At 36.6% G+C, this 67764-nt stretch overlaps 4 protein-coding genes across 4 annotated transcripts; 2 read left to right on the forward strand and 2 right to left on the reverse strand.

Annotated features, from left to right (window-relative positions):
* Nucleotides 1–18956: 18956 nt before the first annotated feature.
* LOC115965259 lies at nucleotides 18957–21410 on the reverse strand. Its single transcript, XM_031084430.1, has one exon. It carries the CDS (start codon nucleotides 21408–21410, stop codon nucleotides 18957–18959), a length of 2454 nt encoding a protein of 817 aa, XP_030940290.1.
* Nucleotides 21411–33224: 11814 nt separating this feature from the next.
* Nucleotides 33225–34469, forward strand: LOC115965260. Its single transcript, XM_031084431.1, has one exon. It carries the CDS (start codon nucleotides 33225–33227, stop codon nucleotides 34467–34469), a length of 1245 nt encoding a protein of 414 aa, XP_030940291.1.
* A 9878-nt stretch (nucleotides 34470–44347) lies between these two features.
* On the reverse strand, nucleotides 44348–49398 carry LOC115963100 (probable uridine nucleosidase 2). The gene is made up of 9 exons (XM_031081992.1): nucleotides 49289–49398; nucleotides 47909–48024; nucleotides 47660–47719; nucleotides 46666–46851; nucleotides 46479–46583; nucleotides 45893–45989; nucleotides 45464–45571; nucleotides 45240–45375; nucleotides 44348–44903 (listed from the first exon to the last, which is right to left on the reverse strand). The coding sequence occupies exons 1-9, from the start codon at nucleotides 49335–49337 to the stop codon at nucleotides 44795–44797; spliced, it is 966 nt and encodes a 321-aa protein (XP_030937852.1). The 5' UTR covers nucleotides 49338–49398; the 3' UTR covers nucleotides 44348–44794.
* Nucleotides 49399–64557: 15159 nt separating this feature from the next.
* LOC115965261 lies at nucleotides 64558–66888 on the forward strand. The gene has a single exon (XM_031084432.1). The coding sequence runs from the start codon at nucleotides 64558–64560 to the stop codon at nucleotides 66640–66642; it is 2085 nt and encodes a 694-aa protein (XP_030940292.1). The 3' UTR covers nucleotides 66643–66888.
* The last annotated feature ends 876 nt before the right edge of the window (nucleotides 66889–67764 follow it).

Genomic DNA, 67764 nt, shown 5'->3' on the forward strand with positions numbered 1-67764 from the left:
TTTTTTTTTTTTTGCCCCGGTTTAAGAAAAAATAAAAACATTAAAGAAATTTCATTTTGTTAATTTTCTTTTTAATTATTCCAAGTTTTTAATTTTTTTTATTGCAAACATAACAAAATTAAGTCCTTGATTTTATTCTTTGTTTTCCAACATGTAATTACTTTTATTTATTTTTGAAATTTTGTTCCTTGTTAACAAATAATTGGATTAAGAAAAACCCCATAATTTATAAATTAATATAATTAAAATATATTTATAAAAGATAAAAATAATTTTATTCTATTTGTTTAAAAATATTTTTAAAAAAAGAAAGAGAGTTCACATCATATTAAATTTAAACCAATTTATCAATATAATATTCACTTAGTGATACGATAACAACTCAGATCTATATCAGCATCAGTTCTCAACCATTGTTTCCTTCCTTCATGTTATAGTCACTATTGAGCTTGTATAACTTTTTGGTTTGAATAAGGTAGGAATCTAGTCATCTCCTCCCTCCCTTATTAGCACAGTGTGTGCTAATTGAGGAGACAGAAGATGGAGGAGGTTCTTCCCTTTAGTTGTGTTAATTTAACTATTTATTCAGCCAAGAAAACAAAGCAAAACGAAACGAAAACGAAAAAAAAAAACAACAATACAGTATGAGAGACATGTTAGAGTGCACTTACTTCAGTATTAGCTTGCAAGCAAAACAGGTAGATTAGATATGCAGTCAATGTACGTCAGAAAGAGCAAGAGATAGAGAGCGAGAGCGAAAAGACTGTGAAGAGAGAGAGAAAGGTAATATAGCCTGTGAAGAATAAAAGAAAGAGAAGAAAAGAGGAGCGGTCTAGCAATTTACATTGCCTTTTTACTCTTATATTTTAATCACTATTTGTTTTAAACGTTCATATTTTCAGAAATCCTTTCTCCATCGGCTATATTTAAAAAAAAAAAAACAAAAAAAAAAATCATCTTTTTCTTCTTTCCGACGGTCAAATCTTCGTGTGAAAAGGAAAGTTTCCAGCGGTCAAGTCTTTTATTTTATTTTATTTTTTTTTTTTTGAAACCACCGCCACTGGCCGAAAGAGGGAAAAGGCACAATTATTAGAAGAAGTAGGACCCACCACTTGCCGAAAGATGGATTGTGGATTCAACGCGTCCGTAAATAGTTGAAGATGGGTCCAGGCTTGCCCAAGCAGGACCAGTAGAATACAGGATTTTTTTTTTTTTTTAGAAAGAACAATTTTTTACATGGCAAAATTTTACTAGTTATAATTAAAGCCCACAACTGATATTATCTGATATCACATTTTTACTAAATAGCTATTTGAGAAGTGCTAAAAAGCTGTATTAGTAGTTTGTAAAATAAAAAAAATCTCAAAAAAAAAAGTAATTTATAAAAATATTGTAAAATAATTTGTATTTGTAGTATTACATTTTTTAGAAATTGTATAAACATGAGAAAACAAAAAGTCCTTAGTTTTGTGCTTCTATTTTTTATTTCTTATTGGGACTCACAATTTAATTTTGTTATCATTTTTAAATATTTAACAGAAAATATTTTACATCAATGCAAATGTTAAACAACATCGCAAATAATTTTTTATTAGACGGTATGTCTAATCATTGGATTGCATGTTCTTTACGCTTTTAATACACGTGTCAATTTTTGTGCTAATCGGATATTATTTACTATATGATTTATAAAACTTATATTTTATGCATAATTTTAAATTATAAAAACTTGCAATTTAAACAATTTATTGATGACATGGCTATTAATCTTTAATTTTCTAGAAATTTTACATGCATAGGGATATAAGAAGAAAAAAGATATTGAGTAAGGTTGTATCCTTAGGCTATAATCAATTTTGTAATTCAATTTTAGCCTTTTTTATTTTGTTCTAGTTTTTTTTTTTTTTTTCCTTCAAGTTGGAGCTCACATGATTTCTTAAATTTAAAAATTTCTACCTTATGGTTTGGATTTGTTCAATATATGATCCTTGAATAAAGTTGTAGAGTTCAACTTCCAGTTTAAATTACTTGAATACAGTAGACTTGATTTTATTTATTTATTATGTTTAATATATGGATTTGAAATAGGGTGGTGCTATACTTTGTTCAGGGGGTTCAAATGAACCCCGACTTCAATTTTTTTTTTAATTTTTATATATAATATATATTTTTAGTTTAATACTTTAATTTATTCTTAAAAATATTACTTTTGCACACCTTGACTTAAATTTTATACACCTTTATTACAAATATTTCTAATTCTAAGAGTAAGAATAAGTGTTTTTTTTTTTTTTTTTTTTATGAACAAGTGTTTGTGGATTATAAATGTCACTCTTTATCATAAATTTATATTAGAATAATACTACAACCACAAACTATTTCATAACATTTTTACAAAATATTGATGTGGCCAATCTCTTATTAGTTGTCATCTAGGCCCACCATTAATATCACTTTTTCATTTACTAATAATCACTCACCACATCAGTAGTTTGTAAAATAGTTTGTATCTTTAGCATTATTCTTTATATTATATGTGTATGAACGTATCTAATATTGATTGTGTGTATTACTTTTTGTTATAAAGTTATTTGTGTAAATAATGTTGTGTGTGGAAGTTTGTGTGTATAATATAAATATAAAGGAAATGTTTTAACATTACTTTCATGAGAAATATAATAATTGGCCTAAAGGTATCCGTTAACATGACCCTAAATATAATATAACTTTATATAATCTAGTAAAATTATTATAATAACTTTTTATGTGACTTTATATAATAACTTTATATAACTTTGTTGCATGTGTGTGTATTGTTATCATATTATAATAACTTTTTATTATAAAGTTAGAAAAATTTAAAAAAAAAAAAATTGTAAAGTTAGTAATTGTTCAAGTATTTGATTGGCTAAGTAGTCACATAGGGTATCATTTATGTATGAATGAGTGTGGTTATGTTCATCAATAATTAATAAAAAACCAATGAGTTGAGTTTATTCATTTTCTTAAAAATATTTTTATAAAAATAAAGACAAATAGATAATAACAATTGCATAAAAATAAAATGACAAAACTTAGGTATAGTACTTTAGGTGCTGTTTCTTAGATTTCCCTCTTAAGATTCAGCCATGTGGTTACTTAATTAAAAAATACATTTCCATCCTATGAGAAAAAATCTATATGGCAAAATCTTAAAATGGGAACCTACGGAACTACACCCAAGTACTGTACCTAAGTCTTGCTCAAAATAAAAATGTTAGACAAACTTAACAAAGTAAAATGTTCATAACTACTCACAATGGCAATAAATACTCATAATGAACTATCATATAACAATTCAAAATTTGAAAACTTGTAGAAGGAAATTGTAAAACTTAAAAAAAAAAAAAAAAAAATTGGTCAACAACTCGATATATTCAAATTCTCTTTTTATTAATTTTTTTTCATTTAAGTTTTTTAATGACCACCCTAAACAAAATTCCTAGAGCTGCCACTGATTTGAAATTATTATAATTAACTAAAATATTTATTCAGTTAAGGAAAAAAAAAAGCGACAGCATAATTTAGATTGAACAAGGTTGATATATTCAAGAATCATGAACAAGTTTAGATTCGAGGTTTTCTAACTTCAATTATAAGAAAAAACATGACTTGGATAAAGCTCTAAAAAGGTCTATATATCACTATATGACTACATGTCATGAAACAAATTGCAAAAGAGATAAGTCTGTTAAGTAAATAAACCAAGTTAACAAAAATAATAATAATAAATAAATCACAAAATTGTTCCATATTTTAAGGGTTTACCACATAGGGGGATATTTGCAATTTACCCAAAAAATAAAGATTTGGATTTTGGAGTTCAAACTTCTTGTATAAATAACTTGAATAAAGTAGACTTGATTTTTTTTTTTCTATTTAATATATGGATTGAAATGATTAATGATTAATTAAACTATTTATTCAGCTAATTAAAAAGGAAAGGGGAAACAGTCTATATCCCAATTAGGACTAGAAACTTTGTAGACTATCTCACCAAAGCATAGCAAGCAATTTGTGAATGACACTTCTTTGAATAATGGATCGGTGGGGGTGGTGGACCACCCTTACTGGGACCAATGGAGCTTCTAAGTTGGAACTATAAAGGGTTTGGGAACTTTTGGACAATTTGTGTCCTTCACAAGATAGTGAGGAAACAAGATCCTACAGTGTGTTTTCTTATGGATACTTGAATGTTGGGAGGATTTTAAAAAGCTTTGTAAGGATACAAATCTACCTCACTGATTCATTGTGAAAAAGCCAGGTTTGGGTGGTGGATTGGCTCTTCTTTGGAAGGAGGGTGTTGATGTTAGGGTCATTAATGGTTTAGATAACTATATTTTGGCAAAGGTTGTTGAAGAGGATGGATCTAAATGGTTCTTAACAAGTTTTTATGGTTGACCTGTGTTAAATTACACACGTGGGAATTTAAATGGGAAGAGTAGAGTGGAGGAGACAATGATCGAACTCAGAATCTCATTATCTAATACCACGTTAAATTACCAATTGTCCCAAAAGTTTAAGCTATTGGGATATGGTAAATTTAATAATTTAACCAATACTTCTAACAACTTGAAGCGTCTCAGAAGCCAAATTCGTAGGCGTTGTTAAACCATATTAAGTCCTTTGTGTATGGTCCTTGGGTTTGTATTAGAAATTTTAATGCTATTCTCAGTTCTATTGAAAACTTGCCTTGATCAACTTTCTCATTTTTCCAGTGTTTGGTAACGACCTTGAAAGTGAGCTTGAGAATGTTTTATGGTGTTTGGTATACAATTTTTTTTAAAATATTTCTTGTATAATTTAAACATGTATATTATGTAAATCAACTAATGTAATCATTATAAGTAAAAAACCAAGAATGAATTTGGTTTTCATACTAACATTTTGACAATAGACACAATCAAAATTAATTAGTTGTCAAATTTTCATGATCTCTACCGCTCATCTTGCTTATATATATGGACAGTAATGTACGTACGTATGTACGTACACACACACACACACACATATATATATCAACCATCTCTCTCTCTCTCTCTCTCTCTCTCTCTCTCTCTCTCTCTCTCTCTCTCTCTCTCTCTCTCTATATATATATATATATATATATGATAGGGGAATACATTTTCAATAAGTGTAAATAACAATAACTTTCAATTGTCTACTCTTTTTGTTGGTATACAAATTGTCTACTATGATCAATCACAAGTCTTCAATATTACTTTAAATTATATATTTACATAATGTACCGCATAATATATCATCACTGCATAGTATCTACCAACAAAAAAAGTATTTGCCAACAAATACAATTCCCCTAAACAATTATTATTCATTATATAACAATATTATTAGCCCAAGGTAAAGATTGTCCTATGTAAAAGCAATTTAGAGCAATATAGGTATTATGTTTAAAATTTTCATCTTTTACTTCATTCTTTCTTTCTTCTTCTTCTTCTTTTATTTTTTTTAAAAATTTTTTTGCACTTTATGTACAAAAAAGAAGTAACTTCTTTCTGGAATCCATCAAACCGAAAATTTCTTAGAGATAAAAGAAAATCAAGCTTGAAATTCAAAGCAAAGAGTTGAGATTTTGGTAGAGAGGAATGAAATAATTACCGCTGCAAATTTGTTCTCCTTTGCAAGTCAGGGCTATTGACCGATTAGTGAAGGAAAAAAAAATCTAATCAGAGAATTGTGTTATAGAAGGGAAGAGAAACATGGAGAAAAGAGAGAAGAGAGATAGTTAGAGAGAGAGAGATCTATGGGAAGAGGAGAGACCAGAGTTAGAGACAGTGAGGGTGTGAGGAGAGAAAAAGTAAAGGGAAGAGAGAAAAAATGAGAAATCTTACAATGAGTGAGAAATCTTACAAAGATAATATTTATAGGAGATGTAACGTGTGAGAGAAAGATTGTTTTCCAAAAAAAAAATTTGGAAAACAACCTATAGAAAATAAGAGGCTATTTGGATTAGCTATTTCCATAACTCAATTCTCAGTTTTCATAACTCATAACTCAAAAATAGTGGGACCCATAGCAAAAAGGTTGTTTGGCAAACGATAACTTTGTTTTCATAATTCTGTTTCCATCACTCAATTCTCTAATTTTTGAGTTATGAGTTATGGAAATTGAAAACACATTTTGGCTGTTTTCAGTTTCCATAACTCATAACTCAATGACATTTTTGTAATTAAACACACATGAGGGACCCACAAACAGTACTCAACCACAACTTTTGACCTTTGACTTTTTTTTTTTTTCCTTTCTTCTCTGGGTTGGCTGTTCAGTTCTTTTTTTTTTTTTTCTTCTTCTTCTTCTTCTTTTCTTTTTTCTCCTAGGTTGGCTATTCGGTCTGGGTTTTTCTTCTTTTTTCTTTTTTTCTTTTTTTTTTCACTGGTTCGTTCTTTTTTTTTTTTTTTCTCTCTAGGTTGGCTGTTCGGTCTGGGTTTCTTTTTTCTTTTTCTTTTTTCACTGGTTCGGTCTATTCTGTTCTATTTTTTTTCCACTAGGTTCGGTGAGTCTGGGTACTAAAGAAAAAAAAAAAAAAAGCTGCACTAGTGACAGGTATGGGACCCACAAATAGTGTGAAGAATATTGAGTGATGGGAAGTGAGTGATGGTGCCAAACAGCCTTAGTATTTAGAGTGATGAGTTATGAGTGATGAGTAATGGAAATTGAGTGACCAAAAAATGATGGCCAAACAGCCTCTAAGCCTTATTTTTATTAGGGTTTTTTGTTGACCAAAAATAGTTTTTCATTTACCATTTTTTATTATTTTTTTGGTGCTACCAAACACTGGAAAATGTGGAAAACTATCTTTATAGAAGGTTTTCTAGCGAAACAAACAAAGCAAAATATCACAATATTTTTCACCATTGCATAGGATAAAAGAAAAAAGTGATTTTATGTGTCAGTAACTCAAGGATCATTTTTGTTGCTTTTTAACTATGTGTCAATTTATTTTTTCTAGTTGGGTAAATTCCACTAACATACCCGAGTTTTGGCTAAGGTCAATTAAGTCTACGATTTTTCAAAACTAGTCAATTTAGTCCCTAAAATAGTTAGTTAGTCCCAAAACAATTAGTTATTTTTTGTTAATTATTTTAGAGCATTAGCATTGAGGTCAATATTGATGTACCGTTTTAGAATTACTCCTATATATATATATATATATATATATACACACATACAAAAATAGTGTTTAAAGCCCATATATATAAATTTTTAGACATTAGACTAATTTGTAATCTTAAACCTATTTAAATTTAAAATACAAGCTTACCTTTCACATGCGAACTAACTGAGGGCTTAGAAAAAAAAAGTAGAATAACTGACATTTAAGAGGACTTTTGACAGCTTTTAGGGGCTAAAAAAAAAAAAAAAAAAAACTGACATATGAAAGTTTCTTTTGACTTTAAACATAACTTTTGCAAGCTGTCAAATTTTTTGGGTGTTTAAAGAAGCTGAAATCCAGCTTAAGTTGTACGCAATGGAGAAAGAGGAAAGAGAGAGAGAGAAATGTTGGTTTTGCATATTGTTCTGTCAAGAAGATTTGGAATTTGAGGGAGGAGAGACCATGCGGTATGAGGCTAAGAAATTGCGAGTGACGCCAATGAGTGGAGAGATCGAGAGACTGAGAACAACTTTTTCTTTTGGTCCGATATGCATTTACTGACTGAAATACGGTATTTTATCCGGTTTGGCCAAAACGATCCGGTATGGGCCGATATTTAAACTAGAACGAAACAACCATGTTTCTGTACCAGCAGAGGTATCGGAATAGTAAATATCGGCTATACTGGCTGGTAAGATACGGAATCAACTCCCTTGGTAGAGAGAAAGATATTAAGGTAAATTAGTGGGGAGATGAAGACGTAAAGAGGAGGGAGAGTTTTGGAAAATTAATAATAAAAATAATGGTTAAAATATATTTTAGTTTTTAAATAATGGACTTTTTAAGTGACCTTAAATGAGAAAATGTTCAAAATAGTATATAGGAAAATTGGAAACAAAAAAGATAATGGTGTGACTATAGATGTGGCTCAACTAGAATATAGCAATAATAAATACTACGCTTTAACTTTTAGATATATATAGATATAGATTAATAATAAAAATAACAGTTAAAAGATATTTTAATTTTTAAATAATTGACTTTTTAAGTGACCTTAAAGGAGAAAATGTTTAAAAAAATATATAGGAAAAATTGGAAAAAAAAAAGAAAAAGATAATGACATAACTGCTGATGTAACTCAACTGGAGCATAGCAATAATAAATGATACGTTTCTATCTATCTATCTATATATACATATATATATATATATATATATATATATATTATAGATTAAATAACGGCGGTAAATTTTACATATATGTATTTGACTTAACCAATGTTTTCCATAGAATTATTCATGTAAAAACAAAAGTTTCCTACAGTCGATCCATGTCTTTTAATTTCCTTTATTTTCTCTTTATAATGGCTAACAAGTGTGAAACTTCATTGAAATTTTCTTCTTTTACATTGTACAATAGTACAGTACAATGTAAATTTATATTGTAGACACACAAAAAGTAGTAAATGTTATACACATTTACAAAAATATGGTAAATATTGTACACTATTTTGCAAATGTACATTTGCTACTTTTTGAGTGTTTACATTGTAAATACAACCTAGACGCCAATTTGGTTGGAAATTTCTAGTATCATTGTTTAAAATAATGTAAAAACTGTTGTATAAAAAGAGTTGTGAAAACACATGTTTACAGTATTCATAAAGCGCAACAAATGTGTTTGGTGTTGTGTTTCAAACTAACATGTTTTAGTGTGTGAAAAAAAAATAATAGTGTATTTGGTATGTGTGCTTTTATTTATTTATTTTAAAGCTGACAAGTGGGCCCCCTGGTTGGAATTAAAGAAGAAAACTTTATATGTTGTATGATCAAGTGGGCCCATGGTTTTCAACATATTTACAAAAGTGCCATTGAGTAATGTTGTTTGAAAACTAGTAAGGAAAGTTTTCTAAATTTAGTGTTTAAACACCCTAAAATGAGCTACGTAACTCAAACACTCCTAAAAATATACCCTTACCAAAAGCATTGTTTTTTTTTAGATACATAGTTTTCAGTGTTTAAACACGGAAAACTGTTGAGGCTAGCATATTACACGCCTATCATTTTTGGATTCTATAGGTTATATTTGTTACTATGTTGAAAATTTTAGAAGAGTTCCAACTATTAGGGCTGTCCAAATCAACCGCCCAACCTACCTGAATCTAACTCGGATCCACCCGATCCAACAGCTCTGGCAGTCGGACTCGGGTCTCTATGTCGAAAACCTGACGCCTGCGGATCGGTCTCGGATTTCTTCGTCTATAACTCGTGAAACTCAACCTGCCCGAAGACCATTAACCCTAGCCATTTTTCCAGATTTCCAGCCACTTTTTCACTTAAATCCATCGATTCTCTAGCACAATAAACACTAGATCTGGCTGAACCAGTGATTTCTCTACATGATTCACCCAAAATCGACAATCACCCACCGGTATTCCGAACTGATGAACCCGTTACTATTACTAGTCAGTTGCGGGTTGGAAAACCACCCTCCCAATGTTATACGAGTCGGTTGCGGGTTGGGCAAAAACCTGACCCACTCAACCTATGGACAGCCCTACTAAATATAATTAATTTGGTAGATATTTGTCTATAATTTGAATTATTAGATTTGATTTCCATATAGTATAATCTATTTACTAGAAATAGATTTAAAATAAACGAAAGAAAAAATAACATCATTTGAAATTGATAATTATTGGGAAAAAAAACAGTAACGATTTTTGTCCCACCCCACCTCTTCTAGAACTTGATTATTGTTGATAAACAAGTAATGAACTTGTGATACTCTCGGAGGAATTCGAATCTTTCAAATAGAAGAATTTTTCCAAACCCACCCATAAATACTTCACTCCAAAATTCAAATCTTTCAAATGGAAGAATTTTTCCAAACCCACCCATAAATACTTCACTCCTCTCTTGACTATCACTACCAATCTAAAAATGGGGTTATGCGACTAAGAAAAGATTCCTTCAAATGAGTGTTCATTTTGTATTGTACTTGTTTTAAAACTTTAAAATTTGTGTTGTTAATTTTACTGTTTAATTTTCTGTTTTGGCTGTGGTTTGAACTTGGAACCTAATAAATGCAATAATATTCCATGCCATCTCCTTTGGTTGTGTTAATAACTATTTTTTCCTTAACCAAAAAAATAAAAAGAAAAGAAGTAAATAGCATAGAGACATGTCAAAGAAGCAAAGGGAACTTACTTAAATAGCTTGCAGGTAGGTAGATGCAGTGAACATTGGGAAGAATAAGAGAAAGAAAAAGAACCAGACCTCAATTGGTAGATGTACGTGCAAGTTAGTTTTGAACTTATATAGAGGAATAAAATAAGTTATCTAACAATACATCTACATGAAAAAAACTTCTAAGTGACAAAGATTCTAGCTTTGACATGACAAACGTTAGAGAAGAAGTAAATGATAGTAAGAATGTAAAAAGAGACACAAGATGTACGTGGAAAATCCTAGAAAAGGGATGAAAAACCACGGCTTGAGCAAGAATGGAATGTTCTTGCTCTACTCAGATTTGTATTATGTGAGGAAAAGAGGTCACTCTCATACAATAAGGGTGTTCTTCCTTAAAGAGATGTCTTGTTTTCTACATTCTTATCTTATCAACTTTCTACTCTTTTCTCCAAATATCTACTTGGGTTCTTATCCTAAAATACAGCTGCATGTTCCTCTTATAATCTGAGGAACATGGCTGAGTACAAGGACAAGTGTCAAGTTATCACTTCCTAATTTTGGACCTTTTCACAGCTGTTTGCTGACTAGAGGATAGAGATTGCGCCAATGTGGCACTGGGGCCTGTGGGTAGGTGACTTTGTCACTGCTTGGGAAACAGCCCTTGGACATTAAGAAGGACATCAAGAGTATTGTGAATGATACACATGTCTTTGAAGTGGTCCAACATGCATTCAACCAATAAAGGGTGTCCTCATAGCTGCTAACCTTAGAAAGTCACTATCTCCCCCTTTTTGTGAGTGCTTGAGTACCATGTCAGGTGCATATCTCACTTCATTCCCAGGGTAGTCATGCCTTTAGTGCAGACCAAGAATAGGATTTTTTAGCCAACGCTTCCTCTTCCTTTGCTCACAACCACTCCACGTGTAGGGTCCAAATTCAATCACATATGCATTCTCCCATGCCTTAGTGGTGTAATGTACAATAGATTACCAGCAATGGATGTGAAAAAGGAAGATCTAAACCCAACAATGAAAAGAGGAACAATATATTCATATCTCAATCATAAATAATAAAATAGGAAGAACAAAGAAGCAACCAGTTATAGGATGTCAATGAAACTCACCGAAAATGAGAATGAAAGGGGCACTTATCTCTCTCTAGAAGACTTTTGTATTTTCAGTTCTGTTGTTCCTGGCAGCACAAAACTCTTTCATGGATCTAAATTCTGAAGTGCATAATTAGTTGTGCTTGTACCCTTTCTTCAGCTACTTTAAATATTGCTTATATTAAATTAATTAGTGGGTGTATTATTAGTTATAAAGTTTATAGATTCCAGTACTAAAGAGTTTATGCATGACACATCACGATGGCATATTGATTTTGAATAGAAAGAAAAAAGAAGTATTATAAATAGAACTTTATAGTTTGTCAAAAAACAACATAAAAAAAATTCCACTAACGTACTTATCCCAAAAAAAAAGTCTCCTCTAAAATAAGTAAATAAGTTCTAAAAAAAAGCTAAATAAAGTGTAAACAAAACTTTATACGAATTTACACTTTCTTCTCTTCTATTTTCATAACGGAGGAGTAAATTACTTATATATAGCACTAATTAAGTTCATCCCATGTGACACGTTAAAGAAGAAAACCAAAAAAAGCAAAGTCAAGAGTAAATGCATTTAGTTGGGGTAGTTTCGAGTGCCGATCCAAGTCTTTTATTTTTTTGAGAAGGTGATCCAAGTCTTTTAAAAGATCAGGGAGTGTTTGGTACATGCACTTAAAAATTGAAAATTGTTATTTGAAAATATGTGTGAAAATACGTGTGGGTGAAAAAGTGTGTGAAAATATGTGTAATGTTGTTTAAAAATTAAAAATTAATGTTTGAAAACATGTACCAAACTCCCTTTTAATATTTAGGCTAAAAAGCTGAGAGCATGTAAATTAATGTGCTACAATTTCAACCCACCATCACTGGCCAAAAGAAAGAAAAGGCACAATTATTAGAAGAAGTAGGACCCATCACTTGCTGAAAGAAGATGGGTTGTGGATTCAACGTGTTCATAACGTGTATTCTGAAAACATGAAAAAACAACAAGTCCTTAGAGCATCTACAGTAGTGGAACTAAAAATTTAACTATTTGGCACTACAAAAACTTATTTTATCTACTTATATGCTGCAGCAGTAAATTTATTTTAACTTTTAACACAATAAAATAATATAAACATCATAATAAAATAATATATCCACTACAATAAACAACAATCACAACCACCTGCAACCGCTACCGCTATCGTCGCCACTATCGCCGCCGCCACCGCCGTTGACTCTTCCATCACCGACTCTTTTGCCTCCTCCGTCACTGCCGCCACATGATAGAATAATATATTCTCTACAATAAACAACAATCACAACTACTGCCACCACCACTGTCACTACCACCACCGCCACTACAACTGCCACCATCAAAAAAATTATTTTTTTCTCACCAATATTAGATAATAATAACCTACCACTTAAAATTTATTACAAAAATATTATAGTAACATTTCTTAATTTTAATTTTTTATTATTTTTTATTTTATTTTTCCCATTATCTTATTTGGTTTCATCCAAATACATGTTTCTTTCTTCTCCTTTATTTTTTTTTTTTTTTTTTTTTGGTTTTTCTCCTCCACACACGTACTCCTCTTATCTCCTCCACCCTTAACCACACCTTATAACTTTCAACCACTTCTTACTTTTTATTGTTTATCTTTTTGTTACTTTTTCTCCTCATCTCCTTCTCCATTTATTCAACTATTCTCTCTTTATTTCTTCCATAAAATGATGATCTGTCCAACCAAGCTTTAGTTCTGCTTAGCCCAACTAAAGTAATGCCACTAGGTCCACCACCACGCCTCTATCAACCTCTGGTTCATGGTTTTTTTTTTTTTTTTTTTTTTTTGGGTTCAAATGAAAAAATTGTAGAAGAAACCATTTCAGACCGAATCACATTTTTCGTTCGGAATGGCCGAAATGGGCGAGATGAAATAGGGGGTTATGGTTCATGGGTTGTGACTCTCTTAGTGTGGATTTTTGCCGTGGGTTTGGCGATGTTTGCTTTTTTTTTTTTCCTGGTAGTGGTGGGTTTGATGAGTGTGGGTGTGGTTGGGTTTGTGACTAATGTGGTGGTGGTGGGGGTTGCCGTGGTGGTGGAGGTGGTGATTGATATTGGTGGTGGTGGGTTTGATGAGTGTGGGTATGGTTGGATTTGTGATTGATGTGGTGGTGGGGGTGGGGGTTGCCGTGGTAGGTGTTGGGTCTGTGGCGGCATGGGTCAGGGGGGCAGCGACATGAGAGGTTTGAAAGTTGAGAGAGAGAGTTAAGAGATTGTGAGAGTTCTGAGAAGAAAAGAAAAAGAAAAAAAAGAAAGGAAAAAATAATTTTTTGAGGAATAAATTTTTTTTTTTAGCTCTTAACTACAATGCACAATTATAGATAGATTTGCACTGTAGCAATGAAGCTAAAAAAAAAAAAAAAAAAAAAAGGTTTAGCTCTACTGCTGTATGCCTATTTTTGGTGTTTTGGTGGAGCTAAAATAGTTATGTAACTATTTAGCTCCACTGCTGCAAGTGCTCTTAGTTTTTTCCATCAAAAAACAAGTCCTTAGTTTTGTGTTTCTATTTTTTATTTCTTATTGACTCACAATTTAAATTTGTTTTCATTTTTGAATATTTAACAGAAAATATTTTACATCAAGGCGTAAATGTTAAACAACATTGCAAATAATTTTTTATTTTGTTCCAGTTTCAAAAAAAAATTTTGGAGTTCAACTGAAATTTAAAAATTTTGGAGTTCAAATGATTTCTTAAATTTAAAATTTTCTACCTTATGATTTGGATTTGTTCAATATATGATCCTTGAATAAAGATTTGGAGTTTCAACTTCCAGTTTAAATTACTTGAATAAAGTAGACTTGAAATTATATGGACTCGAAATTATTAATGATTAATTAAAATATTTATTCAGCCAAGGAAAAAAAGAGCGACAAAATAGTTTAGATTGAACAAGGTTGATATATTCAAGAATCAAGAGCGGGTAATTCTACTGTACCCCTTCTTTTTTGGGAGTACTAGAGCAAGTTTAGAATCAAGCATTTATAAGAAAATACTTGACTTGGATAAAGCTCTAAAAAGGTCTGTATATCACTATATATGACTACATGTCAAGAAACAAGTTGCAAAATAGATAAGTTGGTAAGTAAATAAACCAAGTTAACCAAAACAAAAAAAAAAAACCACAAAATTGTTCCATATTTTTCCAAAAAAAAAAAAAAGTTTCATATTGCAAGGGTGATATTTGCAATTTACCCCAAAAAATAAAGATTTGAATTTTGGAGTTCAAACTTCTTGTTTAAGTAACTTGAATAAAGTAGACTTGATTTTTTTCCTATTTAATATATGGATTGAAATGATTAATGATTAATTAAACTAGGGAAAATTACAGTAAATTGAACGTAAACTGCATGGGATTCAATTTTGGATAATAAAACTAACTCAAAAAATTAAAACAATTTATCAAATAGTATTATATTCACTGGATGATATGATAGTACATAGTTATTATAATTGCCTAGTCTCTGCATCAGTTCTCAAGAAGCTCAACAATTGTTACTATTCTTCATTCCTTCATGTTGTAATGACTAGATTTGAGAATTTATAATAAAATAAAAAATAAAAGGTTGCTCTTTTGGTTGTTTCACAAGCTAGCTAGAGCATTGGATCTAATGGATTAATCCTAGATGATTATGCTTTAAATGTTAAATAATGTATTATAAATCCAGTTTAAAATACTAATATTACTATTTTTGTGTGTATTTTAATAAGTATTATTGTTTACTCACAAAAAAAGTACTAAAAAAAAGCTAAATAAAGTGTAAATAAAACTTTATACTAGTTACCACAAACTTACACTTTCTTCTCTTCTATTTTCATAACGGAGGAGTAAATTACTTGCATATAACACTAATTAAGTTACCATCGCACACTTTTAGTGCTATGGTCACTCCATAAATATAAGTGTTTATAGGGTATGGGAGTAAGGACCGAAATTCAAGTATCCAAAAGGAAGTTTAACGTACATATACACTTAGATTAGGATAAAGTAAAAATTATATCTTATAAAAAACAAAATTAAGTTCATCCCATGGAACACGTTAAAGAAGAATACCAAAAAACAAAGTCAAGAGTAAATGAATTTTTTATTTTTTTTGAGAAAAGAGTAAATGCATTTAGTCGGGGTAGTTTCGACTTTCGAGTGCCCATCCAAGTCTTCTATTTTTTTGAGAAGGTGATCCAAGCCTTTCAAAAGGTCAAAAAGCTGAGAGCATGTAAATTAATGTGCTAAAATTTTAGAGTCTTTTGGGTAAAAATTGCAAAATTTAAAGTTAATTTGCATTATAGCTACTGTTCGAAGTTAATTGGGGAAGTGAGGAGAGAGACTGAATTTCGGCAATGGCGTTGTCGAAATTCAGCCAAAAAAGCAGGAGAGAGAATAATGCTACCGAAATTCAACCAGGAAGCAGGAGAGAGGAGAGAGAATAACAAAAAAGTAGGAGAGAGGAGAGAGAATAACCATTGCCGAAATTGTGGAGGAAAAATTTTTTTTTTTTTTTTTCCCACAATTTCGGTAATGCCATTGCCAAAATTGTTGGGGAAAAATTTTTTTTTTTCCCCACAATTTCGGTAATGCCATTGACGAAAATGTGGGAAAAAAAAAAAAGAAAGAATTGGGGAAAAAAATTTTCCCTATTTGGATTATGGCAATAGCATTACCGAAAATGTGAAAAAAAGAAAAAAAAAGGAGAAAAGGATTACGGCAACGGGATTGCCGAAATAGAAAAAAAAAATTTCCCCTGTTTCCGTAAATGTAAATAAAAAATAAAAAATTAAAAAATTAAAAAAAAAAAAGAAAAAGAGAAAAGGGGATTGCCGTAATAGGAGGAAATATCTATTTCGGCAATAGCGTTGCCGTAAATGTAAATAAATAAATAAATAAATAAAAAGAAATTGGGGAAAAATTTGAAAAAATAATTTCCCCTATTTCGGCAATAGCGTTGCCGTAAATGTAAATAAATAAATAAAAAGATAAAACAGCAATGGGATTGCCGAAATTGAGAAAAAATTAAATAATTTTTTCCTATTTCGGCAATAGCGTTGCCGTAAATGTAAATAAATAAATAAAAAAGAGAAAACAGCAATGGGATTGCCGAAAATGTGGGAAAAAAATTTTTTTTTTCCCCCACAATTTCGGCAATGGCATTGCCGAAATTGTTGGGGAAAAATTTTTTATTTTCCCCCACAATTTCGACAATGCCATTGCCGAAATTGTGGGAAAAAAAAAAAAGAAAGAATTGGGGAAAAAAATTTTCCCTATTTGGATTACGGCAATAGCATTGCCGAAAATGTGAAAAAAAAGGAAAAAAAAGGAGAAAAGGATTACGGCAACGGGATTGCCGAAATAGGAAAAAAAAATTTCCCCTGTTTCCGTAAATGTAAATAAAAAATAAAAAATTAAAAAAAGAAAAAAAAAAAAGAAAAAGAGAAAAGGATTACGGCAATCCCATTGCCGTAATAGGAGGAAATATCTATTTCGGCAATAGCGTTGCCGTAAATGTAAATAAATAAAAAGAAATTGGGGAAAAATTTGAAAAAATAATTTCCCCTATTTCGGCAATAGCGTTGCCGTAAATATAAATAAATAAATAAAAAGAGAAAACAGCAATGGGATTGTCGAAATTGAGAAAAAATTAAATAATTTTCCCCTATTTCGGCAATAGCGTTGCCGTAAATGTAAATAAATAAATAAATAAATAAAAAAGAGAAAACAGCAATGGGATTGCCGAAAATGTGGGAAAAAAAAAAATTTTTTCCCAAACAATTTCGGCAATGCCACAATTTCAGCAATGCAATTGCCGAAATTGTTGGGGAAAATTTTTTTTTTTCCCCCACAATTTCGGTAATCCCAGTGCTATTTTTTTTTTTTTTATTTTATATTTACATTTACGGCAACGCTATTGCCGAAATAGGGGGAAATTATTTAATTTTTCCTCAATTTCGGCAGTGCCATTGTTGAATTGTGGGAAAGAAAGGAAAAAAGGATTACGGCAATAGCGTTGCCGTAAATATGAGAAAAAAAAAAGAAAAAAAAAGTACAAAAGGATTAAAAATAAAAAGGAGAGAAAACGGCAATTGGATTGTCGAAAATGTGGGAAAAAATAATTTCCCAATTTCGGCAGTGCCATTGCTGATATTGTGGGAAAAAAAAAAGAAGAAAAATTGTGGTAATGGTATTGTCGAAATAGGGAGAAAAAATTTGTGACAAATTAATTGTGGCAATGGTATTGTCGAAATAGGAAAAAAAATTTTGTGACAATCTAATTGCCGAAAATGTGAGAAAAAAAGAATTGTGGCAATGGTATTGCCGAAATAGAGGAGAGAGATATAAAAAAAGTACGCATATTATTCTTTCAATATATTTTTGACTGAACCAGTTTGGTTTGTCACGTTCTTTTAGAAATAGATAAGGATAGATTCAAGTACACTTTTTCTAAAGTGCACGCTGTAAACAAAAACAAAAAAAAAAAAGTACATAGATTCTTATAGAACGAAAAAATGACTGATGTGCACGCTGTAAACAAAAAAAACAAAGAAAGTACGGATTCTTACCATAGAAAAGAAAAAATGATTGATGTGCACACTATAAACCAAAAAAAGTAAAGAAAGTACCTAGATTCTTACAATATAGAAGAAAAAAATTATTAATGTGTACACAGTAAACCAAAAAAGCAAAGAAAGTACATATATTCTTACACTACGGAAAAAAAAATGATTGATGTGCACGCTTTAAAAAAAAAAACAAAGAAAGTACATAGATTCTTACAGTGGACTTTCCTTCGTTGTAAACAAAAAAAAGTAAAGAAAGTAAACCAAAAAAGACAAAGATTCAATCAACCAATCACCTCAACTCCTCATCTCATTTGATTTTTATTCTCTGCAGAAAATATATTTTGCCACACGTAAATCTTTAACGTGATTCTTTTTTGTCTACTCCTCATCTCATCTCACCTCATCTCCATTCTTTTTTGTCTGCTCCTCGTCTCATCTGACTTATATTCTCTGCAGAAAATAAATTTTATCACATCTAAATCTTTCTTTTTTGTCTTTTTATTGTTCAATTGGTAATAAAAGAGAAGGGAAGTACATAGATCCGTATAGAAGGAAAAAATGACTGATGTGCACGCTGTAAACAAAAAAAACAAAGAAAGTATACAGATTTTTGATGTGCACAATATATATTGATGTGCACACTATAAGGTGTTATTGAAACCCTAAACTATAATGCACAATATATATATATAGACACACACAGACACAAAATAAATAAACGTACACCCAAATCTAACTTGCAGTGCTAGAAAACATCATAGCATATGGAATTAGTACCATGTTCTTTCAAATAATACAAACTAACAATATGGTCCAACTCCTAAAAACATAATTAAAAAAAAAAAAAAACAACAGTCCAACCAATCCACTGAAGTAGATTGAATACTTATGTTGGGTCATTCAGTTTAGCCACTAGTGGAGCCAGCCACAGTTCGAGTGGGGCATGTTCTTCTATTATGGCCTTCTTGCCTACAAAGACTGCACAATGGCCTTGGTTGATGCTCTGCCCCTTCGTCCATTTCATTTCGAAGCCGAGTTGTTCTTGGTCGACCTTTTTCACGGCGCAGCTTGACATTAGGATACAAGACCGGGAAATTAGGCTCATTCCAATGTACACTGTCCGGAACTATGCGAAATCTAGGTGCATAACAAGCAACTTGTTCTTCCAAATGGTAGCAACGGTCGATATATCGCATTGCAGAGATGCCTTGATATTTACACACAGCAATGACATGTGAGCACGGAATCTTATAAACCTGCCATTTTTGACAACTACAAGTGTTCTGCCTCAAATTTACCTCATGACGATGATTACCCCTATATGCAGAGTTAGGGTTTATTGGTGTTCTGACTTCAAACAGACCATCTTCATGACTGAACACGGTAACTGAATGCTTTGGTACCTTTTTTTCCCATTTATTGAATTTATTCTTTGCATAGGCCGTAATGCGTTCACCGGCAGTAACCTCTGCACATGCCTTAGTATACCGATCGGCAAAGTAGGCAACACAACGATAGTATGTAAGTTCAACTAATGCAGTTATGGGCAGATTTCTAGCACTCTTTAGAATTCCATTGAAGCTTTCAGACAAGTTTGTGGTCATTGCCCCATAACGATGTCCACCATCGTATGCTAACGTCCACTTTTCCACCGGCATTTCCCTTAAATACTTCTCACCATCTGCACTTAATTGAGTAATTCTATCCCTGGTGATTTGATACTTTCGTAACTGATTCTCCATGCCTGCCCACATTACCATAGCCTTCAAGTTTTTATTCCCAATTTGTTGATTGAAATTGCTAGCCACATGGCGAAGGCAAAAACGATGATACCAACGTGTCGATTGACATATAGTCCGTATCGCTGCCATTATACCAGGATGACGATCAGATATGACACATAACCCTTCTCGATTAGTGACATTAATCTGAATACAACGCAAAAACCAATACCAGCTATCATCAGTTTCCTTCTCCACAATGGCAAAGGCAAGTGGAAAAAGTCTGTTGTCACCATCCCAAGTTGATGCAATCAGTAACGTACCTTTATACTTACCATATAGGAAAGTTCCATCTATACTAATCACTGGCCTACAATGTTGAAAACCTTCAATTGATGGACCAAAAGCCCAGAACACTCTCTCGAATATCGCACAGCCTGGCATAGTAGCAGGTATTGTTCTCCAAATAACCCTGCTGTCCGGGTTTGAATCAGTCAAAGCTTTCAACCATTTTGGCAATAATTGGTAAGATTTGTCCCAATCACCAAACGCTCTACCAATTGCTTTCTCTTTTGCCTCCCACACCTTGAAATAAGAAGGCCTGTATTGGTACTTATTGTAAAGAGTCTGTTGAAGTGAAGCAATCTTTATGGTTGGATCATTTTTGACAACATCCCTCAACTCTTTCTCAATAACATGGGTGTCTAATTGCTCGTGATCTTGTGTGAGCGTAGACTCTGTACATGTGTGTGGACCATTGTACTTCCTAACCTCAAACAACCCATATGTAGCCCGGAAGCATGCTCGAAGACGCCAAGAACAATTTTTGCACCTTACAGACCAACATTCTGGATCTGACTCTCTTACACAAAATGTTTGGTTCCTTTTGATGTGATAGCGTTTAACAGCAGCTTGTAGTTCATCCTTATCGGCAAAAAGCAAGCCCACATAAAACTCTTGGGTAGGGTCCCAAATACTCTGAGTGGGCTTTTCAAATGGTGGGGTTGGATCAATTATATTATCCCACGTGTTCTGTGAAAAGCTTAGTGATGAAGGTTGATGGACTCCCATAGTTGGACTGCTTTCATGATTACCTTCATTTGGAGGCTCCTGTTCATCTCCAATATCATCAAGGACCTCATCGTCATCAAGTTGGTCATCACTATCCATAGTCCGCATCCTTTCTGATAATGTATGGACCGCATTTTCAGTAGTAGCAGCTATGCGATGTGTATCATTAGGATCATTAGCAGCTCTCTGAGAGGCGGTTTGGTCATACTGAGCTTCAAACTCAAAACAAGTAGTCTCTTGTGTGACATGCTCAGTTGGATTATCATAGTCAGCATCACTGTTGGAAATTGGCCGAGAAGGAACATGTTGGTCCTCAGTTGCAACATGGGTATATGGAGAATGATAGTTAGCACCGCCAATGTTGATTGGAGAATGAGCCGCATCTTGAGAATAATGACCAATATGAGTGGCATATGGATCATGGAAGTGCCCGCCATGTGAATAGTTAAACGATGCACTCGGTCCTTCGTTGGCATATCGAATGGGGAAAACATCTCGGTGGCTTCTTATAGGCTCTACACCCACGTATAACTCTGCACCTACAAATCCATATTGACGGTCTAACATATCGAATATTGCATTGACACCATTATCATCTGCTACCAAAACTTACTGGTAAGTCACAGGATGTGGATGACATTGAAATGGAAATCTATACCAAATAGTCAATTTTGAATCTTCTCTGTTTATATGAAGCGTGGATGCTACTTTATCACATAAATCTTCAAATGTAACATCCCGGCTTAATGGAAGCATAGAAGGAGGTGGCCCTTCGTAATAAACCCCATTTTCTCCATGTTTAATTATTCCACCGGAATGGATGAGAAAAATGAACAACTTTTCTGCCATCTACAGTAAAGCATAATAATAGTATTAATAAATTAACACAACACAACCATTACAATGCAATACAAGAAGGTAATCCATTAAAAATATTCACTGATAATAATAGTATTAAACATATGTGTATATTATAGGCTAACAAACTAAGTATTTCTTTAAGGAAATATACGTCAATTTTGAAATTTAGGCAAGAATTCATGGATAAATAATTTAAAACATATCATACAAATCAGTTCATGTTGCAAAACACATAATACAGAAACAAGATTTGCATGAACAAATAATTTAACAAAAAAAAGATTTTCATGCTTAGCTATGCCCCTAAAACATATCAACATGAATATTATAAAAAGAAAAGTAACTACTTAAGAAATATAACTCACCTTCTAAGAGATAACGAACGGATAGATATTTGCAAGTGTTGTTACTTATAGTTGTTTGTAGAATATATGGCACGCATGATTTGAAAATGGTTGGTAAAATTATGAGGGGAACAAGAGTGGAGAAGAAGGTTGATGGAATTTATAGGGGAAAAAGAGTAGAAAATAAGAACGGTGGAAATTTCAGTGACATTAGTACTGTTTAAATAGGATGCAAGTTTCATATCAGTTAAATTCAGTGACATTATAGGGTACTTTTACCATAAAAGAACATGACAAACAAAACTCCTTCGGTCAAAAAAGTACTGAAAGAATCTCTGCAATGTCACAAATACTGAAAGAATCTCTGCAATGCCACTGCAATGCCATTGTACTTGAATCTATCCTTATAGGGTACTTTTTTTTATATGTGTACTTTTTTATCAATCTCTCTCCACTATTTCGGCAACAAAAAAATACTGAAAGAATCTCTGCAATGCCAAAAATACTGAAAAGAATCTTTGCAATGTCATTGTACTTGAATCTATCCTTATAGGGTACTTTTTTTCATATGCGTACTTTTTTTTTTTATATCTCTCTCCTCTATTTCGGCAATGCCATTGCCACAAACCAGATGAGATAAGGAGTTGAAGTGATTGGTTGATTGACTTTTTGTTTTATTTTTTTTACTTTCTTTGCTTTTTTTGTTCACAGCGTGCACGTAAGAATCTATGTACTTTCTTTACTTTTTTTTTTTTGTTAACAGCGTGCACATCAATCAATTTTTTTCTTCTATATTGTAAAAATCTATGTACTTTGTTTGCTTTTTTGGGTTTACAGTGTACACATCAATCATTTTTTTTTTTGGTATTGTAAGAATCTATATACTTTATTGTTGTTTACAGTATGCACATCAATCATTTTTTTATTCTATATTGTAAGAATCTATATACTTTCTTTGCTTTTTTTTTTTTTGGTTTATAGTGTGCATATCAATCATTTTTTCTTCTATTGTAAGAATCTGTATACTTTTGTTTTTTTTTTTTTTTTTTTTTTTTTTTTTTTTTGTTTACAACGTGCACATCAGTCAATTTTTTTCTTCTATAAGAATCTATGTACTTTTTTTTTTTGTTTTTGTTTACAGCGTGCACTTTAGAATAAGAATCAATGTACGAGAGGCTGTGGAGAATAAAAATCTATGTACTTTTTTTTGTCTTTGACACTTTTACGAGAGTTTGGAAGAGAGGCTGTGGAGAATGAAAATAAAAATGTACACCACAGTAGCCATCATGCAAAGGAAAAAAGATTTACCAAAGGAAAAATGTACACATTTCTTGTTTTCACAAAGGTCTTACGGTTAGTAGTATAATGTGCTATGTATACTATTTAGGCATAATATTTTTTGCTACAATGATGCATAAATAATGATAATACTTATTTTGGATCATTTTTAATAAACAGTCATTTTACATTGACTAGTGATTGCGACGATGAGGTACATTCAATTTTTGTTGCGTTCCACAACATGGAGGATGCCTATTTTCTCGTTGTGGGTACCTTCGTGCTTGCACAGGACTTCTCCCCATGCGCCTCAGCTGTGTTCTAATATCAACCTCCGTTTGATAATTACCATAGTCATCATCTTCATTATCTGAAGACACCTCCATCTCTTGGGTATCTTCTGCATCTTCCCCACTATCCTCATTTGAGGCATCTTCCTCAGAGTCTGTTACAGAGGCCTCTTCTTCGGAGTTTGGAGCACATACCCATGTATTTTGTGGTGTACAAAAATCACCAACATGAGGGGGTGGTTGGGAAGGTTGTGGTGTGCAGAAATCATAGTTGTACTGGCTATCTTGGTCATAATTGTATTGCCCAGCATAAGATGGAGGTGGCGATGGGTGATAGGAGGGAGGTGTTGAATTAGGTTGGGGATAATGGTCATAGCTAAACAAACCCTCAAATCCTTGTCCTATGGAAGTGGATGACCCAATTTGTTGATATAAATTCATGCAATACTCGTTGACATTAATTGGATTATACTCACTGAAGGTGGTTGGCTCATTACCAGCAAATGTTGATGGCTCAACTTGGGTAGAGCTGTACATATTGTGTTGTGCGGAGGTGGATGGTCCGGCATCATCATTTCGACATTGTCCACGTTGTGCAGAGGTAGATGAGTGGGTTTCAGTATAGGTTTGCGGCTGTCTTCCTTGGCGCCTTTGTCGTCGCCCGAAGTTTGTCACCCTTTCAGTAGGGACGGAGGAAATATTTGCTTCCATTGATAACTTCAGTCGAGTAAGGCCCTCTACTATTGGTGGAAGGACTTGCTGTGCTGTGAGATCATTCCTCTGTTGATTTGCAACAGCTAAATTTAACATTTTATTGACCTCAGTTTGCTGCCGCAGAAAAAGAAAAATAACATTTATTAGTGCAGTAATATTGAAAAAGTGAAAATAATAATTTGTTATCAATATTAGTGCAGTATTTGGATGTGTAAATAACTTGTTATCAATATTAGTGCAGTATTATTGAAAAAGCTAAAATAATAACCTGGTATATATGGGCAGCCGCCTCTGGTGTTGTGAATAGGTGACCATTTTGCTGGTACCATGTTGCGTAGTCCACACTTGAATCAAAATGGTCATCTCCAACTAGAAGTTCAGCTCGCATATTCCAACGCTCGTAGTATTGGTCATGCTGCCTTCTCCAATTGACAGTGGACTTTCCTGTCAACTTTACACAATGCACAGATTTATCCAAATTGTCTGTAGGCCACCTTGGACATCTTTGCAACAACCCAAACTGTTGCATGACTCTTTCTGGGTGGTAATACTCTACAATTTGGAAGCACAGCAATGGCGCTGTTGTAGTCCATATATTTCTTTCTGCAAGACACCATGGATGCATATAGTTATCGTATGGTGTCCAAACAACCTGCAATTCCAATTACAATAACTATGTTATAATCAATCAAGACAATAATATAACTAGTAAATTAACCATTGATGCATTGTGATATATTACCTGTTTATTATTATGTGTATCGTGATTAGAACGGTATGAACGCAAAACATGCGTTGGTGTATGAGTGAATGTTCTTTTGGTATCCCACCTATACACAATTAATGATTGTCATACAATATTTATTTAGGGTTTGGAACCGTATGGGTCGTCGCCATTTAAATTTGTTGGATTTATTGGAATTGGGGTCAGATATGGAAGATGCTCCCACGCCCATAATTGTAATATGAAAACAGGACCTGCAATCTCCGTGCTTTTTTTAATAGCAGCAGTACACAGCTCTTTATAAAGGTAAGCTAGTGTAGCACTACCCCAGCTATATTCCCCAGCTACACCAAAGTCGTCTAACAGCTTAAGAAAGCAGCAATGCAATCTACTTTGGCTCTTATTTCCAAATAGTAAAGCCAAAACCTGAAACATGTATGCCCTAGCATGCTGTTGGGTTGTTATAGCATTGGCACCCTCTGGTAGGTTTGAGAATGTATCCCTTACCCATGTTATTTTAAGGCCACCAAATTTCAATGCTGTTTCAGGTGGTGTCACCCCAAGTAAATTACGACATTCTGTACTCCAAGTCAAATTTATTGGCTCGCACACTGCATTGCCATCAATAGGCAATCCTGTAAGGATTGCTATATCCTGTAGAGTTATAGTCATTTCACAATTAGGTAGGTGAAATGTATGGGTACTAGATTGTCATCGCTCTACCAAAGAAGTGATAAGACTCCAATCAATATCTATATGTGGTAGGCGGGTAACACGGTATAATCTACATTGATGCAAATATGGGGCGATATGCTCGCCTAACTGCAGGAGGGGTGCAAACGATTGAGGTCGCACTCGTAAGGTGGAAACCTGAATTTTTGTTTAAAAAAAAATATACAATGTTATATTGCTAATGTATAAATTATTTTCATGTAAATTGAATAATTGTATATATTATTAGGACATTAATAAATTTGGATCTTGCATCGTACATTGCCTTCCATTGCATCATTAGAGATGTGGTATTGTTGCTCCATTTCAAATATATCTACAACAAAATTGAAAGAAACTCAAATAAAGGATTTATGAAGCAAAATTTTTAATAATAATAATAATAATAATAATATTAATAGTTTTAGCAAAAATAATCATACACACAATAATTAGTATTAACTATAATTGAGATGCTTACCAGTATTGTTGCTCCATTTCAAATATATCTACAACAAAATTGAAAGAAACTCAAATAAAGGATTTATGAAGCAAAATTTTTAATAATAATAATAATAATAATAATATTAATAGTTTTAGCAAAAATAATCATACACACAATAATTAGTATTAACTATAATTGAGATGCTTACCACAATTGTGATGCCAACTAAAAGAGTGAGAATTATAGAGTGATACTTGCAAAAAAAAAAAAAAAACACACAATCAGATAACCATAAAAAATAATTCATTAATCTAAAATTTGAATAACAAGAGCAACAAGAACAACAACAACAACACCAACAATTATCATAATCATAGGCATACAAATAATATTAATTACAATTACAACAATACATAATATTTTACAATGTTAATGCTTCTAATATTTACAAAGCACATGTTTATACAATAATAATAAATTTGTTAATTTCTAGAGCTATAAGTTAATAAGCAAAGCAAAAAAACTTACATTAACAAAAACCTTACAATCCTTAGTTGTGGCACACTGAAACAAAGTAAAAGAATAACTTTGCAGCCTGAGGAATTGTGATGAGATGCAATTCTACTTCGCACTTATCTTCTCTTTTATTACCAATTGAATAATAAAAAGACAAAAAAGAAAGATTTAGGCGTGGTAACATTTATTTTCTGCAGAGAATATAAGTCAGATGAGACGAGGAGCAGACAAAAAAGAATGGAGATGAGGTGAGATGAGATGAGGAGTAGACAAAAAAGAATCACGTTAAAGATTTACGTGTGGCAAAATATATTTTCTGCAGAGAATAAAAATCAAATGAGATGAGGAGTTGAGGTGATTGGTTGATTGAATCTTTGTCTTTTTTGGTTTACTTTCTTTGCTTTTTTTTGTTTACAACGAAGGAAAGTCCACTGTAAGAATCTATGTACTTTCTTTGTTTTTTTTTTTAAAGCGTGCACATCAATCATTTTTTTTTCCGTAGTGTAAGAATATATGTACTTTCTTTGCTTTTTTGGTTTACTGTGTACACATCAATAATTTTTTTCTTCTATATTGTAAGAATCTAGGTACTTTCTTTACTTTTTTTGGTTTATAGTGTGCACATCAATCATTTTTTCTTTTCTATGGTAAGAATCCGTACTTTCTTTGTTTTTTTTGTTTACAGCGTGCACATCAGTCATTTTTTCGTTCTATAAGAATCTATGTACTTTTTTTTTTGTTTTTGTTTACAGCGTGCACTTTAGAAAAAGTGTACTTGAATCTATCCTTATCTATTTCTAAAAGAACGTGACAAACCAAACTGGTTCAGTCAAAAATATATTGAAAGAATAATATGCGTACTTTTTTTATATCTCTCTCCTCTATTTCGGCAATACCATTGCCACAATTCTTTTTTTCTCACATTTTCGGCAATTAGATTGTCACAAAATTTTTTTTTCCTATTTCGACAATACCATTGCCACAATTAATTTGTCACAAATTTTTTCCCCCTATTTCGACAATACCATTACCACAATTTTTCTTCTTTTTTTTTTTCCCACAATTTCAGCAATGGCACTGCCGAAATTGGGAAATTATTTTTTCCCACATTTTCGGCAATCCAATTGCCGTTTTCTCTCCTTTTTATTTTTAATCCTTTTGTACTTTTCTTTTCTTTTCTTTTTTCTCATATTTACGGCAACGCTATTGCCGTAATCCTTTTTTCCTTTCTTTCCCACAATTTCAGCAATGGCACTGCCGAAATTGAGGAAAAATTAAATAATTTCCCCCTATTTCGGCAATAGCGTTGCCGTAAATGTAAATAAAAAAATAAAAAAAAAAAAAAAAAAAAAAAAAAAAAAAAAAAAACAGCACTGGATTACCGAAATTGTGGGAAAAAAAATTTTTTTTCCCACATTTTCGGCAATCCCATTGCTGTTTTCTCTTTTTATTTATTTATTTATTTATTTACATTTACGGCAACGCTATTGCCGAAATAGGGGAAAATTATTTAATTTTTTCTCAATTTCGGCAATCCCATTGCTGTTTTCTCTTTTTATTTATTTATTTACATTTACGGCAACGCTATTGCCGAAATAGGGGAAATTATTTTTTCAAATTTTTCCCCAATTTCTTTTTATTTATTTATTTACATTTACGGCAACGCTATTGCCGAAATAGATATTTCCTCCTATTACGGCAATGGGATTGCCGTAATCCTTTTCTCTTTTTCTTTTTTTTTTTTAATTTTTTAATTTTTTATTTTTTATTTACATTTACGGAAACAGGGGAAATTTTTTTTTCCTATTTCGGCAATCCCGTTGCCGTAATCCTTTTCTCCTTTTTTTCCTTTTTTTCACATTTTCGGCAATGCTATTGCCGTAATCCAAATAGGGAAAATTTTTTTCCCCAATTCTTTCTTTTTTTTTCCCACATTTTCGTCAATGGCATTACCGAAATTGTGGGGGAAAAAAAAAAATTTTCCCCAACAATTTCGGCAATGGCATTACCGAAATTGTGGGAAAAAAAATTTTTTTTTTTTCCCACAATTTTGGTAATGCCATTGCCGAAATTGTGGGAAAAAAAAAAAAAAAATTTTCCTCCACAATTTCGGCAATGGTTATTCTCTCTCCTCTCTCCTACTTTTTTGTTATTCTCTCTCCTCTCTCCTGCTTCCTGGTTGAATTTCGGTAGCATTATTCTCTCTCCTGCTTTTTTGGCTGAATTTCGGCAACGCCATTGCCGAAATTCAGTCTCTCTCCTCACTTCCCCAATTAACTTCGAACAGTAGCTATAATGCAAATTAACTTTAAATTTTGCAATTTTTACCCAAAAGACTCAAAATTTTAACCCACCACCACTAAAAAGGCACAATTATTAGAACAAGTAGGACCCATCACTGGCTGAAAGAAAGAAAAGGCACAATTATTAGAAGAAGTAGGGCCTATCAGTTGCCGAAAGAAGATGCGTTGTGGATTCAACGTGTCCTTGACGTGTATTCCGAAAAATATGAGAAAACAACTTGTCAGTATTTTTCATCAAAAGCAAGTCCTTAGTTTTGTACTTCTATTTTTTATTTCTTATTGACTCACAATTTAAATTTGTTTTCATTTTTAAATATTTAACAGAAAATATTTTACATCACGGCGTAAATGTTAAACAACATCGCAAACAATTTTTTATTTTGTTCCAGTTAAAAAAAAAATTTGGGGTTCAACTTAAATTTAAAAATTTTGGAAACATCACTTAACTCAAAAGACTTAAACCCTATAAATATGAGCTTAACTATAATATATTAACCACTCATTCTTCTCGTTAATATCCAATGTGTGATTTTACTATTTAACTAATCACACTACTCAAGGAAGAAATGGGAGAGGACTAATGAGAAGAAAGAAAATACAAAGGAAGAAAGAGAGAGAACCAGAGAAAGAAAGAAGAAAAGAGAGAAAATAGTGAGGGAGAGAAAGAACGGTTATTTTAATTGAAAAAAAAAAAGAAAAAAGAAAAAATATATTATTTTTTATAACTTTTGAGCTACAGTAGACTACTATAGATGGCAGTTTACTCTAACTCATTTGCCAAAAATTTTAAGAATAGCACCATTGTTATGGTATGTTTTTGTGGAATGAATTGCTAAAAATAGTTTTTTTTTTTAAAAGCTTTTAAGAACTTTACTATGAATGCTCGCATTTGACATGGAGCTAAGCATTGATTTCATGGTCAAGCAAGCATGCACATTCCATGGTGAAAAAAATCTACTTTTCATACATCCATTAAGAAAGATTGATTTTTAGTTTAAAAAAATGTTTCAATGGAAAAACATGTTTTCAACATTTTTTTTTTAAAGAAAAAAAAATAGTATTCTTATCGGGTCTAGCATCCATGGATAAATATTTTTGTAATAATCGAGTATGAATACTTAATGGGTAATAGAATTCGGGTATCCATGGGTTAAAGTTTTAGGCCGGGTTTGGGTAAAATACTATTTTAGTCTCTAAACTTTACTAAAAGTTTGTTTTTCATCCCTAAACTTTAAAAAGTTCCTTTTTCATCCCTAAACTTTGTAAAGAGTTGTTTGAATAGTATAAAGACTAAAATAATGATGAAAAAAGAACTTTTTAAATAGTTTTGGGATGAAAAACAAACTTTTAGTAAAGTTTAAGGACATAAATAAAACATTTTCAATAGTTTAGAGATGAAATATGAACTTTTCAATAATTTAGGGGCGAAATATAAGCTTCTTAAAGTTTAGGGATAAAAAAACAAACTTTTGGTAAAGTTTAAGCATCAAAATAATATTTTACCCAATATTAAAATAAAAGCTAAAATGCAAAACTCACCCTCTAAGTTTCACCATTTTTCATTCAGTCCTCTAAGTTTGCATTTTTTCATTTCAGTCCTCTAAGTTTCAATCTCCCTCAATTCAGTCTTCTGTTAATATTCCATCCATGCCTACCGTTAACTTGTCCAAAAACGATGTCGTTTGACCCATTATTTAATATTTCATTTTTATTTATTCATTTCTTAATTAAAAAACATTAATTAAAAAAAAAAAAAAAAAAACCCCAGTCCATCCCCTATTTGAAGAACACGAACCATCTAAAGAACACAAAATAGAAACCCCACTACCCACTCCTGCCTAACCGCCTAACCCATCAATAATTGAGATCAAGAGGGAGAGAGCGAGATCAAGAGGGAGAAAAAGAGATCGAGAGACCGAGAGATCGAGAGGGAGAGAAGGTATTCCAGTGGCTCCGCTCTTGGTGTACTTGGCATCTCGGCTCAGACCAATCCTCGGCGGCTCCGCCCCAGATGTACTTGACTCCGGCCAAAATACCTCCTCTCCCTCTTGGTCTCTCAATGTGGTGCCTGTGTTCTCGGCCACTAGAGTCACGGACCATGAGGCTAGAGAACCTTGGGTGCTTGAGCATCACTGAGTTGAGTACCTGGGTTTAGTCTGGGTTTATGGGGTTCTTTAACCTGATTTCACAGTGGATTACTTGGTTTATTTCAGGTCGGAGGAAGAGCCTTTCTGTTGGGGTTAGACGTGCATCAATTGTTTAAGAAAATCAACTATTGCGTACACGCAATTATAATAAATCATTGAGTTTCTATGACTGAACGCTCACGCTCCCTCTCTACCGAAGAAGAACAGGAGCTCGCAAGGAGCAACAAGAAAGTTAAGGACTCACATAATGAAGCCTCTGTTAATACGAATAGACTCCCTAGGAGTACCAATTTTGCCAGTAAGTTCTCTTTTCGGGATAAACTCGTAGGGGATGTCCCAGAAGCTTACCCCCAAGCTTTCGCCTATTCGGACCTCATGGACGCTGACTCTGAGTCGAATGAGGAAACAGAGGAACTTTGTGATGGTATGGCTGCAATTTGTCTCTCTAAAGAAACAAAGCGACGCATTAGAGCTCCCTGGGCAAAAGCACTTATTGTCAAGGTATTCAGCAAAATAGTGGGGTTTAACTTCCTTCATGCTAGGCTCATGGGACTTTGGAAACCAGCAGGGAGAGTTGACATGGTGGATCTTGGAAGGGACTTTTTTTTTATGAGATTTTCACTTATTGAAGATTTAGAGTTAGTCCTCAAGAAAGGACCATGGTTTATAGGTGAACATTTTTTGTCGATCCGGAGATGGGAAGCTAATTTTAAACCATTTGAAGCGCAAGTTTCTTCGGTGGCAGTCTGGGTTAGATTCCATGAGCTACCCATAGAATATTATGACGTGGAAGTCCTCCGACAGCTTGGGCAAGCTCTGGGAACGGTTCTTAGGGTAGATACGCACATTGCAACGGAGGGTTAGGGTCGATATGCATGTGTTTGTGTGTAGGTTGATGTTAGCAAACCTCTTGTCACCTCGGTCGGCATTGGGCAACGAAACCAACCAGTCGCGTACGAAGGTGTTAGCAAGTTATGCTTCTCTTGCGGCCAGCTAGGCCACCAGAATGAGACTTGCCCGTATTCTATCAAGCCTTCGTCATCCCCCCCGAAAGATTCCCACGTGATGAGCGACGCGGAAATTACGGGTCAAACGATAGCCAATCCTGAGGCGCGGACAGAGAATCAGACTGAGGATCAGAATGCATTGGACAGTGCGAACTCTGATGCCTCCTTTGGTCCGTGGATGGTGGTTTCACGTAAAAGGAACAACAAAAAAGGGGTGAAGCAAAAGAACACGAGCTCTTTATCTGGTTCGGGAAAGGACCTTTCTCACGGTAAGCCTAAAGTGCCGTTGGAGAGTCTGAGTTGTAATAAGTTTTGGGCTGGGCCAAGTGATACAAATGATTCAAATGGGAAGAGGAAAGCCCAGTTCGAATTGAATACAAGCCCCACCTTGAGCTGTTCTCCTCTAGATAAGCTATTAATTTCAAATGGCTTAGTTATCACGAGCTTAGATCAAGATCCTGTTGTGAATGTGGGACGCGTTAGTAAGGAGTTGCACAAGCAAAAGCCCAAATCTGGTTCAGTCAAGGGTAAAAAGGATTATGCGCATAGTAGGGCAGTTCTTTCTATTCCTATTAGTGCCAAATCAGACAAAGGGTCTCTTATCATAGCCGCTTCAGACAAAAAAAGTCTATCCACTCATGCCGATTGGTCCTCAAGCATTTCTAAACTTCGTCCTGAGATTAATGGAGGGTTTATTTTCGGTGCCAATCCAGATATTAACATGGGTGACCAGTTTAGACGGGTTGGCTATGGTGATGCCGGAGGTGATTATGGAGGAAATCCAAGCCTTCATAGTACGGAAGTTTCTCTTCCCTTTAGTGTCAATGAGTGCAGGCCTGGGTTACCTGCCATTGACAAATCTGGCCTTGGGAATGAAGAAAGAACTTAGGTGGAAGCTTCACTTCAAGCTGGAAGTGTAGGTGCTTTGTGTGGAATTGATGTTGGGCAGAGGCCAGATGAGGATGTCCGTATGGGATTTGATGGTGGAGGCAACACTCCTGCCTCCATCTGATGAGTGTCCAACCCATCCTCTGTTTAATAATGAATATTAGTGCGTGGAATTGTAGGGGGGCTTCAAAACCCTTTTTTCAGAACCATGTGAGGGAGCTGGTGAACACTCATGATCCAGCCATTATGATCATTATGGAGACTCGCATTGGTGGTGCTCGTGCCAGGGACATCACTGATAAGTTACCTTTTGATGGGGCCATTCATACAGACACTCTTGGGTTTGCTGGTGGGCTTTGGCTTCTTTGGAATTCAGATAGAGTCCAGGTTCATCAGCTGGCCATGTCAGAGCAAGAAATCCATGTTTTGGTTAAGGTACTCCCTTCAAACTTTGAATTTATTTGTACTACTGTCTATGCTAGTCCTAGATTTCAAGAGAGATGTGTCCTTTGGAATAATTTAAAAAATGTTGCCAATCTTCATGATAAACCTTGGATTATTGCTGGGGATTTTAATGAGGTTCTTGTGGAAGGGGATAAATTTGGGGGAAGAAGCATTAGCTCTAATAGGTCCCTTCTCTTCAAAGAATGCCTCGACTACTGTTCTATGGTTGATATGGGGTTTGTTGGGCCTCGTTTCACTTGGACAAATAGAAGGCATATTTGTGATCTCATTCAAGAAAGAATTGACCGATTCTTTGCCAATCCTAGCTGGTATGCATTACACTCTGATGCTAGAGTTACCCACCTCACTAGCTGTGTGTTTGATCATTGCCCGGTGCTTCTTGAGACTAATCCTTCCAATAGTATGTTTTTGCCTAGACCCTTTAAATTCCAAAGTTTTTGGTTGTCGAATGTATCTTTTTCGGGAGTTGTCAAGGAGGCTTGGGGCCGGACTAGACCTCTTCAGGAATCTATTGAAAATTTTTCTAGAAGAGCTTCGGTTTGGAACAAGGATCATTTTGGTAATATTTTTGGGAAGAAGAAAAGGGTCATGGCTCGTCTTAATGGCATCCAAAAAGCCATCGTTGTTCACCCTTCACATTCTCTGCTTGAGTTGGAGAAAGTTTTGCACAAAGATCTTAATACCCTGTTGGACCAAGAGGAGGAGTTGTGGGTGCAGAAATCTCGTATTAACCGGCTGGTTGAGGGTGATCGTAATACAACCTTTCACCATATGTCTGCTATTGTTAGGAGAAGGTGCAACAAAATTTCTTGCATCAAGAATGAGTTGGGTGAATGGATTCAAAGTGAATTAGGGGCTATGAATCCCATTAGAAGGGGGTTTGAGAGGTTATTCATAACTTCTCTTGATGTTGCTCCTCTTAATCCCATTTAGCCTTCCTGGTGGCTAGTTGGCCTATCAGATGAGGATAGCTCCAGCTTGAGTGGTATGGTAACGGATGCAAAAATTAAAGATGGTCTTTGGGAGTTGAAAGCCTTTAAAGCTCCGAGTCCGGATGGCCTCCATGCAGGTTTCTTTAAAGATTTTGGCTCGTTGTGGTGGATTCGGTGAAGGCTGAAGTGAGGAAGGCCTTTATGGTATGTAAGATCCCTGAATACCTTAATCGAACAAATGTGGTTTTGATTCCTAAGATTGCAAGTCCTAAAAGCTTCGGAAACTATCGCCCAATTAGCCTTTGCAATACAGTGTACAAGATTGTCACTAAGATTCTTGTAGCTAGGATTAGACCTCTTCTTGATAATCTTGTGTCTCCTCTCCAGTCTGCTTTTATGCTAGGAAGAAGAAGTGTTGACAATGCCATTGTGGTGCAAGAGGTTATCCATACTATAAGTAACAAGAAAGGTCGAGTAGGGTATATGGCTATCAAAGTGGATCTTGAAAAGGCTTATGATAAAATCGAGTGGAGTTTCATCAGAGAAGTTCTCATTCATGCCAATTTCCCCCATAATGTGATTAGCCTTATCGTGAATTGTGTTTTCTCGGTTTCCACTTCCATTTTATTTAATGGAGGTAATATGGAGCTTATCTTTCCCTTGAGAGGAATTAGGCAAGGTGATCCGCTCTCGCCCTACCTTTTCATTCTTTGCATGGAAGCCCTTGGTTACTTCATCGAGGAGAAATGCAAAAACAAAAGTTGGATTCTTGTTAAGAGCTCTAACAACAGGGTGGCCGTTTCGCATCTATTCTTTGCGGATGATTTGGTCCTATTTGCAAAGGCGGACCATGTTAATTGTTCAACGATTCGGGATGTTCTTGATGATTTTTGTGCTAAGTCCGGGCAATCCATTAGTGAGAGTAAATCAAGAGTCTTCTTTTCCCCGAATGTTGATGTGAATACTAGGGAGTCCTTGTGTGATATTCTAGGTTTTCGTTCAACACCTAACCTAGGAAAATATCTTGGTTTTCCCATAAAGCATCGTGGGACCACTAATGAGGATATATACTTTGTGTTGGAGAGAGTTAAGCAAAAGTTGGCTGGTTGGAAAGCCAACCTGTTGTCCTTAGCGGGTAGGGCTGTTCTCATTCAAGCTATCACTTCTGCCATCCTTGATTACATTATGCAATGTACGGCTCTTCCAAAAAAGTTGATTGACAACATTGATCAGGTCAATCGAAACTTTTTGTGGGGATCGACAAATGATGCTAAGAAAGTTCATTGGGTGGGCTGGCATAAAGTTACTAAGCCTAAAGAGGAAGGGGGTTTAGGGATCCAAGCAGCCAAGGGTAGGAATCAAGTTCTTTTGGCTAAGTTAAATTGGAGATTTAGGATGGAGAAAGATGCATTATGGGTGAAGGTCCTTAATAGCAAATATTGCTCATATCAAAGGCTAAATGTGAGAAATGGTGATAATCTTCCTTGTTCTAGGACTTGGAAAGCTATGAAGATGGGTGGTGAGGTGTTTAACAAGGGTATTCGACGGATTCCAGGGAGAAGTAGTAACTTGAATCTTTGGTATGATAATTGGATGCCTAATGGTAGTTTAAGGTCTCTCATTCAAGGCCCTCTTGCTTGTGAGGATGAGTCTTTGAAGGTGAAAGATGTTTTTGGATTGGATGGTTGGGATTGGTCTTTGCTTTCTTTCCATTTTCCTAATAATATCCTCATGGAAATTAGCTTTATTCCCTATTCGGTGAGAACAGTTCAGGGGAGGATAGGCTGCTTTGGTTGGGAGCTAATCGGGGGGACTTTGATCTTAAGCATGCTTATGCTTTAGCTATGGGGAGTGATTCGGATACAGGTTTCTTTAATGGGAAATGGGTTTGGAAATTGGACACCATTCCTCGAGTTAAAGCTTTTATTTGGCAATGCTTACACAATGCTATTGGCGTGGGAGAATGTCTTATTAAAAGGTGCATTAGTGAAAGTGATACTTGTCCCTTGTGTCAAAATGAGCCTGAAACAATTCTTCATAGGCTAAGGGATTGTGCGACCTCAAGATTGACTTGGGAAAGATTGGGAGTCAGCCCAAATAGCAATTTTTATGAGGGAAATCTGGTTGAATGGCTGAAAATCAACTGTACTAATAATTTTTGCAAGTTAGGAGTGCAACCCCCTTGGAGAATCATTTTCCCTTTCACCATTTGGCTGCTGTGGAAGTACAGAAATGCAATTATATTCAGTAACCTGCATGCTCAACCATATGTCCACAAGGAGACTCTTTTCCATGCTTTGGAATTTCAGCATTGTGGTTTAAATGCCAAGAAGACGGGCAACAAGAGATTGGTGCAAGTCAGGTGGGAGAGACCTCAATCCGGGTGGGCTTGCCTGAATACTGATGGGGCAGCTATAGGAAATCCAGGCCGGGCTGGGAGTGGTGGCCTTATCAGAAACGAACACGGGGAATGGTTGAGTGGTTTTTCTAGGAGTATTGGATGCTCTAACAGCTTCATGGCAGAGCTTTGGGGGCTTAGAGATGGTCTCAATCTTTGTTATGAAATGCAGTTGAGTGCTGTGGATGTTCAGCTTGATGCAAAGGTCGTTGTTCAGCTTCTCTCTATTTCTTCAAGTGCTAACATTTGTGCATTGCCTCTTCTTGATGACTACAAACATTTGATATCTCAGATTGGCCAAGTCAGAATCAGACATTGTTTCCGTGAGGCCAATACTTGTGCTGATTTTTTGGCTCGGTTAGGATCTCAACAAGATAGATCTTTTGTTTTATTTCATGACCCGCCTGTGGGTATGTTGGATTTGTTAAGCTCTGATAGAGCTGGTATGTACCATAGCAGATACACTTCTGATCTGCCTTGTTCCACTTAGTTCTTTTCGTTAATGAAGTTCCTTTCTACCAAAAAAAAGAAAGTAACGTTCATGGGTGAGAGAAACCAGTATAAATGTCTAAGTAGAAGAGTAAAAGCAACTTCTGTGTCTCTCTCTCTCTCTCTGAATGAAAAAGTTCTGCGTAAGGACTTGAATGAAAACACCCGCACGCAAATGAGAGAAAAAGCAGAGAATGCAATACAGGCTTCAAAATCATGGGTCGTACTCGTAGGTGAAGATACTCGTGGGACTGGATCTGGGCGTAACTATTAAGTTGCGTTGGCTTTGTTTTTTAGCTTCTTTTTTTTTTTTTTTTTGATAATCAAACATTCAGTAACTTTCATTAAGAGGACACTAAGTCCAAACCAGCTACATCTTTGAACAACTGACATTCTAGGATGGGTGGAGTGTCCTCCACCCACACAATACTGTCATTTACAAGTTTGGCATTTCTTGCCATCAAATGGGCAGCACAGTTGCCGGTCCTGTAAACATGAGAGATCTGCCACTCCTGGACAAAATGACTCCATCTCCAAGATCCTTCAATAATCATCTGAATCGAGCTTGGAGGGGCACAGCGACCAGCCAGAGCATCTGTCACTGTCTTCGCATCGCCTTCCACTATAACATTCCTTAAACCCAGGTCTCCTGCCAGCTGAATGCCCTCCTCAAAAGCCTTTGCCTCCACTTCCAGCGCTCCCAAGGGTAACTCCAGCTTCTTACTCATAGCTCCCATTAGAAGACCTCTTTCATTTCTAATCACAACCCCTATTCCGCAGCTGCCCAACTCTTTAAACACCGCTCCGTCAACATTTACTTTAAACCACCCTTCACGAGGAGGGCTCCATCCTACTAATCTTGGCTGTACTCTCTGTCTTGGAACATCCTGCTGCCCCTTAAACTCCTCAACCAGAACACTTACTTCAGAGACTATCTCCTTTGCTTGCTTTGTCTTACCTTCAAACTTTGCTGCATTCCTATTCTTCCATATACCCCATGCTGTACATGCTAATCGCTCCCACTCTATCTCCTTCCCCTCCACCCAAATTTTCCATATTACATCAATAAAGTCTTTATAAGGGTGACTCACCTTTGGCAAAACCAGCATTGTTTCCTTCCAAACAGCCTCTGCTATCCAACAATCCCATAGAGCATGTCCCGAAGATTCACTCAGACCACAGAAAATACATTTATCCTCCGTAGTCACCTTCCTCCTCCTGAGACAATAGTTTGTCGGTAGGATGTTCTTACATGCCCTCCACATAAAGAGTTTCACTTTGCTTGGATAGTTTAAGCCCCAAATAGTCTTCCAAAACTCCTTCTTTCTACTCGGGTTTGACACCTCACCCCCTGCTCCTCTACCTCTGTTTTCAATCAGCCACCTTAATGCTACTTGATAAGCACTTTTAACCAAGAAGTCACCTTTTTTCGACCAAGCCCAAATCAAAGCATCCTCCGGGAAACTAGGACTTATTGGAATACTCAAAATTGCCTCTGCTTCATGAGGTAAGAAAACATTCTTCACAGCATTGATATCCCAGCCCCCTGCTTCACGGTCTAGGAGGGTCTCCACTAGCTCTCCCTCAAAATTTTGGGGTTTAGGACTTACCACCTTGAAGGAATTTGGGATTGGGATCCACCTATCTGCCCATATTTTCATTTTTTGCCCATTCCCAATATTCCACTTCAAGCCTCTCCAAAGAACTTCTTTTGCATCCATCAAACTCCTCCAAGTATACGACGGTTTCTTACCAATTTGGGCCTCAAGGAAATTGGAGTTTGGAAAATACTTAGCTTTCAAAACTCTATGGGCAAGGGACTCCGTGTTTTGGATGAGCCTCCACCCTTGTTTTGCAAGCAAAGCAAGGTTAAAAGCTTTAAGATCCTTGAAACCCATCCCCCCCTCAGCTTTGGGTGTACACATCTTCTCCCAAGCTAGCCAAGCTAGTTTTCTTTCTTTGTCCCGTTGACCCCACCAAAAGTTTCTAATCAAAGAATTGAGCTCATTGCACAAAGAATCCGGGAGTTTAAAGCAGTTCATAGTGTACATGGGAGTAGCTTGGGCAACCGCCTTAATTAGAATTTCCCGGCCAGCCATAGTTAGCAACTTCCCCTTCCAACCCGCAACTTTACGACCAACCTGGTCCAGGATATGTTGGAAGGCTTTCTTTTTTCCCCTCACCACCAGAGGGGGCAGCCCCAAGTAGCGCTCATGTTGATGGATGACCTGGGCCCCAAACATGTCCTTAACTTCCTCTTTAACCTCCTCTCTTGTGTTTTTGCTGAAAAAGAGAGAAGTCTTCTCTCTATTTAGCTTCTGCCCTGACTCCCTTTCATACACCTCAAGAATTTTTGCTACTCTAGCTCCTTCCTCTATAGACGCATTGCAAAAGACTATACAGTCATCTGTAAATAGCAAGTGAGAGACCACTGGAGCTTGCCTACATACCGAAATGCCTCTTGGTATCCCCCTAACTTCACCCAACTGAAGCATGGCCGAAAGGCCCTCAGCACACAACAGGAAGAGGTACGGGGAAATAGGATCCCCTTGTCTTAGGCCTCGAGTAGGAAAAATTTTGCCCTTTGGTTCCCCATTCAAGAGCACAGAGTATGACACTGAATTCACACACATCATCATCAAAGAAATCCATCTTTCTTGAAAACCCAATCTGCGCATAATCGCCTCCAAGTATGCCCATTCAACCCGGTCATAAGCCTTGCTCATGTCCAGTTTGATTGCCATCAGCCCTTCTTTCCCATTCTTTTCTGATTTATGTAGTGCATGGTTTCGAAAGCCACTAGGACATTGTCTGTAATCTGCCGCCCTGGTACAAAAGCACTTTGGGCCTCACTAATAACTGCTGGTAGGACTTTCTTTAACCTATTAGCTAATACTTTTGATACAATTTTATATATAACATTACATAAACTTATCGGACGAAACTCCGACATCTTTTGGGGACAATTTACTTTAGGGATTAGGCAGATAAATGTGTCATTTAAACCATTTGGCATAACACCCGTTCTAAGAATATTAAGAACACAATCTACCACCTGAGGACCCACAACATCCCAATAAGATTGAAAGAAGATAGGGGACATACCGTCCGGTCCTGGAGACTTTGTCGGATGCATTTGCTTCAGGGCACGCCTAACCTCCTCTTCTCGAAACTCTTGTAGGAGATCATCATTCATATCATCGGAAACCCTCCTTTCTAATGCTCCAAGACTACAGCCGAACTCAACTGGATGGCTAGTACTGAAGATTTCCTGAAAATAATTCAGAATTATGCCTTCCACTTCTTCTTTATCCTCCTTCCACCTGCCTTCATTATCAAATAAACCCTCAATCCTATTTTTCCGACGTCTATTGCTAGCCGTAGCATGAAAGAACTTTGTGTTTCGGTCCCCACACTTAACCCACAATGCCCTAGATCTCTGGTTCCACATCATCTCTTCCCGGAGTGTGACTTCGTTTATCTCCTTTTTTAGTGCTTTAATTTCCTCCGCTGGTTCATGAAGTAAATTCAACATTTCCAATTGTTGAAGGCGGTTCTGCTTTTGTTTCAGGATCTTATTTACATTGCCAAAAATCCTCCTGTTCCAAGTCTGCAATCTATCTTGGCAACACTTTAGCCTATCCCGAATCTGCACATCTAGGTTGCAATTTAACGGATCCCAGGCCTCTTCAATTACCTTCCTACAGCCCTCCTCCCTAGTCCACATTGCTTCGAACATGAAGCGTTTTCTTCCTCCCCTTCTACTAACTTGGCGTCTGAGGGACAAATTGAGCAAACAGTGGTCGGACGCCGCCATTGCTCTATGATACACCTTTGCCTCCCTAAACATATTCAGCCACCCTTCATTTGCTACCATCCTATTTAGTCTAACTAGAGTTCGTTGCTCCCCAATTCTTCCATTACACCAAGTATACCGTTGCCCCACAAAACCCAGATCAACCAGACCACAATCCGATAAGCATTCTCTAAACCCCTCTATTTGTCTCGCATCCCTATCTAACCATCCTAATTTCTCATCCGAATGAACAATTTCATTAAAATCCCCAAACAAGACCCACGGAAGATCACACTGCCTTTTAAGAGATCTAATTAACTCCCAGGAAATAAATCTCATACCTGCATCAGGGTGACCGTAGAACCCCGTTGCATGCCATGGCAGCGCTCCGTTTCCTTCGCGAACCACCACGTCAATATGGGAGTTTGAGCAGCTTTGGAGACACACCTCCGCCCCTTCCTTCCACATCAACACCAGCCCTCCACTTCGACCGTCGCAAGGCACCGTGATTCCCTGGGTTAGCTGGAGCTTCCTCTGAAGGCCTTTTATTCTTCTCTGTTTTGCCTTGGTTTCTGATAAGAAAACCAAGAAAGGATCTATTTCTTTCACCAGATCGGTGAGAGACCGCACCGCCGCAGCTGATCCAAGGCCACGGCAGTTCCACGCCAAGATGCTCATTGGGCTCGGCGGTGCTGCGCAGCAGCAACCGCCTCACTGCCATCCTTTTCATTTTCTTTTCCTGCTTCGCCATCACCCTGTTTCTCTACCTTTCTTCGTTTTCTCACCAGAACGTTCTGGTCGATCTCACCTAAAGGAGTCAAACACTCCCTTTTCTTTTCAGCTGGGCTTTCAACCTTTTCCTTCCCTTTTGTTTGGCCTGCTCTGGCCCTACGTTTCTAGTGGCCGCTGGTTGGGCTTAATGACTCTGCAATCCAGCCCACATTCATCTCATAGTTCATAGCCATTGGGCCCTCAGCCTTATTTCTTTCCAAGCCTACATTCGGCCCCACTTCCCCATTCTTTGGCCCATACTCAAATTTAAAAGATGGGTCCTCCTTATTTCTCGCCACTACCTCCTCATGCCCATCCCCTTCCTTTACGTTGGTAGCCTGAACACTCACCTCACCAACTTTCACCAAAATGGATGGAGTGTCTTTTGGGGTTTCTCCAGTTTTACTGAGCATTCCATTTTGGTGAAACTCCACCTTGTTTCGCTCCCCTCTCTCTGACTTTTTTGTCGACATCTCCTCAGAACTCTCCCCGAGGATTTGCACCACAGACGCTACCTTTTCAGACCCTCTCGCTTTACTCCTCGGTGTTTGGACCACCAGACTCCTGTCCCCGCTGCCAATCCTTTTTCCCCGGATGTCTCCGCCGTCGTTCTTCTTAATGAAGTGAGGTTCCCAGCCCGACTTCTTCACCGGATCTCCCCTCATCCATGCCCCGTATTGGAGCTCCTCTGTTTTGCCTTCATTATCTACTCCCCTGTTCTGAGGACACTCCTTCAAATCATGCTCCAAAAGACCACATCGATAACAAAAATTCGGTAGATGCTTGTATTTGAAGAGCACCCACCTGTCCACCCCTTCCTCAACCTTTATTTTTCTTCCACGTATCAGTTTTTTTGTCACGTCTATCTTCACTCGAACACGAAGACATTTCCCCCATTGCACCCCTGAATCAGCAACATCCACCTCCAAAACCTCTCCCAGACTAGCCCCTATAGCCAACCCTGTTTCTCTTGTCCTGTGTTTGAGAGATAGATTGTAAATTTGAACCCAAAACGGGCACCACTTGAAAACAAGATCCTTTGGCTCTTTATCCCCTTCAAACTGCTACAGCAGCACCAGTTGTTTCTCGTAGTGCCAAGGGCTCATCTCAAGAACTCTCTTCTTTTCTCTCTCATCATCAAACTCCACTAAATAAACTTCCTCTTCTATTGCCGAGATCTGGATGCTCTTATTTGGTTTCCATAACATTCTAATATTTTTTCTTAGAGCATCTAGCATAACCCCTCTCCGAGAGAGCACCTTCATGACTAGACAATTTTTCCCCCTATCTTTTGTTGCTCTCGTACACTCCATACCCAGTATTACACTTTCTTCCTCCTCATCAGTAACCGTTAGCTTTCGCCAAAGTATTTCTAACTCCTCCGCCATGATTCCTAACCAAAACGAACCTCTGAGCAAGAAAAAACTCGCCTGACCTCACCACCCAGAGAAAACTGGGAAGAGGTCACTGAACTCCCACAAGTGTAGAAACACTGTGGGACTCACACTGCTTCTACGTGCCAAACGGCGCGAGAGCACTTTTAGTGTGTAAAATTAATGTTGTTAGGGAGGGGGATTTTGTTTTTTAGCTTCTGAGTGTTCTCTTTTGACAGTTTATTATAATTAAATTTATTGCTAGCTTTCAGGGTTCAAAAGCTGTCTTTGAATTGACATTCCAAGTCCAAATTTACAAAATATGTGTTTTTCTTTGGGCTTCAAAAGGTTGTGTTAGATTTTGGCAACAACGCATGCTCAAAGAGATGCTAGGGATGTTCTCCATATTGAATACTTGCCTTGATCAACTCATGGGTAACGTAAATTGCAATCTCGTGTTGAAGATATTCCCACAATCAAAATGAATCGAGATGTCTTACTAGCCAAATTGTGAAATTGATATTAATAAACTTGCAGGTGGCCAATATTGTGATCAAAAGTTGAAGATTTGTATAGTCTAAACAAATTAGGATGCCTCAAAGCGGCCAAACTAGTCAACACCCAAGTGGTTCGTTACTTCGTTTTGTTGAACACAAATGCTCAAAATTTGATAAGAAAAAAATTCACTTTACTAGTTATCATTTTGGAGTGAGAACGTTCTTATTGTACCAGTTAGCATCAAGACAAGTTTGAAGGTAGTACAAAAAAAAAAAAAAAAAATAGAGGGAATGTTATGTGCCTCATTTAAAATAAAAATTGAATTTGAAGGGTGGGTGAAAATTGTAGATGAGTTGAAAAGACTCAAAAGAGTGAATATATTAAAAAAAAAAAAATCAAAATGGCTACACATTGACACAACCAAATAAAAGACCTATAAGTTGATAGCTACCCAGACATGTTTGTCTGCATCTATACTTCTGCATACGTATGTTTTTTCTTGTGTATATTTGCACGTAACAAATACATAGAAATATCCTATTAAATAATTTAAAAGACGCAAAAATAAAGGTAATGCAATATCTTTTTCATGTTTATCATAATAATGCAAATAACATAAATGGCTAAAACACAAAAATTTCACCTAAAACCTCATCCATGGTATATCAAAACTACCTAAAGACAGCCTCCGTTCATCTTGGTACAACATTATTATCTTTTTGCAGTTTTGGATCATTTCAGCTTTCCCTGAAAATACACCAGAAGGAGTTTATTTATTCAAGAAAAAGAAAATTACAATCTTGTTATTTTCTATAGTACCATACAGCATCAAGACTGAGGCAGTGACCAAATCAGATTCCCCTATACGAAGTACAATAACAGAAAAACATCAAGTGCTCGACCATTGTTATGTGGGATATATCTGAATTGAAATAAAAGGCTAGTAGTTGCATCACAACAGCTATGAACATCTTTGAGAACCGCTAATTCTAACCACAACTTCAGGAGTCCATAAGGCGTTCCATGACCAATTTGACTAGAGCGGGAGCATCAGCAGTGACTGCAACCTTCACTGTGGGTTTATCAGTCCATTCAGTGACTTCACCAAACCTGGTTCATTGCAAAGAAAGTACAAATGAGTCAGTCGGAGCACAATAGCTTTCTCTCCTTTTCTTTTTTTCCTTTTTAATGACTAACCATTTCTTTTTAGTTAGTTTTTCTATACAAAAATTTCAGGCTACTGAGAAACACTATTTTACTCTACACTGTTTTAATCATAAGATTCATTATTATGGTCAGAACCCCATTATCTGATACAGGAATGGGATCCTAATGCAACACAAATAAAAAAACTAACTCAATTCAGACTATGTGGTCTGCAAAGGAAGTACAGAACCAAAAATCAAGCAGCTGCATCTGCTGATTTTAGGTGTCCAAAAGTCCTACCTCTTCTGTTTGTTGTATAATATTGTTAGTCCCTTAGTGATGCCACTTGTCTGGACTCTAACCACACCCTCTGTGTAAGTCATAAGTGAAGGATCAACAGCTGCAAGAATGGTTGCTGGATCATGAAGATAAACTCCTACATCAAGAAAAAATTGGCATCAGTAAATTAAACAATTACCTATCAACTCACTCAGTTTCATCAACTCTTTAAAAAATAAACCAACCTTTTATGTTGTATGCATCGTGGTGATATGAAAAATACACGTCTAAGATTTTGCACAAGTACTGAGCAAATTTTCCATCTGACCTTGACAACTTCTCTCTATCAGCATCTATAATGTATCAAAATTGATGAATCAAATTCAAAGCAAATCCAAATGACAAAAACAAAAGATCAAAGCGAAAGAGGAAAACAAATATCATCAAAATACAATTTTAAGTTCTCATTTCATATTCTGATTGGCAACTCTACGTATAAAGCTACGACATTGTTATAAGGTGTGCAGAACAAACATATAACCTGGATAAAAAGGTCATGGGTATATTTTTTAAATATAAAGGGTAACATCTTACAAGAAAAAATATGGAAGATTTCTTAATTCTTACAATAAAATATGATTAACAGTGCATAATACCAATTTGCCAAAAAGTACCTGTGAAGACAACTTGATGAGTAACATTTATGCCCACAGCCACTACATCTGCTCCACTTGTGAATACAATATCTGCAGCATCTGGATCGCCAAAAATCTGGTCATCCAATTTAAGGGTTAGAGAGGGAGAGGGGGGGAGAGAGTTGGAAACCACCACAGGGCAGGGAGCATGTTGGGGAAAGTGAAAATGGACCAGTGAAAGACATCAAAGATACGCTCAAGGAAAAATTATACAGATTGCTCCATAAACTTTGTTTCCCAGGCTTCTTTATAGTCGATAAGTATTAGAAGTATAAGGTTCATATCCCAATAGCATAAACTCTTAGGACAATCGGTAATTTAACAATAAGTTCAAGAAGAGATCAAGTTATCAGAAAAGGATTTCTAAAATTCTGAGGACAAAGGCACCCACACTCTCTATCTCCGGCTCTTACTAAGTAGGGCAGCAAAAAAATTGAGTTATACAAAAGGCACCTCATTTGCGGGTTTGTTAGGCTTGCATGTAGAACAGATCACTGAGCAATGTACATTTTGAGTTTATGAGTTGGAAATCACAGTCTGAATACATAAATTTCAAGCAACTTACATTGGCTTCTGATGCGGGATTCACATTTCCATTTACTAAAAAAGCACCACCAAGAAGAACAATCTGCCCAATGTTCTTTGAAAATGCAGGATCTCGTTGGATAGCCTACACCAACGGATACATAATTCAAAATATAATGGATAATATTCAATATTAGAGACCACGCCAAATGATCAGGAACTCTAACCAGTGCAATATTTGTAAGTGGGCCTAGTGCCACAACCGTGATTTTTCCTGGATAAAGTTTTGCTTGCTCAATGAGAAAATCAGCTGCTGACTGTTCAATTGGCTTTCCTTTTGGTGGAGGGAAATTTTGGTTGCCAAGTCCATCTGTACCATGGACGAAACCAGCAATGCGCAGTTTTGTGCCATTCTGTAAAATGAATAAAGAAGAACAAGAAAATTCAAATCATACACCAATGTCTACTTGTAAATGAATGATATGTAAATAAAAATGTGATGGTGCTTCAAATTCAGAGTTGAAATTATGTGAGCTAAACTACATAATCTACAATACAATTTCTCCTGGAACACGTTTAGCTGTTATCGTGAAAACTCGAAGTCAGCTTCTTCTGTGAAATAACCAGCTTTAAATGATGTTTCCAAAGAAAAATCATATTTATTGCAGCAAATGAAGCTTTAACAAATTGTTCAAAGAAAAATGAAATAAAGAACAAAACCTGTTTTTTGCTCTATTTACAAAATTAACAAAGGGAAATCTCAGGTTGTCCTTTCATTAGTTTTACTCATTTATGATACTATCTAGACTCTAAACACATATCATAGAGCAGTACGAGTTCAGCCTTTCAATCATCATGAAGCACATAAGCAAAAGTACGATAGGTTCAAACCCTTTTTATTTTTTGCAAAAATATAAGAGGATCACACCTGAATTCCCCGATAGATTTCCCCATATATGTTCCTGATGCAAGAACAAGTTTGTCTTCTAACTACCAAAACTATTATCTTTTTTTTTTTTTTTTTTTGATAGGTCAGTATTATCTTTTATTAAATAATTTAATAAAATTCCTATCAATGTATAATTTCGCACATCCTTCGTCTTTTTGAAAGTTAACATAAACAAAAAATCACAAAAAGACAAAAAAAAAAAAAAAAAACTCAAAGATACAAATCTAAAGAGCCCCTATAACATAGGATCATGGTTTTTTGTCTGTACATACAGTGATTGAGACATGAGATCCTTCAGCCACTGGGATATCAGTCCTTCCTGCAACTTCAAGCTACATCACAAACATATTGGAAGAGTTACTATGATCAACCTCAAAGGAAAGAAAGGGGTGGGGGGGTGGGGGGAGAAGGTAATTCTAATAGTACACTAAAAACAAACCCCAATCAGCTAACGAATAATGCAAAGAATAACTCATATAGATTCAAAATGCCATAAATAAAATGAACCTCATTAGCTATACCAAATGCAACGCATTTCTTGTGGCCAGGGTTGTATAAACATTCCCATATATAGTTGTAAGTCCAATCACCTCCACCTCTGGTGACTGTAACGCCACAAAAATTGCCATGGCATCATCTGTATGCATCATCAACTCACATAATGTCAGAAAGATGATAAATAAAATAACAGATATATGAATGAAAGCCATTAAGACAGTTGCAAATTCTGGTAGAGCAATTTTATTTTCTGAGTTCCCATATGGAAGCACAGCGTGTGGACATGATGGAGACACTCTCATGCATGTCCTCAATGTGTGGGGAGGAGAATATATATTTTCTTATTAAAAAAATTCCTTTGATTTTAGATGAGTTTCAGAAGATTTTGATAGTTGTTATTTATATTGAAAACATAGAATTTGCCTAAAAAAAAGAGAGAGATACACACACACACACACACACACACACACACATACATATATTAATCAATTAATTGTTGTATCCCTACCTAATTTTTCAAGAATCGCAGTGTCCCTTGTGTCTGTGTCTGTGCTTTTTAGTATAAAAGTCCAAAGATTTATTAAAATTTTCAGACAATTTCACTCTCAGAAATAAGATTACAAGAAATCAGGACCACCCTTCATTGGTACAGAGTGAATTGTAAAAAAAAAAAAAAAAACCATTAATTGGAACTGAACGCATTAAGCCAGTTGCAGAACTGAATGAATCTATGTGGTTCCCATATGATGAAAAGTCACTGATTTTATTAAAATTCCAAGTCATACTCTGCTGCTGCACCCAACAACCAAACAGAGCATCAGGCATGACTTCTTTGATATGAAATTGCTGAATTTCATGGAATCATTGACTGATCTACGGTTTAAAATATGCAGATAATCATTGACTGAATTACTATGTAGTGTCCTAATTTGTCCAGAATTACAGTGTCCCGTGTTGTGTGTGCTTTTTAGTATAAAAGTCCCAAGGTTTTTATTAGAATTTGCAGACAATGATTTACTCTGTCTCTGAGAAATAAGATTACAAGAAATCAGAACCACTCTCCAGTGGAATACAGAGTGAATTGATAGAAGTAAACGAACCCCTGAAATGCTATGTGGTTTCCTGGGTTCCCATATGATGAAAAGGTCTGTGATTTGATTAGAATTCCAATTCATACTCAGCTGCTCCATTTTCTCAGCAACCAAACAGAGCAGAGCACGACTTCTTTGATATGAAATTGTTAAATATACATGGAATCATTGACTAATTTTTTTTTTTTAAATCTAAAATATGCAGATAAACACAATGAAATGTAGAAATCTCGGATACCCAGATACAATAAGGTCCAAAGAAACAAACTTTGAAGAAAACGGGATTGAATGAAAAGAGATAAGGTGACTTACCAATACCAGGGTCAGTATCAATGATGATCTTCTTTGGCTGAGCTGCCATGGCGTCTGAGAATGAAATAGAACTAGTACACAAATTGATTGACAGGTTGTTGTTAATAATGGTATTGAGTATTGACAAGGATTGATGGTGATTTATTAAAATATTATGGAGTACAAGGAAAAAACAAAAAAGGCAGGTGGGTTGTGTTGTGTCCCAGGGCCAAATGGCAAATAATTCTGAAGTAGTTGAAGAAGTATGAATTTAAATAGAATTCTAATAAAATTATGCAATAGATTAGATTAGGATGAGGATTAGGATTTAATTTCAATTTGTATTTACATTTAAGTAGGAGTTGGATCCTATGTTTTAGGACTTGGTTGTGATGAAACTTATCTCCTTAATAGTATTTATGTATGTAGGAATTATGAATGAAGCAAGCAGAAAATTAATCAAAAAATGTCTATTTCCTCTCTCAAGTTTAGGAGATTAGTCATCTCAAATTGATCACACGATCTTTTATTTCTCAATTCACAACAGGGTGTGGGTGTGTCAATTTATGTAAAGGGATAAAGATGTCAATTATATTAAGGAATAGGGGCAGAGCTAGAATTTTTTATTTGGAGGGGCCAAATTTTGGTATTAATATATTAGTTTCGAGTTAAGATAATTCATTGCACATGCGTAAATGCACATACACAAATATAAACATTAATGTTTTGATATTAAAGTAGGTCATAATTTATAAATATATTGTATATAAAATTAACAACTTTCACATGTATATTCGCAAGATAATTTTTTAGGTAAATTTATCATCTTTTAAACTCTAACAAGTATACAAAAGCTGTCTAGTTTGATATAAACATGTACGAAAAACTAAATTAGAGAAAGCAAAAACTAGTTTGTCTCTATAACTACTAGACCAATTGACATATTCTATTGGTTTTTAAAAGCATTGTTGAACTAACTCAAACATTTGGGGGGAAATTCTATTAGGTAACGCTAAGGGAGAGACCCTTAGCGTTACCAAGCTCCCGAATCAATTCTTCATGTGCTTTGGGAGTGCGGTGCAGCGCAAGACGTGTGGGCAGTTGCTCCAGGCAGATTGCAAAAAGTGTGCACAGAGCAGAGGGAGTTTTTGCAACTGCTTGAATACTTGTGTCACAGGTTGTCCGTGGAAGAATTTGAGCTTTTTTGGGTTCACTACTGGCTAATTTGGCACCAGCGAAATATGTTGCTGCATGGAGGGAAAGCCCAAGACCCATCAAGAATCACCACTCGGGCTTTCTGAGTTGATAGAGGATTTTAAAGCTTCACGGGATCAGTTGGCTATCCATGCGTCCAGGGAGGTTGTGCAATTGTGGTGTCCACCTCCAGGTACTCTGTTTAAGTTGAACTTCGATGCGGCTGTCTTCATGGATACGGAGTCGTCGGGTTTTGGCGCGGTTATAAGGAATAGTATGGGTGAAGTGATGGCGGCGTTGTCAGCAAAGGGCCCTCCAGTTGCAAACAGTGAAGAAGCGGAGATTTTGGCATGCCAGAAGGCCTTGGAATTTGTTGTGGAGGCGGGCTTCCAAGATGTTGTGGTGGAGGGAGATAATGCCACGGTTATGAATGGCTTGACAACAGTCAAACCCGTCAACTCATGGCTGGGATATATATATATGAAGATGCTCGTTGCTTGGCTATGAGATTTCGGAGTGTATCAACTAGTTGTGTACGGCGTAGTGCGAATGGAGTGGCCCATTCTTTGGCCAGGTTTGCAAGACAATTAAGTGAGGACTATGTATGGTTGGAAGAACAACCAGCCCCTGCCATTGAGGCTTTGTATGCGGACTCTTATGCTACTGCTTAATTGAATAATATATGGTCCATTTTCAAAAAAAAAAAAATTGTAGCTAAATATTTAAAGTTTTTAATACTTATACATAATATAATAAAATCTTTTTTTTTTTTTAATTTGGGGGTTTGGGGGGGGGGGGGGGGGGCACTTGCTATAGCTCTACTCCTGTTAAGGAAGATAGTAGCTGGAGCTTCAGACTCAGAGTGGTCTCACTCTCAACTCTCAACTCTCACCTCACTTTACTGCTTCAAGCCCCATGTTTATTTTTATGTTTGAGCATTGAAGACTTTTGGTTGTGTTGTTGGCCTGTTGCTGTGAAAGGAAAAGATAAGAGAAAAAATAAACAAAATATATTTATGACCCTTCTTTTGTTTATTTTTTATTATTCTATTTTATTTATTTCGATAATATATGATAGGATAATTAGGATTCAACTTATAAAACTTCAAATAGTTTGATTCTCAACCAAAAAAAAAAAAAAAAAACCTTCAAATAGTTTTTAGTATGGGTGCATAGACGAGATTCTAAGCCTAAGTATTTTATTTGACCACAAGAGATTGCCTTATTGAATTGACTAGAACTATGATGTATTTTTCATTTGGTTTGGGACTTTGGATACAACCAATTTTTTTTACAATAGGTGATATAAAATATTTTACAATTTTTTCCGCAGTTCTTAAGTGGTATGTCTTTCATTGGTGTTATAGGTGGTTTCATGTGAGTGATGTTGTGTAAATCACAGTTTTATGCCTTTGTTAATAATAGTACTTTTCTAATTTACCAATCACAACTTTTAGGACTAAAAATGAACAAAAATAATGGAAGGACAAAATTGTTGTGATCTAAAACTTTTGGGGACTAAAAATGAACTTTAAGAAAGAAGGGACTAAAATAAAACTTGGATCAAACGTACATTGATTTTACCATGATTATATCAATAAAACATCATAACTCTTGCATGCTTAAACTCTTGACAATTAGTAGCCTACTAATAATATTATGGATGAGGTTGCACTTTTTTTTTTTTTTTTTTTGTATTGAATAAAATGGGGATGGGGTGATCAACTGTGCTATCCTACCAATGCATGGCCATAAAAGCTTCTACATTAGATAAGAAACAAATGTCTAAGGGACTTAAAATAGGGATAAAAGTGGCAAGTGTTTTCTTAGATGAGCTTAGCCATAGTCATTGGGTTTGAAGTGAACCATTTCTCGAGTCCATCATGTCAATTGACAAAACTTTTGTTATCAACCTTGAAATGGTCAAACTCTAAAAACCTTAAGGGCCATTTGGTACATGTGTTTAAATACATGTTTTCAGTTTTCAAATAATATTACACATATTTCTACACATTTTTTTAGTTTTTAAAAATACAAACAACGTTACAAAAACAACATTACCAAATGAGCCCTTAATTTTTGATGGTCAATCGAATTTCAGGCGGATGATGCTTTCAACATAACTGTCTCAAAAATGAACCAAAAAAATTAAAAGATCTATGAACCCAAAAAAAAAAAAAAAATTCTAAACATCTCCAAAGTCAAAGGAGAGTCACAAAAACCAACACATTGAAATAGTACATTACAAAACCAAGGATAATGAAAGAGATGGAATCATGTGGATGAAGCCTCAAAAAGGACAAATGAGAACTAGAAAATAAGTGTGTTCGATCTATGGTCCAAAGGGTTTAAGTTGGCGTCATGAAGTCGAACGTGACTAAGTGACTTTGAAGGGCAAAGGGTTTGATGGATGATGAAGCTGTGTTTAGCGAGAGAGACAAAATTAAAGGGAAAATGGAATATGAGAGTTTTTTTTTTTTTTTTTTTGAGTGACCGAATATGAGAGGTGGAGTATGAATTATGAAATGTTTATTTTTCATAAAAATACAATGTGTGTCTTTGTATATGGTTTACAAGATGGTTTATTTAAATTTTCAAGTAATATTTTTGACAGAAAACACTATTTTTGACAGTTCATCAGGTCAAAATTGCTCACAACCCATTAGATTAGACTCATCAATTGGGTCTTTTGGATCTTTGCTAACCCCATCCTTTTCTCTCTTTTTTTTTTTCTTTTTTTTTTTCACCCAATTTTTAGAGTATTTATAACAGTCTTTTTATATTTTTTTACTGTTTGAAGAGCATACAATAACTTTTATCTTTGACTTTGTATCTTTTCAAATATATTTTCCAACCGCTCATTATTATTATTTTTTATCTCATTTAAATATAATTTCTTCATTATTTCTATATTCTTTTTTTAATCTTCCTTTATTATTTTTAAATCTTTCCATATTCTTTTGTAGGGTCACGTTTTTCAGCCCCAACCCAAGATGTAAGGGATCTAGGACCAGTGAACCCAGTACAATAAATTTGTAGAGAGTGGGTCGAAGAACCAGGCTTTAGTGCACGTATAATGATTAATATAGTGTTCGTCGCGATCAAGCTAAGATGAACTGAATTTATCAAGGAAGATTGGTCCCTGGCACAATCCAAGAAGCCCTTTCCAATTCGCATTGAGTGATAAAGATTTTCCGCCCCCATTTGCTTCCCATTCCATCCTTTTTATAGCCCCTTTTCCTCCTTTAACTTTTTAGATTCATAGGGCTGCTACTTGTCCTATCTGCCCATCCCCAAAGTTGTTAGGAGTGGTTGTAAAGGCAGAGAGGCATGGCTATGTCAGGTACGAAGCACCGTAATAATAGCAGCTTTCCCTTAGATATTTCCATTCTTCCCGTTGTCATTTTCTATCTTGGTCCTTACCCTATTCCGTGAAATGACCCGGAGTGTCACTACCAGTTGTAGGCTGCTCCCTTTGTCCTCGGCTACATCCATGGCCGAGGAGGGGTTCTTCTTTGGATTGGGCCCTTGGCCTAATGTAGATATTGACATGGGCTTCCCGATCTTTTATCCTCCACAATAGCCCCTCGAGATTCTTCTTTTCTTCCCCATGGGGGGAAAGGAGGATCTTGATGTGATGATTGCCCGTTCTCGCCCATTTTGCACTATTCTTGGTTGTGAGACATTCTTTTAGTTTATCCAAGCTGCGTTCCTGCCGTTTTTGTACACAAGGCGTGCTTTCATTAAAGTCTTTTTACGAGGTGACGCGAATCCAATGGCTGAAGACTGCTTTGGAAATCGAGCGAGATTTATCTCGCTCGTAATTCTTTCTTGGAGATTTGGGCAAATTGATTGCCACCAGGTTTGCCTCCTATATAAGACACATTGGGAAGGTCACTCTTCTTTATTCGCAGATCCTTGAGTTTTGCGGGAGTTTCAAGCTCTTAACTCTTCAAATGTTCCCAAGGACCCCACCAAGATAGTGATTGAGATTTAGGGAGTGAAATGATCAAGGATAAGGGTGAGGGTGAACGAATCAAGCCCTTTTCAAAAGTCACGGGCGTCATCGAGATTCAGAATGACACAGTTAAGGCAAGGGGGGCAGAGGCCAAAGATATTTCTCCCTTTCGACTGGACAAGAAAGAAGTCTCTCTTCCTTCAGCCAAAATCCGAAGCAAGGGTAGGTTGCATAAGATTTTTGGTGCGACAAAATTTAGATTTCATCCGGCGTCATGTGTCACGCGTGTGTGGATTTGGATCTCTCATCGCCAGTACCATCCGTACTTACTTGATCGCTGCTAGAGCAATACTTGTTCGATTGTTGCTAGAGCAAGTATTTGGATTTGGCGTTTCTGCTTCTTCTTCTCTCCCATCGCCGGTACCATCCATACTTGCTCAATTGCTGCTGGAGTAAGATTATGGATCTAGCGTCTCTACTTCTTCTTCTCTCCCATCGTCGGTACCATCCATACTTGCTCGATTGCTGCTAGAACAAGATTGAGGATTTATCGTTCCCGTGAACTGCTTTTTATAGTTAGCTTTTGAAATAGGCTTGTCTAAGCCCTTTTATGTACAATGCACTTCTTCTTTATCTAATAAAAAGACGACTTTATTTTACTTTGCGAACCTTTCCTATTCTGCAATAATTGTTTCATGAATGGGTGTGTTGTATATTTTCTTTCGAATAGCATTTAGAATTGATGCCACTGATGGTAAAGAGCTGTCACCCCGAATTTGTCAAAACTGACGGGGACGCGACCGCTAACTTTAAATAAGTTAACTATATAGGACTAATCAGGAAAACAACCGCATGCTCTACATTGCGAATAGTGCAACCGCCCAAGGACGTGTAATTTAAAGTAAACGGTCCAAGGGGATCATTGGGTACTAAGGCTCTTTTCAAAGTTTACGATGATGTTTATAGCTTTAACTTGCTTTAGGCGTCTGGTCCAAGGACTGAGGCATGATTGAATTTAACTTAAACGCTTAGAAAGTTGCCAGTGCGTGTTGGTTTCCACAAAGCAGGAGATTCGAAGACGATGCAAGACCTTGGTTCTGTCTAGGACTCGAATTCGTCTTTGAAGTAACTAGTGTCCCCATAAGTTTGAGTCCGAAGACCATGCAAGACCTTAGTTCTGTCTAGCACTTAGATTCTTCTTTGAAGTAACTAGTTTCCCCATAGGTTTTGAGTCCGAAGACCATGCAAGACCTTGGTTCTGTCTAGCACTTAGATTCTTCTTTGAAGTAACTAGTTTCCCCATAGGTTTGAGTCCGGGGACCATGCAAGACCTTGGTTCTGTCTAGTACTTAGATTTTTCATGAAGTAACTAGTTTCCCCATAGGTTTGAGTCCGAGGACCATGCAAGACCTTGATTCTATCTAGCACTTAGATTCTTCTTTGAAGTAACTAGTTTCCTCATAGGTTTGAGTCCAAGAACCATGCAAGACCTTGGTTCTGTCTAGCACTTAGATTCTTCTTTGAAGTAACTAGTTTCCCCATAGGTTTGAGTCCGAGGACCATGCAAGACTTTGGTTCTGTCTAGTACTTAGATTTTTCATGAAGTAACTAGTTTCTCCATAGGTTTTAGTTCGAGGACCTTGCAAGACTTTGGTTCTGTCTAACACTTAGATTTTTCATGAAATAACTAGTTTCCCTGTAAGTTTGAGTCCGAGGACCATGTAAGACATTGGTTCTATCTAGCACTTAGATTCTTCTTTGAAGTAACTAGTTTCCCCATAGGTTTGAGTTTGAGGACCATGCAAGATCTTGGTTCTGTCTAGTACTTAGATTTTTCATGAAGTAACTAGCTTCCCCATGGAGGTTCACCGAGCCGGGCTATTAAACCCGCGAGAACTAGCCCCTTGACATATGTATGAGGCATATACTTGATGTCAGGAGCCCCTAGAACTGTGCCTCATTTAGCAACCCTCTCCGCGTAATCAGTACCTCCAAGAGTGGCCCTGAGCAGAAGCTGAGTTATGACAATAACCGTGTATTCTTGGAAATGATGGGGAAGCTTCCGCGTAGCATGCATCACCACCAAAATGGTCATCTTAAGGGACTCTTGCTGATAGGAGCTTGATCCCACCATGATTAACCGTTGCACTCACTATCATGCGAGCTCTTCCCACAGACGGCGCCAATTGTAGGGTCACGTTTTTCAGCTCCAGCCTAAGATGTATGGGACCTAGGACCAGTGAACCCAGTACAATAAATTTGTAGAGAGTGGGTCGAAGAACCAGGCTTTAGTGCACGTATAACAATTAATATGGTGTTCGTCGTGATGACCCCAGAATAATAGTGGGTTCATATGAAAAGAGGGCCCAGACAATATCATTTGTAGAGTGTGGGTTTGAAAGGCTAGGTCTTGATCACCGGACGGTGGTCTAGCTTGATCCGGTCAATGAATATCGTCTGGAGAGATTATAGAGTTTTTGCTCTGATTATTCTTCTTCTCTTCGGAACACCATGGTTGGGAGGACTGATTGTCCTCCCTCTCCTCTAGATTGCTTGTTTTCCTTTTATACCAACATGTATCCCTTCTCTAGCATCCACGTGTAGGTTTGACTTTCCAGGACCGATATTTGTCCCATCCGCCCATACCCTAAGTGGTTGGGGGTGGTTGTAAAAGCTGAGAGCATGGTTCTGTTAGGAGCAGAGTACTGAATGACAGTATGGCAGCTTTCCCTTTGTCCTTAGTCGTTATACTGTTCAACGTTTCCTTCTTTATTGATATAGATATTTTAGGTTTTTCCCGAACTGCTTCTATATCTTTTTTGCCCTTCGTTCCAGGGGGACATCGAATATGCCGAGGATAGAATCATCCTCGGCAGTGTCTCCAGGCTAGTTGGACTTTTTATTACCTATCCTTGGCCATATCTTTCCTCGGCTCAAGACTTGGACCCCAATGCAAAAATGGGCCGGGGTCACAAATTACTGGGCCCCACAATAGCCTCTCAAAATCCTGCTGTCCGACCTCTTGGTCGGAGAGGAGGGTTTTGGTGATGCCAAGCTTTTATTATGGTTCGTTCAGCTCTGTCCCTCATTAATGCTGGCATCCCTTCATCTGCATAGGAAATGTGCCAGGCTACGAAACTTCCTTCTAGATTTATGCACAAGGCGCTCCCGTCGTTTCAGTAAACGAGGCGCGTCTTTAATGAATTTTCTTTACGAGGCCAATCAATGCTGACAGTTACAGACGACGTTGGGAAGTTGAATAGACGCCACCTTGCTCGCAAAGCCTCTTGGATATATGTTCAGGTTAAATGCCATTGAGCTCGCCTTCCGTATAAGAAGCCAAACGAGAAGGTATTTCCCCCCTGTAAAGATTCTTGACCTCCCAAAAGCCCCAACCCTTAAGTTGTGCTCTGAGTTTTCCTTCTTAGTGTAATCACAGCTTGTAGTGCGATACCTTTGAGAAATAGGAGTAGGGATGAAAAGATCATACTCTTCCCAGAAGCGGTTTGTGCCCCCAAAGCTCGAGATGGCTCGGTCAGGGCAGGGATGGCGGAGACTCAAGATACCCTTCATTTTCCCTTCAGCCAAAATCCGAAGTAGGGGCTCGTCACGTCACATTTTTGGCGTGACTGAGCGGGGGTCCCCCATCATAAGTACCATCCGTTCTCTCATGAGCATATCTAACATGGCACCAGCGTGTTAGGAGTCAGGACTGACGCAAGGACAAAGTATCTCTGCTTCTTCCTCTCTTCCTTTACTGGTGCCTTCTTTTGCCTCTCCTTTCTCTTCTCTTCCATCACCAGATCCATCCTGGTGTTTTCCCTTCTTCCTCTTCTTCTCCTCCTTCTTTCTCTTCTTTCTCTTCTTTTCCCCTCCCACTGAGGAAGGTCCTCCTCTCAATATGGGCGCTACTGGAGCAGAGTTTGGAAGGACTTCGGAAATGAGCCTAAAAAGACCTCTGATTGTTTATTTGTTTTGTAGTTGTTGTTGTTTGTTTGTTTGTTGTTGTTGTTTTTTTTTTTTTTTTTTTGTTCTTGTAATTCACCTTCTGTATAGGCTTGTTTAAGCCTCTCTTTGTACGTTGTAATACCTCTTTATATTAATAAAAGTTGTTATCACTTTATTTCATATGTTTTAACTCTTTATTTCTGAAATGGTTATGCCGTGAATAGACATACTATCCTGTGAATTTTTTTTATATTTTTATGCTTTGACCGATGCTTAGGACCGAAACCCCAGCTAGTAAAAAGAACTTGCTCTGTGCTTATTGAAGCTAGTCGGCGTAAGAATGCCGAATTAAATAAATGACACTTAAGGCAAACCTCCTTACTAGGAAAAAAGGAAAAGTGTATCATGATGGGTTCACTAAAGTCTTCTGGCATAATAATGCCAACCCAAGAAAACAATACTTAGGGCCGAAAATCCTTACTAAAGACAAAAGATACTATTATGAACGCATCGAAGGTATTGTGTACAAAAAGACCGACCTGAAAATGGGTTGTATGACCCGAATTCAAACGAAGTGATGACGGGATGCTCGATGCCATGTAGGAAATAATCGCCGAGGATACCCAAAATGAATAGCACCTGCAGGTTGCTGAATAATAAGACGTCTTGCCATCTTCCCAATGACTTTCAAAGCCTTAACCTTTTTCTGGTGTTTGGTCCGAGGACTGAGTAACTTAAAATTCTCCTTAAGTGATTGGCTTCCCCATAGGTTTGAGTCCGAGGACCACGCAATACCTTGGTTCTGTCCAAAAATTGATTTTAATAAGTAGTTGGCTTCCCCATAGGTTTAAGTCCGAGGACCATGCAATACCTTGGTTCTGTCCAAAACTTTATTTTGATAAGTAGTTGGTTTCCCCATAGGCTTGAGTCCGAGGACCATGCAATACCTTGGTTATGTTCAAAACTTTATTTTGATAAGTAGTTGGTTTCCCCATAGGTTTGAGTCCGAGGACCATGCAATACCTTGGTTCTATCCAAAACTTGATTTTAATAAATAGTTGGTTTCCCCATAGGTTTGAGTCCGAGGACCATGCAATACCTTAGTTCTGTCCAAAACTTTATTTTGATAAGTAGTTGGTTTCCCCATAGGTTTGAGTCCGAGGACCATGCAATACCTTAGTTCTGTCCAAAACTTTATTTTGATAAGTAGTTGGTTTCCCCATAGGTTTGAGTCCGAGGACCATGCAATACCTTGGTTCTGTCCAAAACTTTATTTTAATAAGTAGTTGGTTTCCCTATAGGCTTGAGTCCGAGAACCATGCAATACCTTGGTTCTGTCCAAAACTTGATTTTGATAAGTCGTGGGGGAATTTTCCCTTCGGTTACGGCGTGACGCCCTTTGTTTAAGAGAGTTAGCTCCTCGGCCAAGACCCCATAACCACCCGTGCTGCTTATGCTACAAAGTATAGCCCCATGTGAAAAAACGTAGCCCCTAGTGAATAAACGCAGCCCCTAGTAGGACTTTACGCTAAAACACTACACCTGGCTGTTGGAAATGATGTAAGGGACTTTCTCGACCCACCATCAGTGCCAAGACACAAGCCTTCCCACAGACAGCGCCAATTGTAGGGGCTCGATTCGTGATGACCCCAGGATAATAGTGGGTTCATACGAAAAGAGGGCCTAGACAATATCATTTGTAGAGCGTGGGTTTGAAAGGATAGGTCTTGATCACCAGACGGTGGTCTAGCTTGATCCGGTCAATGAATATCGTCTGGAGAGATTATAGAGTTTTTGCTCTGATTATTCTTCTTCTCTCCGGAACACCATGGTTGGAGGACTGATTGTCCTCCCTCTCCTCTAGATTGCTTGTTCTCCTTTTATACCAGCCTATATCCCTTCTCCAGCGTCCACGTGTAGGTTTGACTTTCCAGGACCGATATTTGTCCCATTCGCCCATACCCTAAGTGGTTGGGGGTGGTTGTAAAAGTTGAGAGCATGGTTCTGTCAGGAGCAGAGTACTGAATAGCAGTATGACAGCTTTCCCTTTGTCCTTAGTCATTATACTGTTCAGCGTTTCCTTCTTTATTGACATAGATATTTTAGGTTTTTCCCGAACTGCTTCTATATCTTTTTTGCCCTTCGTTCCAGGGGGACATCGAATATGCCGAGGACGGAATCATCCTCGGTAGTGTCTCCAGGCTAGTTGGACTTTTTATTACCTATCCTGGTCATATCCTTCCTCGGCTCAAGACTTGGACCCCAATGCAAAAATGGGCCGAGGTCACAAATTACTGGGCCCCACAATTATTATTTATTAGATAACATTTTAGATCATAAATACTAATCAATAATCTTTTTTTGTTTTTGGTTAAACATGCTAATAATATTAGCAACAAACAGTTTGTTATAAAAGAGTTCAGCTTTATCAAAAGCCAGTAAACTATTCACCACAGACAGTGGGTCATACAAAATAAGAAGTCAGTTAACTGAATAGCTCCCATTTTATCTAACCTATCAGCACATCTATTTCCTTCACTAAATATGTGTTACTGTGCAATTAGGGAATGGTCTAATCAGGTTCCTACAAACAATCAAAAGAGGTTCTAACATGAGATTTATAGTGGAAAGATTAGAAAGCAAAAAAACCAATCACTTTTGCATCTAATTCTGTATTGATATTGTCTATGTTCAACTGCCGAGCCAGAGAGAGGCCATCCTTTAGGGCCCAAATCTCAGCCATATTGCTGGAAATACTCCCAAGATTCCTCGCAAAACTAGCGATCCAGTCTCCATTACTACAGCACAGCACCCCACCTCCCCCCGCCTTCTTAGGATTTCAATAACAGATTCGTCTGTATTAAGCTTCACCCAACCCGGAATGGGCTTTTTCCAGCTAACTTGGACTTGGATTCTACTTGGTTTGCTGGAGTTATTAGGTAAAATAACAAAGAATCTAGCTCCCTTCTTGATATAATGAGAGTGTATGTTTGGGTCGGTTCTCCCAAATTGGAAGATAAACCTATTTCAATGGAGCCAAATCATCCATATAGCTTGGGGAAAAAACAATCTTCCAAGGTATACGAGGCTGCAAGAGAAACTCATGAGATTCACAGTTCCTTATTAACCAATTCAACAGCAGGTCCTAAAGAAATCCTGCCTTGCATCATTGATTCCCAAGTTCCTCTAAACATCCTTTGCCACGCTTCAGTCTCGTAGAACATGGGTAATTGACTCAGCAAACATACCACATAAATCACAGGTAGTATCAATATTAAAACCTCTTGAACCTAAAACTTCTTTAGTACGGATGCTAAAGTGAGAGCATTGCCAAAGGAAGAATTATATTTTTGACGTAGTTTTGGCATTTTAGACCCACAAGTTATAAGCATCCAGGTTCAAAGGATTCAAACTTTGAGCAATCAGATGGTTCGATTTTAGAGTGAAATTCCCATCCTTAGAAAAAGCCCATATGAGTATATCTTCCTGCAAAGGGTTTGAAGTAAGAGGGATCCCTTTAGTTTCTTGCATGATATACTCTGGCAAAACAAAGGAAATCCCAACATCATTAGATAGAAAGTCCTTAATTGAGATGTTCCCTTCCCCCTCTATTAGAGGGCCTTGAATTTGTTTCCTAAGAGCACTCACAGCAGTGGTGCTATATAGGTATAACGCTATTTTTTAGCTCCAAATATCAAAAAACCATCACGTAGCAGTGGAGCTAAGTCTAAAAGATTTAGCTCCTCAGCTACAGTGCACATCTAAAGATAGATGTGCACTGTAGCTCAAAGCTAAAAAAAAAAAAAAAAATTTATTACACTTCTCTCTCCTCTCTCCTTAAAATATTCTTTTCCTTTTCTCTCTCTCTCTCTCTCTCTCTCTCTCTCTCTCTCTCCGGCTTCTCTGCTTTCTTCTTTCTTCCTCAATTTTTTTTTTTCTCTCTAGCTCACCGGTCTCTTATATCTCTCATCCCTCAGCTCGTCGGTCAATTTTTTTTTCTCTCTAGCTCGCCGGCCTCCCTCATCCTTCAACTCGCCGGTCAATTTTTTTTTCTCTCTTTCCTGTTGTATGTAAATTTGTGTACATGAGCTTAGCTATCTCCTCCATTCTAACAAAAATTCATTACAGTTCCATTAATTTTGACTTGTGAAAGCATATACAGCAAAATCTTAATCCATTGAAATGCAAATTCCAAAATCAATAATGTAAAAGCAAACACAAGTGGAAACCATTTTCTTCTTAACTCACCAACTTTGCTGAAATTCTCATTCATTGTCTCAAATCTGGATTGGTAATCACAAACTTGCTTCTCTGCACTGCTTAAAGCATCTAGAAACTCTGATTTAACCTAAAAACAACCATAGCAAAAAACCGATTCAAAAAATTTGGTCCAAATTTCAGCGAAGAAAAAGCAAAATGTGGAACCGTACCATTTGGCGACATTGGTAGGTGCAGAGGAGATGATCGGAGTGCTGTTGTGGCGACTCGTGGAGCGGCGCCGCCAAAGGAGAGTCCTTGTAGATGACCATACGGCGGTCCAACCCGGCAGCCGATGGGCTCTCCGGGGGCATCGTTTCGGATCGCGGCCTCTTCGGAGGCGGAGTTCGAACTATCATCGTCGTCTTCTCTCTCTCTGTCTCTCAATCGCAGATTCCAAGGGATTTTAGGCTGTGTGTGTGTGTGTTTTAAAAAGAGGGGTTTTGAAATGAAAGTGAAGAGAGCCACTTTTCAAAAGGGTGCCTGTGAAGCAACAATGGCCGACAGTGCCACCTCTAGTGTGTGAGTTTGTTTGTTTGTTTTTTTTTTTTTTTTTTAATGTATTTTCATATGGGAATGATGTTTGATTTTTTTTTTCTTCTGTGGGTTTGATGGCTGTGGTGGTGGCGATGGTGGTTGTTGTGGCTATGGTTTGGTGGTATGGTGTTTGATTTTTTTTTTTTTCCTGTGGGTTTGGTGGTTGTGGTGGTGGATTTGTGAATATGATGGTGGTTTGATTTTTTATTTTGTTTGTGGGTTTGGTTGTCTTCTGGTGGTGGTGGTGGTGGTGGTGGTGTGGGTTGTTTTTTTTGGGTAGTGGGATATATTATTTTATTGTAGGTGGTATATTATTTTATTACGTTGATAGCTAAAATAAATCCACTGTTGCAGCATATGTATAGGTATAATAGATAAAATAACTTTTGGTGGAGCTAAAAAGCTAAATTTTTAGCTCCACTGCTGTGGATGCTCTAAGAGGGCTTGAGGTCAACCAAAAGTCACCCCATACACTCACAACTTCCCCATTAGAAATAGGCCATTTTAATCCTTTGTTAAACACCTCCCCCCCTTCCTTAATTTAGCAGTCTTCAATAGTGCAATCTCATTTTTATGGATCTATGAATTCATCATTAAAATCAACCTTTATTATATTCCTTTCCTTTTTAAAAAAAATATAAATATAAATAGGTACAAATAGAAAAAAAAAAAAAATCACTCAAAAGACAAACCCACGCCACCATGTACGATTAACCCACACTTGATGCCAGCACTCATTTTCACTCAAAAAACACCAAAGGCCACACATGTCATTTGCATGAGAGAAAGAATGACATAGACAGCACTAGCTCCACCGCCGCTCCAAAACTTGAAGAGAGAGCCACGTTGTTTGCTCTACCGCTACTTGTCCTCCTCCCTTTCTCTAAGGACATGCTACCCAGATGGGTTAGAATTTGATTGGTTTTAAGATTATGTTGCGTTTGTGTTTTGATTGTGTATCCTTTAGAGTTTATTAGAGCCGTTTGAGAGAGAGAAAGGGTTTGGGTTGAGTTTTGTAGCCGTTGTGAATTGAATGTTGAGAGTAAAAGTTCAATATTTTTAAGAGGTTGGGTTGAATTATTTATTCTGGTTAATTCTTTTCTTCAGAGTCAGACAAACAAAGTGACATTTTTTTGTGGGTTTTGGGCAATGAGCTGAGCTCGTACTAAATGACTCATATACCCTCATTTATCAGCTCAAGACGACGGACACTGCAACAAATTTGGAATAAAAAAGATGGGTAAGTTAGGCAAAGCGAAAAGTAGCCTCTTTAGTCTTTTCTTCCCCTCCATTCAATTTCAAATATTCATTAGGCATTCGGCAAAAGCAGCACACACAGTACACTGCACTACAGCAGTAGTAGTAGTAGTAGATCTAATCACTCTCATTTGCTCAGAATGAACCGAACTTTCTCTTCTAAGATCCCAAAGAAACCTTCTCCAGCACCGCCAAAGGTCGATGGAAGCACTGACAAGACCAAGAAAAAGAAGAAGAAGAAGCAGAGTCCTACCCGAAACCCATTACAAGATTTCAATGCCATTTCCACCATCTCCAGCAGTAGCTATGGCAGTGAGTCTTCTACTGTGTCCAGTGAAGCTCCCAGAGGCTGCCTCAGGTTCTTTCTCTCTCACCATTCTTCTTCTTCTACTTCTAATTCTACTTCAAATTCGAAAACCCCTTTTGATAGATACAAAACTGTGTCCAAAACACCCAAATCAGCCCCTAATGTGATGGTTTCAAAGCTATCCAAATCTAAGCCCTCAAGGGAGAGCAAACTGTCAAAATCAAACATTGAAGAAAACCCAGATAGACCCATATCACAGAAAGCAAAGAAAATTAAGAAAAACCCACCTTGCTTGTACCAATGGCAATCTGGGAAGAAAACCAGTTCCAAAACCGGGCAAAGATTGAAACTTTCTTCTGTTCTAAACAATACTGATGATTCTGTGAATAAATTGGCATCTGGGTCTGAAGTAGGACTTGTGAGGGTGGTTAGTCATGTAGGTGAGGCCACTGAGCTCAAACCATGGGGTGCTGCTGATGCAACTTGTACTCCTTTGAGTAAGATAGCAAGTGGGTCAGGTTTCGATAGTGAAGTTGGTAAGGTTGTGGAGGAGAACTCAAACCGGAGCAATAGTAAGACACCTCCTGTTCTGCCCTCGGTGTCGCCTGAGATACAATGTGGATCATCTGTGGTGTCTACAACGATAACGCCTTCTTGTTATGCTGCTGGCCCCATGGTTTCTGGGGTCACTGACAAGAGGAAATGTAGGCCTAGAGGGATTCTAGCTATTGGAGAAAATGATGACTTTGGTAAAGTTAAGCCTTTTGATAGTTTTGATGATGATGTTGATGAAGAAAATGTTGTAGGGGTTGGTGACAAGTCACTCGTGATCCCTGAACCTGCTGAGGCTTCAGTGCATTGGCTTTTATCTCCATGTAATGAGGAGGATGAGGATCAGAAGGAGAATTCTGAAAATATGTCATGCGGAGCTGAGAGGCCGGCAGGGTCTGCCATGCTTCAATCTCCTTCACCCTTATCTGGTGATGGGTTTTCTTCAGATATTAGTAACAATTGTAATACAACAAGTACTACTACTAGTAGTTGGAGAAGGAGTACTCATTTAATTTCTCCAAAGGGACTTCCAGAATTTGAAGGATTTATGGAGCCTCTGTGTGACCAAGAGGCCATTATGTCTTCTCATTGTGTGACACCAAGTCGTGAGGCTGTTCCCTTAAAAGAAGGTGGGAAAAACCATAATGATATTGAAGGTGAGAATTCTCCATTCTCCAAGGGCTCTTTTAGTGGAAATGTCATGCAAACCCCACAATCAGACTTAAGCTCAGGTAGACCTGTTGGCCTATCATGGTTAAATGAAGACAGTTACAAGAAACAGCACTTTGAAGCTGAACTGAATTCAGTGGCTAACATACTTCAAATGACAAGGTTGTCTCCCAAGAGACATTTATTAACAGAGGATACTGTTGATTCAAGTTTCCAGTTTGATTGTCTAACTAATTCTTCCAACTCCATCGATCTTACCCAATTTCAGAAAATTTTAGATGATCAAGCTTCATGGCTTTCAAATTCTACTTTTGATAGTGTGTCACAATCCCAGATGAGAATATCTTGGAGGGAAGGATTAGCTAGCCGAATTTATGAGATGGATGAATTTGATTGTTGCAGATGCTTATCAGATGAAGAGGAAGATGCCAGTGGCTGCAATGGTGACCAATTAAAATCCCATTGCAGTCCTGAGGCCAATAAAGATGTAGCAAGTAATCAGATATTTACTGGCAACTCGATGTGTACTGAATTTGTAGATAATGAACTAGGAACTGATGAGAATGGTAAAGAACAGTTTCCATCTCAATTACAATGTTCCTGTGCAGAATCCATCAGCACCGATGGAGGTGGCCTTGTTGCTTCAAAGGATTCAGATTGGAGTCTATGCTACAAGAACCACCTGTTTGAAGTATAATTCATTACCTTCTCTTTTATGGGTAAGTCTGACTAACCTGAGTTGAAAGATGGTTTTTCTTTGTGGTAACTGGGAATTACTACTTTAGGATGACTCCCACTCTTTTATTCTATTCTTTGAGTCATTTCAATTGTATTTTACTTGAATTTTCTTCAATTAAAACTTTGCTCTTCATTATATTATGTAGGATGTATTATGATTTGCCGGATCTGCAGTGAATATAATCTCAGTTGAGACTTGAGAACTTCTTTTTTTGTTGGTATATTGAGAAATTCTGTCATAGTTCTTCTGTGAACTAATAATTCATGTCATCAAGAAGCAATTTAATAATCAAGATGGTGCCACTCTTAATAACTGCTAATGATTTTTTTGGGTACATAAGTAATTCATTAAACACACTTAAACAGGAATAATGGAGATGGATCTTGCAGTGCATTGACCCTCCAAGTCCAAAAGGAACATTAGCAATATATCACTAGGAGGTTCAGAAAACAAAATACAATCTTCTTATTGATAGCATCTGTGCCTAGCTAATGTGTCAGCACAACAATTAGCTTCTCTAAACATATGTTTGACCCAAATGTAGGGAACTTTGGAAATCAATTCCCTGTAACTCATAATGTGTGCCTGTAAGTTTCTGTTAGGAGTGTCAGATTTTGTAACTATGTTAACTACCACTGCTGCATCAAGTTCTACTTCTAAAGAGCTCAAATGAAGTTGTTTAACCAAGAGTACCTCTCTAAGGGCCTAGAGCTTTGTCATTACAGTTGTTGTGACCCCTATGGATCCTAAAAACCCTTGTAACCATGTTAATCACCACAAAGAATGAGCTTTGAGATTTCATGAAATTTTGTAGAGCAATTTGAATTTCGAGTTTGTTTTAGTTGCCAGATCATTTTTTTTTTTTTTTTATACCAATAGCCTTATATTTTTCAGATAACAAATCCTTAAAAAGAAGGGAGCTCAACTTCTATAAGTTCTCAATTCATTATACTTAATAAGATGCCAGGAAGGGTAGAGAGAAATATGAGGTGACAATAGTAGTATCATTTATGTCATGCAATTTAGATGATAGATCTTGTGGGGTACTAGGATTCATGATTGATCCTAGATAAGGGAGCC

Source organism: Quercus lobata, chromosome 10 (assembly GCF_001633185.2).
Source record: "Quercus lobata isolate SW786 chromosome 10, ValleyOak3.0 Primary Assembly, whole genome shotgun sequence".
NCBI lineage: Eukaryota > Viridiplantae > Streptophyta > Magnoliopsida > Fagales > Fagaceae > Quercus > Quercus lobata.

Coding starts and splice junctions, on each gene's coding strand:
- LOC115965260 (XM_031084431.1), top strand. CDS start 33,225: ATGAATATTAGTGCGTGGAATTGTAGGGGGGCTTCAAAACCCTTTTTT.
- LOC115965261 (XM_031084432.1), top strand. CDS start 64,558: ATGAACCGAACTTTCTCTTCTAAGATCCCAAAGAAACCTTCTCCAGCA.
- LOC115963100 (XM_031081992.1), bottom strand. CDS start 49,337: ATGGCAGCTCAGCCAAAGAAGATCATCATTGATACTGACCCTGGTATT. Junction 47,720..47,908: donor CAAGAAATGCGTTGCATTTG/GTATAGCTAATG, acceptor TTTGTGATGTAG/CTTGAAGTTGCAGGAAGGAC. Junction 44,904..45,239: donor TTATACAACAAACAGAAGAG/GTAGGACTTTTG, acceptor GCAATGAACCAG/GTTTGGTGAAGTCACTGAAT.
- LOC115965259 (XM_031084430.1), bottom strand. CDS start 21,410: ATGTTAGACCGTCAATATGGATTTGTAGGTGCAGAGTTATACGTGGGT.